At 36.3% G+C, this 72,089-nt stretch overlaps 4 protein-coding genes and 2 long non-coding RNA genes across 11 annotated transcripts; 4 read left to right on the top strand and 2 right to left on the bottom strand.

Moving 5' to 3' along the window:
• The first annotated feature begins 26,155 nt into the window (after positions 1–26,155).
• On the top strand, positions 26,156–30,040 carry LOC112295551 (purple acid phosphatase 2). 2 transcript variants are annotated; one of them, XM_024547311.3, is made up of 8 exons: positions 26,156–26,751; positions 27,703–27,900; positions 28,119–28,233; positions 28,347–28,570; positions 28,721–28,859; positions 28,979–29,199; positions 29,405–29,526; positions 29,687–30,040. In XM_024547311.3, exons 1-8 carry the CDS (start codon positions 26,515–26,517, stop codon positions 29,874–29,876), a joined length of 1,446 nt encoding a protein of 481 aa, XP_024403079.1. In that variant the 5' UTR covers positions 26,156–26,514; the 3' UTR covers positions 29,877–30,040. The 2 variants fall into 2 exon arrangements, with proteins under 2 accessions (XP_024403079.1, XP_024403080.1); XM_024547312.2 differs by having other exon boundaries at positions 26,612–26,751; positions 27,680–27,900.
• A 1,392-nt stretch (positions 30,041–31,432) lies between these two features.
• Positions 31,433–35,275, top strand: LOC112295487 (uncharacterized). Its single transcript, XM_024547177.3, has 9 exons — positions 31,433–31,597; positions 32,484–32,507; positions 32,697–32,802; positions 32,936–33,004; positions 33,156–33,356; positions 33,610–33,902; positions 34,180–34,441; positions 34,608–34,816; positions 34,952–35,275. Exons 1-9 carry the CDS (start codon positions 31,593–31,595, stop codon positions 35,016–35,018), a joined length of 1,236 nt encoding a protein of 411 aa, XP_024402945.1. The 5' UTR covers positions 31,433–31,592; the 3' UTR covers positions 35,019–35,275.
• Positions 35,276–40,710: 5,435 nt separating this feature from the next.
• On the top strand, positions 40,711–45,674 carry LOC112295586 (uncharacterized). The gene is made up of 8 exons (XM_024547358.3): positions 40,711–41,259; positions 41,608–41,730; positions 42,074–42,162; positions 42,383–42,780; positions 43,025–43,197; positions 43,353–43,702; positions 43,907–45,084; positions 45,234–45,674. The coding sequence occupies exons 1-8, from the start codon at positions 41,099–41,101 to the stop codon at positions 45,273–45,275; spliced, it is 2,514 nt and encodes an 837-aa protein (XP_024403126.1). The 5' UTR covers positions 40,711–41,098; the 3' UTR covers positions 45,276–45,674.
• On the bottom strand, positions 41,261–42,134 carry LOC141046517 (uncharacterized). Its single transcript, XR_012219586.2, has 2 exons — positions 41,994–42,134; positions 41,261–41,810 (listed from the first exon to the last, which is right to left on the bottom strand). It is a non-coding gene; the product is annotated as an uncharacterized LOC141046517 (long non-coding RNA).
• Positions 45,675–45,976: 302 nt separating the features above from the next.
• Positions 45,977–48,315, bottom strand: LOC141046516 (uncharacterized). 4 transcript variants are annotated; one of them, XM_073540893.1, is made up of 4 exons: positions 47,573–47,782; positions 47,270–47,404; positions 46,555–47,177; positions 45,977–46,482 (listed from the first exon to the last, which is right to left on the bottom strand). In XM_073540893.1, the coding sequence occupies exons 1-4, from the start codon at positions 47,780–47,782 to the stop codon at positions 46,263–46,265; spliced, it is 1,188 nt and encodes a 395-aa protein (XP_073396994.1). In that variant the 3' UTR covers positions 45,977–46,262. The 4 variants fall into 4 exon arrangements, with proteins under 4 accessions (XP_073396994.1, XP_073396995.1, XP_073396996.1 ...); XM_073540894.1 differs by having other exon boundaries at positions 45,977–46,464; XM_073540895.1 differs by lacking the exon at positions 47,573–47,782 and adding an exon at positions 48,178–48,315 and having other exon boundaries at positions 45,977–47,177.
• A 65-nt stretch (positions 48,316–48,380) lies between these two features.
• On the top strand, positions 48,381–51,454 carry LOC149987486 (uncharacterized). Of its 2 annotated transcripts, none has more exons than XR_016498328.1 (2): positions 48,381–48,505; positions 49,568–51,454. It is a non-coding gene; the product is annotated as an uncharacterized LOC149987486 (long non-coding RNA). The 2 variants fall into 2 exon arrangements; XR_016498329.1 differs by lacking the exon at positions 48,381–48,505 and adding an exon at positions 48,660–49,276.
• Positions 51,455–72,089: the final 20,635 nt, after the last annotated feature.

Genomic DNA, 72,089 nt, shown 5'->3' with positions numbered 1-72,089 from the left:
CTATTGCCAAAATACAAGAAAACTAGAGACCCTTGAAACTAGACTAGAAGCAAGAAAGGAGTTGACAAGAGTGAAGAGGGCTTCACTCTTGCCTCTATATATACTATCTAACTAGAAGCCACGTGGCGATGTTCTATAAGACCTCCAATATATGTTGACTTTCTAGGCCACATGCCTTTGCTTGCAAGGCAAGTTTTCTATGGATGGACCACGTAGTTAGCTTGTTCTTTAAGCTTCCAACATGCGTGGCACATGGCTAACTTGTTGACCAAGTTTCTAACCTAAAAGTCAACTATAGACTCCTATAAAGTCAAAGCAGCGTCTATGAAGCTTCTAAGAAGCTTCTCTAGAAGATATTACACAATTAACCTACTTTTACATACTTTTATCTATTCATATAGGTAATTATATGTATGTCCGTGACATTACCCCCCCTTCTAGGGACGAGTTCCACGAGGAGCGGTGATTATATATTGAGAAAATCTAATATGCGGCGAATTGTATTTGCTACATACTCTGATCTTTGTTCTCTTCGAAGATAGTTGATGGGTCCTCTTAGCCATCGATAGTGTCCCATTCCAGGGCGAGAAGACCACCCTGTTATTTGATCACTGTTGAGGCCTTCATAACTTCCTTCAAATAATACATTTGAAACACCATCAGGAGTCGTTCCTATCTCCAATAATATCACCAAACATCGAGAATCTCTTCCAAGGTCGTGATACCAAACGCGTTGTATCTCACCATCTATTCGAGGAAGAACATGTCGTTCTTGAGGGTCTTCATTTCGGTTGCGTCGTCTTGAAGGTTGTGACAATCGCAATGTCTCATCCGGTAAGTCAGCAAACGAAGGTTCTTGAGTTGAATCCGCTGGTTGTTGGCTCTCCATCTAATTAGCGTCACAAAATGCAAAGAAGTTACAAACAAGGATAGGAAATTGAATGTTATCTTGCCTCAATCTTGTCTCTTTTATAAGAGAGGTTTTCATCTTGGTTTTGATGGATGTCGTTGATGAAAAACTTTGACTTTAGCTGATGCATTTGCTAGATTCCTAGATGGCTCCCATGTGCGCTCACTAATATCATATCCGCACCAATGAACAAGATATTCCAGCTTATTTCGGCGCCGCCTTGAGTCTAATATCTCTTCCACCTCAAATTCTTCATTATTATCTACTTCTATAGGAGGCGGTGGCATTTGTCTTCTTCCTTGTATATCCACTGTCTTATATGGTTCAAGAAGAGACACGTGGAATACAGGATGGATCTTCATTGACTCCGGTAGATGTAACCGATATGCAACTGGGTTGATCTGTTCAGAAACAGAAAAAGGGGCCAAGCCTACGATAGTCCAATTTGTCACAAGGTCGAGTGGTCTTGATATTGCGACGAAGTAGCCATACCTTATCACCCACGTTGAGTTGTGGTTGCTCTTTACGATATACATCTGCATTTATCTTTTGTCGTTCTTGAGCTTTCTTCAACTGCGCCTTCATTATTGCATGTAACTCTGACAATCGATTTGCCATATCTTCTGCTGCAGGATTATCAACTTTTGAAAAATCAAAAGTATCAAGTCGTGGATGATAGCCATAATTGGCAAAGAAAGGTGTTTGTTGCGTGGAGGAATGTACCGTATTATTATAAGTAAACTCTGCCAATGGCAGAAGGTTTGTCCAATCATCTTGTTGGTAGTTGATGGTACACCTTAAATACTGTTCCAAGACTTGGTTTACGCGCTCTGTTTGTCCATCAGTTTGAGGATGGAAAGCTGAAGATAGCTTTATGTCCACTTTTAAAATCTTGAAAAGAGTCCTCCAGAATCTCGACACAAATTGAGTTCCCCTATCCGATATGATATCTTTAGGTAATCCATGATAGCGATAGATATTATCAATGAAAAGCTTAGCTGTTTCTTCACCTGTAATAGATTTTGTACATGGCATAAAATGTGCCATCTTGGTGAAACGATCTACTATCACAAATATAGAATCATAAGATCTTGAGTTTGGAAGATCTGTGATGAAATCCATAGAAACAGAAGACCATGGTTGTTCTCGTATAGGTAATGGCTGAAGAAGTCCGTAAGGTCGATGTCGAGGAATTTTTGATCTTGAACAAATATCACATGATTGTACAAAGTCTTTGACTGACTTCCACATTTGTGGCCACCAAAAATCTCTTGATATGAGTTCCAGAGTCTTATTATATCCAAAGTGCCCTGCTGCTGGAAAGTCATGACGTGCTTGAAGAACACGCAAACGTGCTTTTCCTTCTGGAACATATAGGCGTCCTTCAAAATATAATAGATTATTCTTGAACTCGAACTTAGAAGAATCATGAGACTTGGAAGAATTATTCTCGATATCATGAACAAGAGGGTCTGAGGACATACTGGACTGGATTTGCTTGAGAAAAGTTGAATCAACAGTCAATGTTGATTTCACTGCTCGGAGATGAAATTGCTCCGGTTTCAAGAGGACCGTTCTTTGTTGCTCAAAAGCTGCATCTCCTTCTTTTGGTGCAAAATAAGAACGTCTAGACAGGGCATCGGACAAACCTTGTTGTTTTCCTGGCCGATAAGTGATAATGAAGTCGAATCTTGACAAAGACATACTCCAACGAGCTTGACGACGATTCAACACGCGTGCTGACATGAAATACTCGAGGTTCTTGTGATCTGTATACACAGTGACTGGACTAGAAGCACCTTCTAGATAATGACGCCATTCTTGAAAGGAATCCACGATTGCAAGAAGTTCTTTATCGTGGATCTCATAATTGATCTCGACTGCTGAGAATTTTCTTGAATGAAAAGCTATCGGATGAAGTTTGTCATCTGTTCCCATTTGTGATAAAACTGCACCCAAGGCAAAATCCGATGCGTCTGTTTCCATAAAAAATGCCTTGGAAAAATCAACACGATATAAGACTGGTGCAGAGACAAACGATGTCTTCAAGGCTTCAAATGCTGCTTCCGCTTCTTGATTCCATTGGAATTTATCTTTACTAGTCAAGCGTGTAAGTGGAGCTGCAACTCGTGAGAAGTCTTTGATGAAGATCCGATAGTAATTGGCAAATCCCAAGAAACATTGGACATCTCTCACAGTCTTTGGGATCTTCCAATCCATGATTGTTTGGACTTTCTTAGAATCCATCATAAGACCATCATTTGAAATGATGTATCCTAAAAAGTCAACTTGAGTAGTGTGAAATACACACTTTTCCATCTTGGCGTACAATCCTGCATCTCTGAGTTTTTGTAATACTTGACGAACATGTATTTCATGTTCTTCAACATTCTTAGAATAAATCAGGATATCGTCTAGGTAGCAGACGACAAAATTGTCTAAGAATTCACGAAATACATCATTCATGAGATGTTGAAAAGCAGCTGGTGCATTCGTGAGTCCAAAAGGCATGACATTATATTCAAAATGCCCGTACCTGGTTCGAAACGCAATCTTCCATTCATCTCCTTCTTTGATCCGTACTAGATTATATGCTCCTCTTAGATCTATTTTTGTATAGATCTTAGCTTGATTTAACTGGTCAAGGAGTCCTGATATCAAAGGTAATGGATACCTGTTCTTGATTGTGATCTTGTTGAGTCCTCGATAGTCAACACACATTCGTAAAGATCCATCTTTTTTCTTTACGAATAAAATTGGAGCTCCTGCTGGAGATTTTGAATGGCGTATGAAATTCTTCGCTAAATTCTCGTCAATATATGTCTTGAGTTCAGCCAACTCATCTTGCGATAAACTGTAAATTGGTCCAAATGGTGGCTGAGTTCCTTCCTTGAGATCGATTGAACAATCGTATGGGCGATGCTCAGGAAGAATATCTGCATTCTTTTTCTCAAAAACGTCTTGATAATCCTGATATTGACTTGGAATGCCACTTGAAGTCTTTACGCTTTCAAAAATAGGTGCAGCATAAATAGCAAAAGTTGATCCTTCTTTTGCTGCGTGTATAAATGCTTTTGCACCTATAGGTGTGAGTTTTACTATACTAGACTCATGGTTTTTTACTTGGTTAATAGAACTGTTACTAATGCTCTGAGGAAAATCAAGTTTACGAGAAATCCAATCTATTCGAGGATTATACTTTTCTAACCATGATAAGCCTAAAATTACTGGATTAGAGGGAGATCTAATTATATTAAAAATTACGCAACTACTATGACCATTTATTACTACATCTACAGGAAGTGTTTCGTGAGTTACATCTCCAGAAGACAACGGACGACCATCTATGACTTCTACGTGTACAGGTTTAGTTTTTTGTATTAATGATATTCTATGACATCTAGCAAATTCTTCATCTAAAAAACAAGATGAGGCTCCTGAATCTACCAAGGCAGAGGCTTTGTAATTATTAGGTCCTAAACGCACATCTATTATAAAACAAGGAGATGGTTTTGAGGAGAGGATAGGACCTTTATTAGAAGTTGTACACGATTCCAGCCGCACGGTCCCTATTGTAGCTGGACGTACTCGTTTTCCGACATACTGTCTTCTTTGACAGCCGTACTCTTCATTTTGTAGTTACGTCGCTTCTTTGGACAATGTTGAGCAGTGTGCTTAGGTTCTCCACAATATAAGCACAATCCTTCTTGTCGACGACGAGACTTTTCTTACTCAGTAAGAGGTTTGAAACGTACCGCATCAATTTGCATATCTTCTACTTCCGAAGGTATGTGTTGAGGAGACGTCGGTGTTGCCATTGAATTGTAGTAACGTTGAGGCCCACTTGTGCGACTCTCGGATCGAAATTCAAAAAGTCGATTGTCGCACTTCACAGCAAAGTCAATTGCTTGACTCAATGTTTGAGGATCAGGTAAATTAAGCATCAATTTCTTTACCTCATATTGTAATCCGTAGAGAAATTGACTCACAAGTGCGGCATCATCCCACTTGATATCAGTTGCAAGTTGTCAAAATTGTGAAGCATATAATGTTACTGATCGATTGCCTTGTCGCAAAACACGGATCTTGTTGGTTGCAACACGAATTGCATCATGTTCTCCAAACATGGATCGAAACTCCGCCAAAAAAGCCTCCAGATTATCCAATATTGGATCTCGTCGTTCAAGAAAAGATGAAAACCATGACAATGTTGAACCTGAAAGAAGTGTACCAATGAATCTTACTTGTGACCCTGGAGTTGGATAGCTCTGGGGTTGAAGTTCAATCACTAGTTGGACCTGATTGATGAATCCTCGAAACTTGGATCTGGTACCATCAAACTTCTCGGGCAAGGCAACTCTCGGTTCTCTAACACTCGAAGGGTGTTCCATTCTGGGAGAAGGGACATGGTTTGGTGCAGATGTTGAAGCAGCCCCAATCATCTCTATATCTTCACTTCCTACCATTCTTGTTGCTCCTTGTGGTGGTAAATTGAGTTGATGCATCGCAAGCATTAACTCCCTCAATTGTTCTTGCATCTGTGCCATTGCACTCTTCATTTCAACAAGCTCTGCCATAGTAGCACTTAGAAAAGAGAAGATGTCTAACAACGCTCAAAACAAATAGAAGAGAGGAATTGATAACAAAGAAAATACTAAGAACAATATCAGTTTAAAAGAGGGTAATCCGCAACTTCTAATGCGCTTATGTCTTATCAAGAAAAAGGGGTAATCCACTCTTAATCAAGAAAAGACAAAGCTCTGATATTGTAAATGTACTCTTGTCAATCTGTCAGGGACAAGAACTCGATGAAAGCTAAAGAGTAAGTGAGACTTTTCTCAAAAAGAAATAGGACAAAATAGAAATATGTATATTAAGAAAGAAACTGGAATGGCTATTGCCAAAATACAAGAAAACTAGAGACCCTTGAAACTAGACTAGAAGCAAGAAAGGAGTTGACAAGAGTGAAGAGGGCTTCACTCTTGCCTCTATATATACTATCTAACTAGAAGCCACGTGGCGATGTTCTATAAGACCTCCAATATATGTTGACTTTCTAGGCCACATGCCTTTGCTTGCAAGGCAAGTTTTCTATGGATGGACCACGTAGTTAGCTTGTTCTTTAAGCTTCCAACATGCGTGGCACATGGCTAACTTGTTGACCAAGTTTCTAACCTAAAAGTCAACTATAGACTCCTATAAAGTCAAAACAGCGTCTATGAAGCTTCTAAGAAGCTTCTCTAGAAGATATTACACAATTAACCTACTTTTACATACTTTTATCTATTCATATAGGTAATTATATGTATGTCCGTGACAGAGAGTCAGTGGATACAAGGTCGGGAGTATAAAGCCGTATCGGTGATAACAGATTGGGTTGTTTGGGGTTTTTTGTAATATCTAGAAACCTACTAGCTAGGGCAAAAAAGGATTTCGGCAAGCAGTCGAAGGACGTCCGTATAGATTTATGATATATTCTTGCAATCGTTTATATTCCAAGAGTCAAAAACCGATAGACTGCTTGAATATTAGCTAATCTCCATACTACCTTCTACAACCAGATGTCCAGTGCGTTCTAGAGCAGGAAAGCACGTAATACAACATAAGTGGTGAACCCGACGTGAAAGCTTGAGGTGGAAGGTATTGGATTTAATTTGATTTTATTTTTATTTTTATGTAGAACGAAAATAAAAATTTTGAAGGATCTTTGGGAGGAGTTTCTGGTGGGGGTTCTTCTAAAGGACAAGGTATGCACATGGATTCGTCTATTGCTAGTATGTTTCAAGCCTTCTCATTATCAATGCAGCAATAACAAAGCAATGATCAAAAGAAAGCTTTGGCAACCAAAGCATTGCAAGGAGTGGTCAATAAAATTGATCAATTTGATGGAAGGAATATTTCAAGGTATTTAAGATGTTATGTTCGTGAAATGAAATTAAATCGGGTTTTTGAGAAGAAAATGGTTGAATTATTTGGACTTGCTACGATACTAGAGATAACAGACCATATTACATCAATTACAGATCATTATGAGAATTCATGGAAGGTTTTTTCACATGCATTGAAAGACGAATATTTCTTGGAAGATGCTGATCGCGTTACTAAGAAGCTGTTTCTGAAATAGATTGAACGGCCTAATAAGAATTTACAAGCAACAGAGCTACTAAGGAAATTTGAAAGGCAGTACTCTCAATTATCGAAGGTAGAAAAATTGACATTGGAGCCGAACAAAGTTGATCTATTTCTTCAAGCTGCTGATGGAGAATTACAAGGAAAATTAGAACTCCTTCTTGAAGACAAAGAAGAAGATGAAGGATTGACAACAAAGTGGAAGAACGTTGAAGATACGGTGGGGTTGCTTACAAAAAGAGAAAGGAGGAAGGATAGGAGTAATATTCCGAAAACAGTACAAGCACCCAAAACTCCAATACATACAATACCACCAACAATGCCTACAGTTCAACCTTCGACATCCTTATCAAAAAAAGCAGATATGGGGATAGAAGAAATTATACGAGGAATACGAGATCTTCAAATCAAATTGGCAAGACTTGAAGAGAATACTTCTACAAATAATTTGAAGAATGTTTCAAAACAAGGATATATACAAAGATGCATTTGGTGTGATGACACTTCACACACTAAGAAAGATTGCAATGAATTTAATAATATGATACGACAAGGAATTATTTGCTAGAAAGATGGGAAGATAGCATTAAAAGATAGGGAGGATCTTCTTCAAACCAATTTTGGCAAGCGAAGAATGAAAACATTGGTTCAAGATTACTTAAAAGAGCATGAAACAGCAGCACGAGAAAGTACAAGTTATGGTGCTAGAGTAGATGATGACCTTGGTGGAAGTACGAAAACTAGTGAGTTTTGGGTTCTACCATTTTTATAATACAAGAAGGGAAATTACCTCGAGAAGCGTTATTGAGGACTGCAGCTACAATATGAGGTATAACAGGTCGGGAGGATCCTCTGGAGTCTCTTTCAGTTCATGCATATATTGCTAAGAGCCAACATGAAGCTTTGATGGAAGAAAAGAGACGAGGAAATTTTGATGATACGAGAGAAGGAAATTCTTCTAAGAGGCAAACTCGAGGAGACAAGGCTCGGGAGGCAGCTTCACAAGAATTTCCTGTAAAGGAAACCTCAGCATCATTGGAAGAAAAAACAAGGGAAACAAAAGATAAAGGCAAATCAATTGCTTATAAGCTACTTTCTGACATTGAAGCGGCAACAAATTTGAAAGGGGTGTTGGAAGAACGTATATTAAAAGCTAAGGTGGAATTCACATTGAAAGAAGTTTTAGAAATTGCAAAGAAGGAGTTTCATGATGTTATCATTGACAGCATTAAGCGAAAGAGGTAATTAATGGGCAAAACTGGAATGAGTCATGCTATTGATGCAAGAATATATAAAGATGAAGAAGAGGTTGATATTGGTTACAAGCAACCAACAAATGAAAAGAATGGGTATAATCAACGAGTATATTTCGAAGATTATAGTGATAAGAAAATGGAAACTTTGAGCCATTATACTCGAAAGCATTAGGCAAGGACAACTACTGAGGTATTGGAGATATAGAAGAACCAATTGTTGCTTTAATCGACCATGGTTCTGAAATAAATCTCATGTCTAATGATCTTTATAAGAAGCAAAAATGGCCAATTGATATGGAACATGGATGGACAATACGAGCAGCTAATAACACACGGGGCGAATTATATGGAGCTTGTCCAGATGTCAAAATTCGGATTGGAGATGTTGCGACGGAGCAACATTTCTTTGTTCAAGATACAACGTCTTATCCGTTGATTTTAGGACAACCTTATATTACGGCAACACGGATGGAAACAAAAGTACTTGACGATGGTTCTGCTTAAACAAGGGTACGTAGCGAAGATGAGAGGAAAGCTGTACAATTTCTAAGAGTACCTCCTAACTATGAACGGAATCGAGATAGGTTGAGGAAAAAACCATTGCCAAAGATTGTTGAAGGATTTAAGGATTTTGGGGAGGTACCACTATAAAGCAAGATTATGGAGGTACAAAAGAGGAGGTACTCTCGCGAGATGAAGGTATCTTTGATGCGAGTTTTATTGGTATTTTGGAGAATGGAAATATTATGTATAAGAAAGTTGATGATTTTAAAAGAAAAGAAAGAAAAAGATTATATAATATTGAAAGAGAATTATGCAAGTTAGGTATGCAGCAAGAAGATGAAAGTGATTTGGATAATGAAGGTGACGAAGACAAATTGGACAAAGACATAGAGAATACATTATAAATCAAACAGCAATTGGATTAATTGGTCCATACCGGAGGATGCACAGGTTCAAAGGGGGTGGATGTCATGTTGTAACACGAGTATACCGTGAAAATATAAAGAAAGGGGACTTTTATTAATGTTCTGTTACCTCGAATATTGGGAGCAATGACCGATTCCAGTGCCAATATTCAGGAACGAGTTCTGACACCACGTCACAGTCAGTCAGGGCATACTTACTAGTAACGAAATGCTCCGTTTGAGTCCAATAGTGGGAGTCAACAGAATAAAAAGGACTAAATTGATGACTAAGCAAGCCTGATGCGAAGGACCAATTTGATCCAATTATAGGAACATTCACGTCTTACTATGGGCCTCTTAGCCAATACGAGACTTGATTTGGTCGGGCGATTCAATGTGGTCCCAATTACTGGGGTTTCGATTCCATTTCAAGCTTTTTTATTCTTTGTGTCGTTTCAGGGAACGTTGTTTCCAGAAAAAGAACCTTTTAAAAGGCAAAAAATAGAGGAGAAAGCTCTAACGGCGGAGCTAATTTAGGATCCAAGATGGAAGATTGAAGAAATTTAGAAGCTAGGGTTTGAAAGAGAGGAGAATTAGGGTTGAAGGAGAGGATAGGTTAAGAAATGAAGGGAGGAGAATAGGGGTTTTTAAGGGTTGGAGAGCTAGCTTCATGCTTTGGGGGGGGGAAAGAAATGACAGAGATTTGGAATTTTTTTTTCATAGGATTTTGTGAAGATTGAGGCAATCGTTACTGAAAGTCAGTATTATACTAGTGAATCAAGGTTTTAATAAAGTGGGTGTGATTACTCTTGACTGTTTTGTGAAATCGAAGTTACGTCTATGATTGAAGAATTAAAAGGGTGTCTATAGGATTGAATATGCGGAGTGAATGAAAATTTTTGGGTTAATCTAACAAGGCATTGAGTGGATACAAGGTCGTGAGTATAAAGCGGTATCGGAGATTAGCAGATTGGGTTGTTTGGGGTTCTTTGTAACATCTAGAAACTTACCGGCTGGGACAAAAAAGATTTCGGCGAGCAGTTGAAGGACATCCGTATAGATTTACGGTATATTCTTGAAATCATTTATATTCCAACAATCAAAAACCGATAGACTGCTTGAATATTAGCAAATCTCTATACTACCTTCTACAGCTAGACGCCCGGTGTGTTCTTGAGCAGGAAAGCACGTAATACGACAATGTGACAACGTTCTATAAGACCTCCAATATGTGTTGACTTTGAAGGACATATGCCTTAGCTTATAAGGCAAGTTTTTTTTACATATGGACCACATAATTAGCTTGGTCTTCAAGCTAACAATATGTGTGGCACATGGCCAACTTGTTGATCACGATTCTAATCCAAGAAGTCAATTAAAGACACTTATGAAGTTAAAGTAGCATCTATGAAGCTTTTAGGAAGCTTCCATATAAAATACTATAGAATTAACTTTTATTTATTTACTTACTTACTTCTACATATTTGTATATGTAATTATGAGTATGTCCATGAAACATACTCTAAATAAGTTTTTCTTCCTTAATCACCCTCTAATCACATCCCTTAGTACCTAAATTATGGATTAATCTTGATTATTACCTCATTTTGGTTTTTCTATCTTATAGATGATTAGCATTTCCATATTACTTAGTATTGAGCTGTGATGTAAATTATGATCTAATTAAATCAAATTTAAGTGAGGAGAGAAAAATCCACTCACAGAGTGGATTACCTCTTTTTCTTGAAAAGACATAAGCATATTAGAAGTTATGGATTACCCTCTTCTAAACTGATATTGTCCTTAGTATTTTCTTTGTTCTCAAGTCCCATCTTTTATTTGTCTTAAGCAATATTAGACATCTTCTCTTTTCTAAGTGTTATCATGGCTGAACTTGCTGAAACAAAGAGTGCGATGGCACAAATGTATGAGCAATTGAGAGAGTTAATGCTTACAATGCATCAACTCAATTTATCACGACAAAGAGCAATAAGATTGGCAAGAAGTAAAGATATAGAAATGATTGGAGCTGCTTCAACATCTGCACCAAATCATGTTCCTTCTCCTATGGTGGAATGCACATCCAAGATTAGAGAACTTAGAATTATCCTATTCGAGAAGTTTAATGGTATCGGATCAAAGTTTAGAGGAATTATCAATCAAGTACAACTTATGATTGAACTTCAACCCCAAAGCTATCCAACTCCAAGATCGTAAGTTAGATTCATTGATACGCTTCTTTCAAATTCGACATTATCATAGTTTTCATCTTTTCTTAAACAACAAGATCCAATATTCGATAATCTAGAGGCTTTTTTGACAAAGTTTTGATCCATGTATGGAAAACATGATGCAATTCGAGTTACAACCAACAAGATCCATATTTTTTGACAAGGTAATCGATGAGTAATATCGTATGCTTCACAATTTTGACAACTTTCAATTAATTCAAGTAGGATGATATTGCATTTGTTAGCTAATTTCTTTATGGATTACAATATGAGGTAAAAAAATTAATACTCAACTTATTTGATCTTCAAAAATTGAGTCAAGCAATTGACTTTGTTGTGAAGTACAACAATCATCTTTTTGAATTTTAATCTGAGAACTATACAAGTCGACCTCAACATTACTAAAATTCAATAGTAATACCAACATCTCTACAATACATACATTCGGAAGTAAAGGATATGTAAACTAATGTGGTACGTTTCATACATCTTACTAAGCAAAAAAAGACTTGTCAATGTCAAGAAGGATTGTACTAATATTATAAAGAACATAAGCACACTGCTCAATATTGCCCAAAGAAGCGATGCAACTATAAAATGAAGAGTACGACAATCAAAGAAGATAGTATGTCGAAAAACAAATTTATCCAGCTACAAGAAGAATCGTGTGGATGGAACCTTGTACAATGCCTAGTGAAGGTCCTATCCTCTCCTCAGAACCTTCTCCATATTTTACGATAAATATTATTCTAAGACATAAACATCACAAAGCCTTTGCTTTTTAGATTCAAGAGCTTTAGCATGTTTCTTAGATGAAAAATTTGCTAAAAGACATAGCATATTTTTAATGAAGAAAACTAAACTTGTTCATGTAGAAGTCATATATGATCGTTCGTTGTCTTCAGGAGATATTACTCACAAAATCCTTCCTATAAAAATAGCAACTAATGGTTATAGTAGCTTTTTAATATTTAATATCATTAGATCTCCTTCTAATCTAGTTATTTTAGGTTTATCATAGCTAAAAAAATATAACCCTAAAATAGATTGGACTTTTCGTAGTCTTGACTTTTTTGAAAGTATAACTAAGAGCATAGTTAATCAAGTTGAAAGACATAAGTCTAGTACAATTGAATCTATATTTATAGCTACAAGAGCTTTCTTGCATGCCATAAAAGAAGAATCACCATGTGTCATTTATGTCGCATTTGTTTCTACTGGTAGAAAGACTTCAAGTGGTAATCCAAGCCAATATCAAGATTTTCAAGATATATTTGAGAAGAAAAATGCAGATACTCTTCTGGAACATCGTTCCTATGATTGCTCAATTCACCTTTAAGAAGGACTACAATTGTTAATGACATAGTCCTAAAAACCTTTTAGACACAAGTTTCTAGAACCTTCTAGAAGCAAGTCTTTGGAACCTTCTAGAAGCTTCTTAGTTGGTAGAAGATGTTAGGGACATAGTCCTTAGAACCTTCTAGAGATAAGTTTCTAGAACCTTCTAGAAGCAAGTCTCTGGAACCTTCTAGAAGCTTCCTAGTTGGTAGAAGTTGCTTGAGAAGCTTCCTAAATAGGAGTATATATTGGAATCGAGGCTGAAGAGTTCTTCAGTCTCGACAACACATCTCTTGGAGCTCTAGCTCACCTCTTTGGTGTTGTTCTTGTATTCATCTGATTAATCTAGTTCTTGCCAGTTCTTCTTGAACTTCTTGGTAGATATCAAGTCTGTATTCTGTGTCCGTGACAGTTTGTCGAGACTTCACTCCCCTCACATATCAGAGCTAGTTTCTTCTTTGTTACAGTGTAGATTACCCCTCTGCTTGGAAGTGTATTAGCACTTTAGAGGTTGCGGATTACCCTCCTCTAAATTAATACTTCTTTTGTTACAATATTGGAGTCTTATTCTTCTTGGAGAGAGTGGATTATTCCTTTTCTTGAAGCTCTTAAGGCATTTTAGAGATTACAGAGTACCCTCCTCTAAACCAATATTGTCTTCTTGTAGAGTCATTCCTGTCCTTTTCTTAGAATGGTCGGGGGCCAAGACATTAGTATGACAGAAAGTTCAGAGTCCAAGTTAGATGCTATCATGAATGCCCTCGCTATGTTATCACAAAGAACTGCAAAGATTGAAGGAGTCGTGGCAAGGCTTCATAATGATGGAGCATTTGGGATGGCACAATCTAGGTTACACCAGCCTCAAACTTCTACACTTGGAGAAGCAACTTTACCTCAGGTTCGACATGCATCGCTAGTTCTACAACATAAAGAACCCCGAGTTAACCTTCCGGACAAGTTCGATGGTACACATTCCAAGTTTCGAGGATTCGTCAACCAAATCGAGTTAATAACAGCTTTACAGCCCGAACGCTATCCAACGGAGGAGTCACGTGTTGGGCTTATTGGAACCTTACTTATAGGACAAGCTCTATCATGGTTTGCTCCTTTGTTTGAGAAACGATCGTCCATACTAAATAACTTTGAAACCTTTTTGGATGCATTTGCGGAAGCATTTGGTGAACACGACAAGGTTCGATGGGCTACAACAAAGATCCGGTCACTATGATAAGGGATGCGTTCTACATCAATCTATGCATCGGACTTCAAGCAATTAGCATGCGACATCAATTGGGACAAAGAAGCGTTGATGAGTCAATTCTATTGGGGTTTAAGGAATGATGTGAAGGATTTGCTGATAACTCTTCCTGATCCGCAAACGCTCAACGAAGCTATTAGCCAAGTTGTGAAGTACGATTACCGCCTATTCCAACATTGCTAAGACCTACGTTCAAGACAACATACGGTTCGTCACACTCCAACTATGTTGGCAAGTAGCATGAATTCACATTCAGAGGTAGAAGACATGCAAATTGATGCGATACGTGTCAAATCTCTTACTCTATAAGAAAAAAAGCAGCGTATGGAAGAAGGTCTATGCTTCTTTTGCGGTGAAGAAGGCCACAAAGTTGGAAATTGCCCCAAGAAGCAAAATCGACGTATTATCAAGACTAGAGGCACGTTTATTCAGGAAAACGAGGATGCCCAGCCACAATAGGAACCGTGCGGCTTGACAGTGAAATATCGCAACAACAATCAGGTTCCTTTCTTTCCGCTCAACCTGCCCTTTGTTTTACAACCCCTTTGCTTATTGGCCCTCGAAAACTGAGAACCTTAGCATTATTAGATTCAGGAGTATTTGCTTGTTTCTTAGACGAAGAATTGGTAAAGCGTCATAAGATCCCTTTAGTACAAAAATCCCAACCTGTTCACATTGAGGTCATAGATGGACGACCTTTATTGTCTGGTAGTGTCACCCATGAATCAGAACCTATAGAAGTGACGTTTAAGGACCATAATAGTCATATTATTTTCAATATTATTAGAACCCCATCAAATCCTGTTATTCTTGGTCTTTCCTGGTTGAAAAAGCATAATCCATCCATAGATTGGAAGTTGCGGAAGATGACCTTTCCCACAAAACCATCCAAGAGCAAGCCTAGTAGAAAATTCCGAATAGAGAAATCCTTATTTATTGGAGCAAGAGCGTTTATAAGATTGTCTAAGGGAGGCACACCATTTGTCATTTATGCGGCTCCAACTACCGGGGAGAAGATCTCGACAATAACTATACCGGAGCAATATAAGGATTTTAAAGATGTGTTTCAAAAAAAAATGCCGACATGCTACCGGAACACAGACCATATGATTGCGCCATAGACTTACAGGAAGGAGCACAACCACCTTTTGGCCCAATCTACAATCTATCGCAGATGGAGCTGGCGGAGTTGCGGAAGTACATCGACGAGAATCTAGCCAAGAACTTCATCCGTCATTCAAAATCGTCAGCTGGAGCACCCATCTTATTTGTGAAGAAGAAAGATGGCTCGTTGCGGATGTGCGTGGACTATCGAGGCCTCAACAAGATAACATAGAAGAATCGTTACCCGTTACCCTTGATTTCTGGTCTCTTAGAACAACTTGGAAGTACAAGGATCTTTACAAATATTGATTTAAGGGGAGCTTACAACCTCGTACGAATCAAGGAAGGAGATGAGTGGAAGACAGCGTTCCGTACAAGGTATGGCCATTTTGAATATAATGTCATGCCCTTTGGTCTTACCAATGCTCCAACGGTCTTTCAACATATGATGAATGACATTTTTCGAGAGTACCTTGACGATTTTGTTGTCATCTATTTGGATGATATTTTGATATTCTCCAAAAATGAGGAAAAGCATGAAAAACACGTTCGTTTGGTATTGGTGAAACTACGCGAGCGAGGACTATATGCCAAGTTGGAGAAGTGTTTATTTCACCAAATAGAGATGGAGTTTCTGGGATTTGTTGTGACTACGGAAGGCTTGAAGATGGGCCCCAAGAAGGTGGAAGCAATCGTATCCTGGGAAGTTCCGAAGACGGTTAGAGACGTACAATGCTTTCTTGGTTTTGCCAACTTCTATCGGATCTTTATCAAGAATTACTCTCAAGTTGCTGCTCCTCTCACTCGGTTGACATGCAAGGATAAGCGAAAATGGGAACCTCTAGCAAAGAAGGCGTTTCAAAACCTGAAGACCGCATTTACTACGGCTCCAATCTTGGTACATCCAGACTTTACAAAGGCCTTCTATTTAGAAACTGATGCTTCGGATTTTGCTTTGGGAGCTGTACTTTCACAAATGAGAGAAGACAAGAAGTTCCATCCGATTGCATTTTATTCTCGAAAGTTCTCTGCTCTTGAAATCAACTATGAGATCCACGATAAGGAACTTCTTGCTATAGTGGATTCTTTCCAAGAATGGCATCACTTTCTTGAAGGAGCTGCACATCCAGTGATCGTATACACAGATTACAAGAATTTGGAATATTTCATGTCGGCTCAAGTTCTAAATCGACGTCAAGCTCGATAGAGTATGTTGTTATCTAGGTTCGATTTTATTATCACTTATCGACCTGGAAAGCAGCAAGGACTATGTGATGCCTTATCGAGGAGATCGTATCTTGTACCAAAGGCTGGAAAAGTAGCGTTTGATCAATAATGTACGACATTGTTGAAGCCAGAGCAATTTCAGCTTTGCGCTACTATTATGCCAATTGATGCTGACTTCTTGAATCAGGTACGTGCCATAACCATTGAAGATTCAGTAGCGATTGATATTAAGCAATGTACCAATGACGACAAGTTCAAGGTAGAGGGAGATCTTTTATATTTTGAAGAGCGATTATATATCCCAAAGGGACTAGCGCGACTTCGAGTTCTTCAATCTCACCACGATTTTCCAACTGCGGGACATTTTGGATTCAACAAGACCTTGGAGCTTATTTCTCGAGATTTTTGGTGGCCCCAAATGTGGAAGGATGTGAAAGATTTTGTCCTCTCCTGCGACATCTGTTCAAGATCCAAGAATCCTTGGCATCGCCCTTATGAACTCCTACAGCCATTACTGATTCCACGTCGACCATGGTCTTCAATTTCTATGGACTTCATCACGGACCTGCCATCATCGAATTCATTTGACAGCATCTTTGTCGTGGTAGATCGGCTTACAAAAATGGCACACTTTATCCCTTGCAAGAAGACATCGTCCAATGAAGTCACAGCAAGGCTCTTTCTCGATAATGTGTATCGATATCATGGACTACCAGATGATATCGTATCAGATTGAGGAACCTAGTTCGTATCAAAGTTTTGGAGATCTCTCTTTAAGATACTGAAGGTGGATATCAAGCTTTCTTCGGCTTTTCATCCTCAAACTGACGGTCAAACGGAACGGGTGAACCAAGTCTTGGAACAATACTTACGATGCAGCATCAACTATCAGCAAGACAATTGGACCACATATCTACCGCTAGCTGAGTTTGCATATAACAACACCCTCCATGCGTCGACTCAATACACACCATTCTTTTTCAACTATGGGTATCATCCAAAGCTTAATTTATTGAGTCCATCAACAAATAATAATCTAGCAGCTAAAGGATTTGCGAAACAACTATCAGAGCTTCAAAATACATTGAAGCTTCAATTACAATCCGCCTAAGAATCCTACAAGGCATCTGCAAATAGATTTCAAAATCAAGCATCTACTTTCAAAATTGGAGATAAAGCATGGCTTCTTCGACGGAATATCAAGACCAAGCGACCATGTGATAAATTGGACTATCAAAGATTGGGACCATTTATCATCCAAAAGCAAATCAATCCAGTGGCGTACCGTCTGGAATTACCGGTTTCTATGAAGGTACATCCAGTCTTTCATGTTTATTTGTTGGAGCCTTATCGAGAGTCATCTTTTCTTGGAAGAGTGCAATGTCCGCCACCTAGTATTGAAATCGAGAACCACGAAAAATACGAGGTTGAAAAGGTGCTGGATTCTCTACAAAGGTGGGGCAAGTTGGAATATCTTGTTCATTGGTACGGCTATGACATTAATGAGCGAACGTGGGAGCTAGCTGAAAATCTCACCAATGCGCTGCAAAAGATACAGGAGTTTCATCAACAACATCCTCATAAACTTAAGCCGGTTCGACAATAGCTTCTTTCTGAAGCTTGCTCACCTAAGAACATAAGAAAGGGGGAGAGCACTACCAAAATTTGTAGTTGATGTAGTTATTTTCTCCAAGATAAAATAGAATTTTTTCAGTAGCCATAGTTTGGTCTTCTGATATGGATAGCCAAGAGATAGATACTATGCCAATCAGATTATCTCAACCAACTAGTTCACGAAGGCGACCCTGAAATGAAGAACCACCTGCACCACGACGACGACGGAGGATACCAAATAACCGATCACTGGTGATTGTATTTGAGTCCGAGCCTGCTTACGATGGTCAACCAGAAGGCATATTTGTAGGACAATTTCACAATGAAGACACGAAAGTTCATGCTTGGTCAGAAGTTGAAGGAGTAGACCACTACCGTTGGCTTTAAGGGCCGATGAACCACTTACGTTGTGAACAACAATTGGAGTTCATAGCAGACGTTATGTGACAGATCTTCATTTTCTTGCGTTGGTATTGATTGACAACAACATTGCTTCTCAGAGACCTCGAAGCTAAAGGAGGGGATGATGTTAGGGACATAGTCCTTAGAACCTTCTAGAGACAAGTTTCTAGAACCTTCTAGAATCTTCTAGAGACAAGTTTCTAGAACCTTCTAGAGACAAGCTTCTAGAACCTTCTAGAAGCAAGTCTTTGGAACCTTCTAGAAGCTTCTTAGTTGGTAGAAGATGTTAGGGACATAGTCCTTAGAACCTTCTAGAGATAAGTTTCTAGAACCTTCTAGAAGCAAGTCTCTGGAACCTTCTAGAAGCTTCTTAGTTAGTAGAAGTTGCTTGAGAAGCTTCCTAAATAGGATTATATATTGGAATCAAAGTTGAAGAGTTCTTCAGTCTCGACAACACATCTCTTGGAGCTCTAGCTCACCTCTTTGGTGTTGTTCTTGTATTCATCTGATTAATCTAGTTCTTGCCAGTTCTTCTTGAACTTCTTGGTAGATATCAAGTCTGTATTCTGTTTCTGTGACAACAACCATAATTTGGACCAATCTACAGTTTATCACAAAATGAGTTTGTTGAACTCAAAGAGTATATTGAAGAAAATTTGGCCAAAAACTTCATATGCCATTCCAAATCTTCAATAGAAAGTCCAATTTTGTTTGTAAAGAAAAAAGATGGATTATTGCAGATGTGTGTCAATTATCGAGGACTCAACAAAATCACCATCAAAAATAGATATTCGCTACCTTTGATATCTAGACTCCTCAATCAATTGAATCAAGCTAAGGTCTATACAAAAATAGAACTATAAAGACCATACAATCTGGTACCGATCTAGTATCCATCAAAGAAGAAGATGAATGAAAGATTACATTTTGAACTATACAGCCATTACTCCAACCCACACCGAGTTTAGTGTAGTGGTAATATTGCACCCATCTTTAGTAGAGTGGGTTAGAGATGCAACTTTACATGTAAGGTACAGTGGAGTGTCAATACTGCACCTAACTCTATGCATAGTGCAGTCAAGATACTACATCCAGACATGGTGTTGTACACTAGACTGAGAGGCCCAGATAGTGGATAAACTACATAGCCATTGTTCCAACCTACCTTCTGTTCAATTTAGTGGTGATACTGCACTCACTCTTATTGCACCCATCCTTGATAAAGTGCGTTAGAGATGCTGCTCCGTACAGCAGGTGCAATATAGTATCAATACTGTACCACACTTTGTGTGAAATATAGTTAAGATACTAAATCCAGATATGGTGTTGTGCGTTAGATCGAGAGGCCCGGACAGTGGACAAACTAAGCTGCCATTACTCCAACTCACTTTGGGTTCAGTGTAGTGGCGATATTGCACCCACCCTTACTGCACCCATCCTTGATGGAGTGCATTAGTGATGTAGCTCCGTACAGTGGGTGCAGTGCAGTGTCAATACTCCACCACATTCTATGTGCAGTGCAATTAAGATACCACATCCAGACATGATTTTTGCTGCTTCTACTTTAAACCACAATTACAAACAACTCTTAATTGAGGTCATCTTGCAATTAGATTGAAGAGTAAATTTTACACTCACAATTAACTTTATTATAATTTAATTAGAATTTGTTTAGAATTCAAATAGAATTATTAGAATCATCTTATTATAAATTCTATTTTATCTTCTAAACTTAGATGCCAAGTACATTTTCAAGCAAAATTTACAAAATACAACACTAATTTGATTAAAATGAAATTTGATTAGAAATTTTTTAACTTAGCATTTATCAATTTTTAAAGCATTTGAATGATTTATAAAAGAAAAAATATTGTTAAAGAATTAACATTCATATTAGAAAAGAAAGATGGCTAAAATATAATACAATGTGGCTAGAATCTTGTACAATATCTAATAAAGATTTTTATTTTTTTTTAATTTCTCACCTTTTTAAATAATAGGAGTTTGTTTAAAATCAAAAAATTGCAAATACTTTGCTTTATACGATTCAAGAACTTCAACTTATTTTTATAGAGAAAGACTTTATTAATAAAATAAAAAATATTCTTGATCAAAAAAACTAAATCTGTACATATAGAAGTTATTGATGGTTATTTGATAATTTTTAGAGATGTTATCTTTGAAATTATTTTTTAAAATATAAAAAATAAATATCATAATAATTTAATAATATTTAATGTAATTAAATCTCCTTCAAATACAACAATTTCAAAATTATTGTGGCTAGAGAAGTATAATTCTCAAATAAGTCTATACAAGTTGAATTCATAGATATACTTATATAAAGAAGTATTCTTTCTTGGTTTGAATTTTAATAGAAATTAATTTATAACTTATATATGATCTGAATTCAATCTTAGAAGTGTTTATGATCATATTTGGAGAAAGTGATTAAAAATAGGAGGAATGGTCAAAAATCTTTTTTTTTTATAAAAATCACAATCAATTATCATATTTGTTGTTGAATTCCAATGCATTGCATACAATATGGATTGAAATAATAAAGACCTTATCAATCAATAAAGATATGAATTAAAAGATAATATTAGAGATTTATTATTGAAAATATTAAATGTAGATTCATTAAAATATTTAACTATCAAATCATATAAAAAATATTATAAAGGAAGTAGTATCCCTTCATAGTATGTGGTAGTATCTCAACTATGAAAAATATGGCTAGAATGGTGATAATTATATTGGACAATGTTTAGAAAAAATGGACAAAAAAATTTAATATGTATATAGATAGTGACCATTTTTTTCTATTAGATATAAATAGTGACTATTTTTTCATATTAAGAAAAAATAAGTTATAAAAATTGGATAAAAAATAGATAGAAAAAATTAAGAATAAATATAATTAAAATTTGGTAAATACTTAATAGATTATAAGTATTATCTTTAATTTGGTATGTTTGATCTTTTTTAAATTGTTGTACTTATTTTTTATTAATAGATTTAAAAATTTGAAAATTTTAAGTTGAAATCAATGATTAAATTATTATTTTTTAAGAATTTTATTTTGCTTTATAATCTAATAAGAATTTGATTAAGATTTTTCTAGGAATTGATTAATTTTTTTTAAAAAATTAATATTTTATTAGAATTTATTTAAAGTTTAGAGTTTTATTAAAAATATTTTAGGATTTGATTAAGATTTCGTTAGAAATTAAGATTTGATTAAAGATTGTTTAGGATTTATGATTTTAATTTTTTTTAAAAAGATTTGATTAAAATTTAGAATTTAAAATTTGATTAGGATTTTTTTAGAATTTGATTAAAATTTAATTAAGATTTGATACTGATTTAATATTTAGAATTTCATTAGAATTTGTTTATACTTTAGGACTTAGACTTTTTTATAGGAATTTAGGATTTAGGATTAAAAATTTAATTAGGATTTAAATAGGATTTTATTAGGATTTAGATAGGATTTTATTAGGATTTGATTAGAATTTGATTAGATTTTTTTTAATATTTGATTAGAGTTTATTTAGGATTCAATCAGAATTTTATTGGAATTTAATTAAAGTATATTAAAGATTATTTATGAATAATTTTAAAATTAATTAGAATAGAATAATATTTATATGGGATTTTTTAAGTTTTATAGAATGTATTTAAGTTAATTTTAAGCTTACTTGGGTTGTTCAAAGATGCCAAAAGATGTTTTTAAATACTTTACTTATTATTTTAAGTTGTAATTTAAACTTTAAGATAAATTATAATCTTTCTATAGTCAAATGCCCAATATATTTTCATGTTATTTTTTACATGAAACAACATATTTGATATATTTGATATAAAAAACATAAGATAATTTTTTTTTCTTCCTTTTTTTATTTGAATTATAGAGAAAAAATGCAAGAGAATTGAAAGAAGAGCTATAGGTAGTACTTCAATTGGAGCTTCACATAGAGTTGCAAGTAGAGCTATAAATATAGATACGAATGGAAAAAAAGGTATATATTTTGATTCTAACTTTTCAAGGACGTTTGAAGCCTTTGCTTAATTTTTGTAGTAAGTTGAAGATTTCAAAGTGAATATGACAAATAAAGCTTTGTAAGAAATTGTAGAAAAAATTGATCAATTTAAAGAAAATATATTACAAAGTATTTAAGGTGTTATATTTAAAAAATGAAATTGAAGCATGTTTTTGAAAAGATGATTCAATTATTTGAATTAGCTTTTTCTCCAAAAATAAGAAATCACATCAAGTCCATTATAAGACATTTGGAGGTTTATATTTTCTCAAGAATTGAAAGATGAATACATTTTAGAAGTTAATAACCAAATTACAAAGAAGTTAATTTTTGAATGAATTAAAAGGCCTAAAAAAGATCTTTAAGCAAAAGAATTATTAAAAAAGTCTTAAAGAAAATATTCTTGTTTATCAAAGAAAAAAAGACAATTATTGGATCTAAATAAAGTGTAGATTGTTTTAAATAATTGATATAGGGTTGTAAGAGAAGTTAGAAATTTTACTTGAAGATAAAGAAGAACATGAAGGATTGACAATAAATTGGAAAGAAATATAAGAGACAATAGGATTCTTGTAAAAAAAAGAAGAAAATATATGGTAGAAATTCAAAGACTACTATAAGCATCTAAGATAAAAATGCCTACTATCCATCTTTCATCTATGATTCAACCTTTAATACCTACATAAAAGAAAAGAAAAAAAGTAGTCATTTCATGAAATCATACGTGAAATTAAAGTTTTATTAAACTTGAAAAGAAAGATCAATCATTAATAGTAAAAATAAGACAAAAATTATGACTAATAGAAGGTATAGTATATAGATACATATGATATAATTTCATAGTTTATTTAAGAAGGAAGTGTGAAATTTAATAGAGGTGCTACACAAAAGAGTTGTTTATTTTCAAAGATAGTATAATATACTTTAAAAAAATTGAAAAAAAAATAAAAACATACTTTGGTATACATGGAATGAAGGTATTTGTAAAGAATATTTTTAAAGTTCATACATATTCAAGGAGTCATCATAAGGAAATAATAGAAGAAAAATGAAGGAAAGATGAAAATAATTAAAAGCCATTAAAAAAGACTATAAAGCAAGACAAAGCATGATAATAAAAAAATTCTATATATGAAGAGATAATAGAGAATATTTCTATATATATATATATATATATATAAAAATAAAAATCTCATATTTATAAATTATAATTAAATATTAATTTGAAAAAGATATTAAAAGAACAAATTTTAAATAGAAAATTTGAATTTGTATTTGGTGAAATTCTAGAAATTGAAAAGTTTGAATTTTATGAAGTTATTACTGGTACAATAAAAATAAAAATAAAAATAAACAACGATCTGTAAAAGATACTATGATATTAAATTCATAAGAAATAAGAATAATGGGAAGTAATGCAAATGCAGAGATTGAAATGCAGTTTTTTTTGGAGATATTTTATAAATTATATTTATAATTAAATAAATATTAAAAAAATAATTCATGCTTCTGATCATTATTTTTAAAATAATTTATGAAATTCTACTACAAAAACTTTGATAAAATTAGGAGAATTAAAAGAATCAATTGTAGCATTGATTGAACATGGTTATGAAATGAATTTGATATCAAAAGATTATATAAAAAGAAAAAAATGGCTTATTGATAATAAATATGGATGGACAATAAAATTAGCAAAAAATTCAAAGGGAGATTTATATGAAACTTGTCTTTATATCAAGGTGATGATAATAGATGTTATTTATGAATAAAACTTCTTTGTATAAGATATGTCTACATATCCTATTATATTGATGCAATTAAATATTATTTCCACACAAATAGAAACAAAGATTATGGATGATGGTTTAACTTATGCAAGGATAAGAATTCAAGATAGAAAGAAGATAATTCAATTTTTTTTATTATATATATATATTGTTATTTAGGTTCTTTTATAATAGAATCCATATTTTTTTCTATTACCATATTATTATGTTACAATACATCAATGTAAACATATCTAGGCTATAATATAGATCATTAATATTTACTAGATTTATTATTAATATATAAAGAAAGTGGTTTTTTTAAACCAAAAAAAAGATACTAGTAATAATAGTCTAAGTGATGAGCCAAGTGATGGTCCAGATGTTGGTCTAAATAATGGATCAAATGATGGTCCAAACAATGGAAAAGATAATAGAGTTTAAATTCTTAAGTATAATATTTAAGTTTGTAGATTGTTTGAAATGACTAATTTAAGAGCACAAAATAAGATAGAAGCCTTAATTATAGAAAAATTTGATGTGTTCAATAAAAAAAACAAAATCAATCTTAATACTTTTAGGATGTATTATCAAGATCTAATAAATTCCTATACCAAGAGAGGTTGGTAGTGTTACAAGTTAGAAGTACTAAACTTAGATTTGGAAGCTGAAAAAATTTGAATAATAAATAAGGATATAGTAGAAAGAATCTTATAGTGCTAAGACTTAGCAGCCTCAAAGTTTTATAATAAAGACAAAAAGTTTTTTAAATAAATATATATAAGTGAAACTACATAAGCTATGCAAAGAAATATGTCTTAAATGAAGTAATCTAAACATGCTTTTTTATTAGTCACAAAAATTGAGTGCAAAAATTGTCAATACATAATTTTAAAAGAAGATAATAGTGTTGTATTGGTTAAAAAAAGATGCAATGTTAATCAAGATGTGGAGTTATTCTTTAAAATTTTAGATTTTTTTTTAAGAATGTGGATGCAAAATTTAGTGCTTCATACAAGGATTTGATTTAATTTGATGATATTTTATATAAGATATTTACCATAATATATAATAAAGACTCATTTTAGAAGTGGTTTTTGTTGTCACATTATTATGGTTATTGCATTTGTTTTAATTATAAAACTACTTAGATACACAATGCTTGTAGAAAATGTTCTATGCTTTGCAAAATAATTAAAAATAAAATAAACCTTAACCAAAATGATATTTTAGAAAGATAATTAATTAAATAAAAAATAATATTTTTTTATTTATACATGATAATTTTTTACAATATTTCTGATATATTATTTGTAAATAAAAAATTTATCACAAAACGAGATAAACGAAAATGTAGCCAATCAATAATTTATTTCTTGCACAAAGAAAGTAATAAATGATGAGTCTTTGTTTGTAAAATAGCTGTGTCTGAGAAAAAATTAATGAGTAATATTTTTGAGTTGTAAAAATTCTTCTTGGAAAAAATATTACCATGTATATTGAATGTTTTTGTGTATGAAAAAAAAAATAAAAAAATAAAAAAATAAATTGAATCAAGAGTGATGGTTGAAAATAGGGATTGACAAACTTCAGCACCCATGTGAACGTGGATCAGTGTGGGCCCAATGAGAAATGGGTTGTAATTCGTTTCCAACCTGCCCGCTCTCCAGCCTGCCCGTCCTCTAACTTGCCCGCCCCGCTGGTTCCCATACGCTCCCTCCCTTCGTTCCCAAAAATTGAATCAGAGGTTGAGATTGAATCTGAGCGGCAGCTTCGATCCGACGGCCCACGATGGAGAAGCCAGTGGATTGAGTTGGGTGGTTTCGCGGACACTGTTCTACAAAGCACTACAGCCCTAACAACTACAGTCTATCCCACAACTACAAATATTCTGTAAAATCACTTTTTAGAACTAAAAAACCTTTTCATTCCACATTTGTTCTAATCCCCTACTAGCTAATCACAAAAATTCTCTCTCTACACTACAATTTTGAACGCAATCCTAAATTCCTTAAATGTCAACTCAGTCAACAGGCATGAAAAACGCAACTTGGATTCCTTCCAATTAACTGAGAAAAAAGCTGCGAGATGGAAACCTTGCGGTGGCTCAAAGTTAGCAATTTTAGCAAGAAGGAACCGTGAAGGAAGCACCAGTCGGAGCTTCACAACTTGTGCGCACATTTGGAGCTCCTCTAACCTCTCTCACTCGGATTCGGTGTTACGTCGAATTCCACATAAACCCTAATTCTTCAGCTCTCAAGAGTGGTTTTTGATGGTTCGTCGTTGTTAGTCGATGCTGTGCGCTCTGTACTGTTATCCTGCATGGAGAGGAAAAGTTTGTACAGGAGAAGAAGAAGGAAGATGATGCATCACATGTTTAGGATTTGGATGGCGATGGTTGTGGTGATGGTGGTGACACTGGCGGTGGTGGGATCAGTTTCGGGAGAATCTGCGGGTTGCACCAGCCGGTATGCGAGGCGATTAAGTCAACGAGGCATAGACATGCCGTACAATTCTTCATACTTCGCTAAGCCGGTGGGCGAGAATCCACCACAGCAGGTATACCGTGATTGCACAGTTTCAGCCCCGTTATCTTTCAGCGAATGGTCGGTTTTTTGGGGTATCAGGGTGAACCGTTCTGTACGTCAGAGAAAGGGGAGTGCGTTAGTACCGGTTATTCAGAATTGGGCAACTCGAAATAACCCTCATGCTTGATTAGATTCTTCTCAACAACGGATTGGAGGGTTAATTCGTGCAGAAATTTTCTCCGCACATGATGTTTTGCAGGATCTTTATTTGTCCAGTGGCGTCTCGTGACATATTTTAATCATTTAATGCATCAAAATTTAGCAATGGACAATTTTGTGGTTTAGGGTCGGGATGGTGTGATGCGAACAGCTCTATTTTCTTCACCACTATGTTAGAAATAGTCGAGGAACACTAAACATGAGGAATCGATGTTCTTGTTACATTGCCCACAGTAACTAGAACATTGTCCGAGAGCTAAGACCGCTGGAACGAACTTAAAATGTACAGTAGGGATTCATTGTAGGCTCTGAACATTTCTCCAGAATTAAGCTAAAATACTAAAACCTGCCTATTCAGAGAAAATGGGGATCAAGGTGTCACAGGGGCTATGCTACTGAGATGCATCGCCTCTGACGTTCTTCCGATCGTATATGCTGTGGAAATATTCTGTAGCTTGGAGGCGAAGTAAGTAGATAACAGCAGCATATAACCTAATAATCCATTGAGACAAATTGCTAGTGAAGGGCCTGGACATACAATCATACGACCATACAACCATTCCTTTACTTCAGTGGTGATGCTAGCAAAGCTACTTGATTATTTAGAACATTTCAGATGTGAAGAATGCGTTGATGATAACTCTTTGCCTGGTGTTTACTTTCGGGGAGTGAAAGATTTGTTTAGACAGTCTGGTCCTACAACATTACAACGGTATAGTACATTAAAATGAAATTTGAAGGCATGGTGAGATAAATTTGACAGGTTCATCTGACGCAAGGAGATTACGATGGCAAAGCCGTCATTGTGTCTTTCGTCACATCCAAATTGGCCATGCCGAAGGTCCGTTATGGCACCGTCCGAGGGAAATACCCTTCGGTGGTCACGGGATACACCACTCAGTACACGTTTCACAACTATACATCTGGTTTCATTCACCATGTGGTTATTTCCGACTTGGAGGTATTGACTTTTCCTGCTATTTCCTTCACTATGAAAAGCTAGCCAAAAGCATTACAGTGAATCTTCTGAGCCAGTATTGGTCGCTTGAAAATCTAAAGAACTACTAGGGCTGATTTCTCACTTAAGAACGACGGGATTTCATCATGCGAGCTCTTCCGGTGATTATGCTTCCGCTTGTCCATTTAAACTTGGTTATTTGCGGCTCTGCTGTGCTGCAGTTCAACACCAAGTATTTCTACAAAGTTGGGGAAGAGGAGGAAGGTGCCCGTGAGTTTTTTTTCACAACTCCTCCTGCTCCTGGACCAGACACACCCTACGCTTTTGGAGTTATAGGTGAGTTCGAATTTCCCTCTTCAGTTTCACATAAGAACAATGCATGTTAACTCTGTGAAGATCTCATTCGGCTCCTCTCCACAAACTCATTTGGCCATCATCTATTTATTCAGGGGACTTGGGTCAGACGTTTGATTCAGCTACCACAGTGGAGCATTACTTGAAGAGTTACGGCCAGACAGTTCTTTTCGTCGGCGACCTAGCTTACCAGGACACTTACCCATTTCACTATCAAGTCCGTTTTGACACATGGAGCCGATTCGTTGAACGCAGTGCGGCCTATCAGCCATGGATATGGACAACAGGGAACCACGAGATTGATTTTCTCCCTCACATCGTAAGTATTACCATGCACTGTCCTCTTAGTCACAACACCAATCATAACATCAACTACAACATGTGTAGTGAGTTCCACGTTTGGCAGCTTGACGGATTATCTCATTCACGGAGCAGTGAAGCTCACATTCGTGTGGTTGTTGTTGTTCAGGGAGAAATTACTCCATTCAAACCCTTCAATCATCGATTCCCTACACCTCACGACGCATCCAGCAGCTCCTCACCCCAATGGTATGCCATCAAGCGTGGACCAGTCCATATCATCGTCCTCTCATCCTACTCTGCTTACGGTATTTATCTCCACCCTCAAGATGCAACTTTTCAGCCATTTGACTTGCTTTTTCAACGTGCATGTAAGAAGCAATTTGATGATCTCTCCAATGTAATGAGGTGAGTTGCCTTGACGCAGGAAAGTACACACCACAATATTCCTGGTTGGTAGCAGAGCTGAAGAAAGTGGACAGGAAAGTGACCCCATGGCTCATTGTTTTGGTGCACTCGCCGTGGTACAATTCCAACACACACCACTACATCGAAGCCGAGACCATGCGCGTGATATTCGAGCCATTCATTGTAGCTGCCAAAGTGGACATTGTATTTGCTGGCCATGTTCACGCCTACGAACGAACTGTGAGTTCCTACTCTGCATGGTGTGGTCTATTGCCGATTTCCTTCACGTACCCAGAAGAGACTGAGCTAAGTATACTTCAGTTCAGATCAACTTCATGACTCACAACTGAAGCTGGGTTCCATTGACAGCTGCAGATTCCTAAGCTGATTTTTCTCTGGAAAAGCTCTTAAGTCTAATTATTCTCATTCTGGGTTTTTAATGCAGTTCCCGGTGTCCAACATCAAATACAACATAACTAACGGTGCCTGCATTCCCGAAGTAAACCCGGCATCTCCAACTTACATTACAGTTGGTGATGGTGGCAATATTGAAGGCCTAGCTATAGGGTGAGTCTTTATTCTTCGAATGTGGCCCTTTCTCAGACTATTATAGCACTGTTAGTTCCATTCCACACTGATGGTTCTTAGTATGGTGCAGTTGCAGTTCAGATTAAGCAGGTCGGCAATTCTCATCTGATGAGTTGTGACTCTGTTTGTGCTGTGTAAGATTCTCGGAGCCACAACCTCATTACTCAGCTTTCCGTGAATCCAGCTTCGGCTTTGGATTGTTGGACATCAAGAACCGCACAACTGCTACTTGGACATGGCACCGGAACCAGGATGGCGAAGCTGTGTCGGCCGACTCAGTGATTCTGCACAACAAAATTTATGTTGAAAAGGACGTGATGTTATGGTGAAAATTACTCTTTTTGTTTGTTTGTTTTTTATTTTTATTTTTCTCGCATTTCAACAGTAGTATAGAAAACTAATTGCGTGCATGAAGATATGTGATGTATTTAGTATTTCGTAGTTTGATTTAAAATGGATCTTAATTTGATTAAGAAATTTCTACTTTAAACTTTACAGGCCCATAAAACAAATATCTCAGTATAAAAGTCTAATGTATTTTATTTTCTTGATTTTATGTCATAATATTGTAACATAATTTGCAAGTTTGAAATGTTACCAAAAGTGGCTTATAAAACATTATTTTTTATTTAATGTGCATGAAATCTATCTATACGAAATTGCTACATTACATCAAATTTTACTTTTCTAATGCAACTTTGTTGTTTTTATTAATATTAGAAGGCATGTTTTAGAATTGTTTTTTTTTTGAAATAAAACAAAGAATGTTATAAGCTCTATTGTCCTTATATCTTTACATTCATACTCATCATTGCAATAAAAACAAAATCTGGACCAACTTAAAGAAGAATAAAACTTAATAACAAACAAATAAAAAATATAAAATATAAAAATGTGCTTCACTTAATTGTATTTCAAATGTGCCAAAATCAATATTTTTTAACCTAGAATATTTGAGATCCTTCAAAACCTACACATATTATACATAATTTAATCGTCAAAAAATCGTTAATAGGGCATGCCTCAAATTGAATTACTCAAACTTCAAAGGTGGAGATGTTCATTTTTATTTTTAAAGAGTTGACGTCTATATTTAAAAGATTAAAAACAACCTTGCTCTAATTACGTTTGTAACATTTGATTTCCTTATCAAATTTTTAAACAACATAAGAACTTCCAAATTTTGTACCTCAAGATTGCAGAAAAAGTTAAAAGACAAATTGTGAAAGACGAAACATTCAAAAACCAAAAGAGCAGCAGCTAGTTAAACTCCACACCAATCATACAAACATGAAATTATCAAGAGTTGAGTTTCAAAATGCAAGCTGACAAAAAAATAGTTACTTTCACTTTAAAAACATAAGTTTCAAGAGTAATAAAAAAGAAAAAAGTAAAAATTACTTAAATTACAACTATCTCTTTTCTCTACAAATCACTAGCAATCAAAATTCTTGTATTCACATTTATTCACAAACAAACGAACAAACAAATATATATATGTATAGAGAGAGAGAGAGAGAGATGTAGTTTTAAGAATGTACACTCATCTAATTCTCACTTGATCAGGAAAAATATCTTATTGAAAGTGTACAAAAATAGAAACGAGTTGTGAGCAAGATGGAGGAGAACAAGTCTTCCACCCACACAAATGAGAGCCAAACTCCTCATCCCTGTCCCTTTCCACCATCGTGCGCTGGCGAGGCCGCGCAGTTACCCGCCCCATTCACCGCGGGGTTCGCCGCGCCACTCCCTCCCTCCCCCCGCACTCGCGGTGCGCTTGCACAATAATCAGGCCGTGTCGCGCCTCCAGTCCCCCTTCTCGCTCGCGACGCCTCCGTTTTCTTCTTCTTCAAGCTGGGCTCCCCCCTAGGTTTTCTTCTTCTTCCCCTCGCTGCTGCTGCGCCTTCGTCTGCGCCTCCTCGCCCTACTGTTGCTGCTGCTGCCGCCTCATCAGCGAACGCGCATCGCATTCTCTTCCCAGCGCAGGCTCCCTCCTCCAGCGCCTCTCCCCTTTTCATCACCCTCGTGTACGCCCGCCTTAGTTTATGAGGTTTGTGAGCTGGAACCTCGTGTGATTTCGTTTCGTTCGCCTGCTGTCTTGCTTGCTATTGGGTTTTTGCATGCTCGAGGGTTGAATGCTCGCTTCGGGTTGGTTAGGATCTTTCCTTCTTGTATCCATTTTTTTTGTCTTGTATTGATTGGTTTGTGGGTATTGGTGAGTTTGGTTCGTGGATCTGGTCTTGTTGAGTGGAGTTGGGTTTCGGGCGTCGCTCGGGTTGATTAGGACGTAATTTTTTTGTTGATTGGTTAGGTTTGTGTAAGTGATTGCGTATGTCCCTTTTTAGTTTCGTTACGTTTTGTTTTGTTTTGTTTTGTTTTGTTTTGTTTTTTTTTTTTTTCAGATTTGAGTGATGATGAGTACCGTTACAAAAGATTTGTTTAGAAGCGGACTGGAGTGTAGGCTTTTGGTCGATATTCGAGTTTGATTTGAAGTGGCCCGGATCCCGCATAGGGTCTTCTTTTTTCTGATCCGTTTGAATTGTGTGATTTTTCTGTTTAAGTTGGAATTCTCTCTGGATGTATACCCACAATTGCCACAAATCTAGGTTTGGCTTAGCTGTGGTGTCTATTGTCAACCCGCATGTCTGTCGTCGATTACCGACTGGCAGACGTTCGTGCTCCTAGGGTAATCTAGACTTAAGTCAGATCAATTTGCAGTATGGTAAGAGTGGTTGTGGGAATGCACGGCTTATCTGCTACTTTATGGACTTTTTCTGGAGCTTCAATGTCATGAGCTTAATCCATTCTGTTGTGTTATTAGTCACCTCTGAATCACCTTTTGTATGTCGCTAGTTGTTTCGAACACCTGAGATGTATTTAAACTCTTTACATGTACATTTCTTTCTGATTTTTGGTTGTGGATTATTGTATTGCAGCTCGAAGGAGAAACCGACCCTTGGGTACGTGCTGAAGTCTATATTTGAGTCTACTTAAAGTTTCGCACAACTTTTCTGGTAGTAAGTTGGAGTTGTCGAGGACTAGTAACCACGATTTGCTACAGATGTTTATTTTTGAATTACTGGAAACTGTTACTACCACTGTCTTAAGGCTATTCATGTATCTGAAATTGTTGCTCTTGTTTACTTCAGTGGCACGCGGATCAAAACCCGCAAGCGGAACATAGCGGTTCCGTTGGACACTGGAACATTTGCAGATGCTGTGGTCCAAATCTACAACGAACACAAGGGAGACTTGGTACGTTCTAAGTTTTTTTTTAGTTTTTCATGCGATCGCATTTCTTTTCATGATAGGAACTGAGGGTTCATTCCTTGTGGTACGATGATATTAATGTTCACTCACAAATTTGTAGAATCACTGATTATTGCAGGAACTTATCGCCAAGGATGTGGACGCATCAGAGCTCGATTTCTCAAGATATGGAGAGACCTTCTTTGAGGTGGGTGTCTCTATTATTCGACACCCCAGGATTGATTTCTTGGTTTCATCGTCACTACCAGGTCTTAGGTTCGAGCCCTAATCGGTATGTTGAGAGGATTTTCCCGATGCTTTTCCCTGTTTGTATCGATGATTATGAGATCTTGCATCAGGTTGTCTTCACTGGAGGACGCAATCAGCCGGGAACCACCAAACCGGAAGAAGGAGAACGCCACATGTACTCTGTTCTGACGTGCAATGACACTCGTGAGAGCATTCTCCCGGTTGTGCTGTTCCTTCAAAAGATTATCAGGCGTCGGCCTTTCATGATCAAGGCTCTTGAGAATGTGATGAAGAGACTGCTGCAGTCCTTGGTAATTTTTCCTATTCTTAAGAGTCGTATAAAAGTCAGCTTATTCAGAGTTTCAGACTACACTATGGGTCTCTTTAATTCTTCAAGCGGTAATTGTTAGTATTTCAATTGAGGACAATGTCTTGGTACATACTGCGTTACTTATGCATTCTTTGCAAAGGCTGATTTGTAGAAGACCATGTTCATAAGAATCTGGTGTCATGTTGTATGGCCAAAGATAACTGTGTGTTTCACACTTATGTTCCTTTTCACAGGAGCTTTATGGCCCCGAGGATCGCAAAAAGTTGGCAATTTTCACGGCTTTGACCTTCTCTCAGAAGCTATCCGGGCTGCCCCCTGAAACAATCTTCTCTGCGTTGATGAGTGATACTTTGGTCGCAAAGGGTATTGTCCTGTACTTCGTGACTGATGTGTTCAAGGTCTACTTAGTGGAGAACACTTTGGATGATCTGGTGAGTCTTTTGAAGCGTGCGAAGATGGACGACCGGCTGCTGGACCTGTTTCCGATGCAGAAGCGGTCTATCGAAGGGTTCGCTGAGCATTTCGAGTACGGCCACTGCACTGAGTCGTGGATAGGTTTTGGATGCACATTGTGTTGTGAATTTGTACGCATGCACGGCGGTTGTCTTGAGTTGTCCACAAAAATTGATTGGATATGGATAGATGTTGTGCGTCGTTGTAGTACGCTGTGAGGCTGTCTGGCAGAGTGAGATGTGATCTAAGGAAGTGTGGCTTACTGTGAACCTTTTGTGATTGACGTGTGGGTAGCGGCTGTCGAGAGAAAGTAGTGATGGATGAGCTTTGGGTTGGTTTGGTGGGTGCAGCAAGGAAGGACTGAGTGTGCTAGTAGAATACAACACGAAGAAGGTGTTCGATGTTAAGCTGAAGGAGCTGCTGACCACTGTAACGGATCAGATTGCGGAGGATGTGAACGTGGCTGATGTGATTGAGATGGTGAAGCAGAGGCGGAAAGAAGCGACGTTGCCGGATGTAGACGTAGTGCGCACAATTTGGGACGCGACAATGGACGCAGTGCAGTGGAGTGGGAAGAACCAGCAACAGAATTCTAATCTCGCTCTTCGCCAGGTTTAGTATTAGTTTTTATTGATTCATTGAAGGCTCAAATTTAGAACAGCGGCTTTGCATTGTTTTTTCTAGTACAGATCTGGGTGTTCAGCTCCCTTTTGTAGGTTTTGATGTTGTCACGAGAGCGTCCTTGAATTTCTTACATGGACTCGATTGGATGGCGCAGGTGAAGCAATGGGGCAAGCTTTTGGGTGCGTTCTGCACAACCGCGAAGTTGGAGACGGACCTCATGTACAAGATCCAGATTCACTGTTACGAGGACGCCAAGTTGATGAAGCTATTTCCTGACATTATTCGAGCTCTCTATGAACAGGATGTTTTGGCTGAGGACACAATTTTGAAGTGGTTCAAGAAAGGGACCAATCCGAAGGGCAGGTGGGTAGTCTTTGACGTCTTGTACTGATGAGCGGTTTGGCTGACAAGTAATGCTTGGTGCGTGGATAGTTGTTGGTGCTACTAGAAGGCAACACGCTAAGTTAACTTGTTCACAAACATGATGTGTGTTGGCAGGCAAACGTTCGTGAAAGGGTTGGAGCCATTTGTGAAGTGGTTGGAGGAAGCCGAAGAAGAAGACTAGGTATATCTTACCCGCTCGGGTCTGTACCTGGCAAGTGGCTAGTAAGAGCCACTTTTCCTTAAGAAGCAAAGAGGAAGCTTATTTCGCTTTCGCCTTGTTTCGTGCTAGTATGGTAATGTTGGGGCTTATACGCTCCATAATGATTTAGTCACAAGTAGAATCCGACTTGTTAGTGTCTTAGTTCTTGATGCTAGGACATCGTGAGCTCAGGCATTTTTTCTCAAGCAATGGATTTTGTTTCAAAATTTTATGCTAAATATTGTTGGGTAAGTGTAGCTTTCATCTGAGTCCCAGGCACGTTTTCTGCTATGATTGTGGATTTGGCAGTGGTTAAATATCCTCCCCTGCAGGAACAAGTGACAGCAGTATACTACCATTTATAAATGCATGAGGAGCACTATAATGCTGTGTGAAGCAAGTGGACGGAGGATAAAACTTGTAGATTTCTAAACGAAAGCCGAAATTCATGGAACCGCAAAAACAAATTGAACAAATTTAACGAAATTGGAAAGTCTAGTCATACCTTGTAACGTGAAGCAGAATACGAGTGATAAATGAATCATAAAGATTATCATATTATGTTGTAATCGCCTTATGCATGAACGAAGAAAGTGCGAAAAAATTAAGGAATTTATGATGAGAACATTCAAACCTTCCATTCTACAATGCGATGGGATGGTGTACAAAATATTATCACAGCTTTCGTCGTAAATAAATTGAAAAATGTGTTCAAGAAGATATATTTTGTCATCTGTATGTTGCTATTACTGCAAAGTTTATTGCAAAACAAATAATAATGAAATCCAAGGTTGGATAGCTGAATATGTTAATGAGCTTCAAACAATAGAATGACACGTAATAGAGAGTATACATGTAAGAAATCGCTGAAAATGATATCATGTAGAAAATAAAATCTTAAAAGAATGTTTCTAGATTCAAACAAAGGTCATTTGTCTTATACAATGCTGAATTCAACAACATATGGAAACAAGTTCATTCATTTCTTGTTGCCATTTTGTACAATTATTACAAATTTTATAAACAACTTGATATTGCCTACGTATCAACTACAAAGAAAGATGGAAAGTGCTAAGATACATTATAAAAAGATTATTTTCAAACCTAAGATAAAGATTGCTGAAGCTTATCTTAGTTTCTCAAATCAAATTTGCTATGAATAAGATACAAGTTTGAAAAGCTTTAGGAATTGCTAATCTTATTTTAATAATAAACTTTTTTCTTTTTGAAAATCCATTAAAATGAATTGTTGTGACATAGTATTTGAGAATTTGTGGCAAGTTAAATTTCCACAAGGTATAAACAATGGTATATCAATGCTTCTTTATCAAAACAAATCTATTAAAGATACTTATAAATTTATATAAAATTGTATCAATAAATATTGGATATTAAATATAAGTAAAAAAATTCCAAATAAAATTTTAATTTATTAATTTTTATTAATATTATAATTTAAAATGTAATTGGTTTCTTATTACTAATATTTATTCAAAAGAATTTACTATCAATATAAAAAAATCAAAACAAATTGATTAATCTGATGAAGATTTACTATTTATTTCATATAAATTTATTAAAAATCAACTCACAACATAATAGAATGTGTTTCTTAAATTTAAATTTATACTTGCAATAAAATTTATATATTAGTTTATTCATGCAATTAGCTTCTTAATTTTTTTTTCCACGATTATTGTGGAGATTAACAACTTTCTATCAATATTAAAAAGATGTGCAACAAAAGTGTTTGTTTGGATCTTATTTATTTCTAATTATAGACTATATATATATATATATTCTTATTTTAATAAAATCGAAGCTCAATATAAAGACAATCTAATCTTTAATTCAAAGACTACAACAAATTATCATATTATTTGTAACAATGCTTTATTAATAGGACTATAGAAAGAAGAATCAATCCAAAACCCTAATTACATATTAGATTTTTTTTTCAACACTAAGAATGTTCATTATTTAGAAAAAATCCAATGGATATTAGAATTGTAATAAATTTTAAATTTAAATTAATCAATTAGTTAAATAAGTTAGGTATTTTATTTGGTCTTTTTTTAAGTAGATCAATAAATTTTTGTTAGAAAGATAAATTTAAGATTGACTTATTAATGCATCTTGAATATTATTGACATCTATGCTTCTAATAATATATATATATATATAAATGGAGTAAAAAAGTACTACAGACTACTTAATCCCTCATACCTCAAGGCAAAGCTAAGAATATTAAGAGTGTGGAGCAAATATTATGGAAAACTCATTTATAATTTCATGTATAATCACACCACATTGAGATATTATACATTAAGATATATTGAGATATTATACATTAAGATATATTGAGATATTTTAAAATTATATTTAATTACTTTAACACATTTAAAACCAAGTATGTGTTTTTTTTATCCATAAATTGCCCTAGTTCTTAATTAAGAATGACTTTTGTTGCTTGTCTTTTGCTTGGTTCTTTTTGACAAATTTTCAACAAATTTAACTATATTTGATAAGATCCTACCAAAATATGCTTTTGTTATAGAATATACTTCATATTTCATTTCAAAGACTTTTGTTGTAAATCCAAATAGTCTATAAACAAAGTCTTTTTTAATAAAGACAAGATATCACAAAAGAATTTGAATCTAAAGAGAGGAGTTTTGCAATAATGGCTTGTTTTTAACTAAAAGATTTTGATGGACACCAATTGCAAGAATTAAATATTAAATTTTATAAAAGAGAAGTAGGCCAATTCCAAATATAATAAACTTGATGACAATTTGTCATGTTATAAAAAGAGGTAAGAAGATTGAGCCAAAGAAACTTACACATATTTTTCTAATTTTATTCCACGTTTTAGACTCAACATTCGATTTACAATTTGGAGTTAGTGAAATATGTGTAGGTAGATCGATATCCAATTTCTTTAAGCCATTGGTTTAGCATTCATCAATTGCTATTTGAAAAACTATTGAATCTAATATCTATTTGGACAAGAGAGCTTTGGTGGCATCTTTTAGATTAATAAAGCTTGGATTAGTTTTTTTGTTACAAATAATCCATGTTACTTTGGACCAAGTTATAGAATTATTACTTTTTTATAAACTATTTTTAACTATCAATTTAATCTTTTGATTAGTCTTCATAGAGCCAATCCATAGAATTAATCATAGAAATATAATTATTACCAATGATATGTTTGAAGATTAGAAAAAAATCAACACTTACTTTATACAACTCAAGTGCTTTGGCTTAGCCATTTCTTTTTTAATGATCTACATTGAGATCTTTAAAGAATTAGAATAATTCATATCTTTTGGTTTTGACATTGCTCTTGTATTAAAAATTGGATTCTAAGATTGAAATGTGCACAACATAAGCTTAGACCAATATAGGGATAAGATCAAAATTTGCCTAAAAATCTCTTTCAACATTATTTTCAAGTATAAATATCCTCCATTTAGATTCTAATTAGAGGCGAAATCTTTGTTGATATCTTGTTCTAAGCCTTGTTTTCAAACTTTGAGACTAAGATTGTTAGATTTTCTACCAATAAAATAAGCACTTATAGTATGTCAACTAAACTTATCAATATCTTGTTGGGCTATTTCTAGATCTATCTGAATAATGCAAGGTCTTATGCAAATCAATAAATTGGAGTAGCTTTGTGAGAAGTATTTCACCTAGAATACATCTTATGAGATGTAGGCAACTTCTTAGTTGAAGAAGATTAAAGGTACCAACCATGGCATGTTCTTTAGTGAGATTCATTAATAAGCAAAATTGAGTATCTTTGACAACTCTCTTTTCCTTGGTGTTTACCATGCTTGCATTGTCCAATTTTTTCCAAACTTTCTTTGTGTATGTAGCCATCTTCGATGTATCTTTTACTATTAGATAGTGGATACTTATTATAAATATAATAAGTGCCCTTGCTTTCCCAAAATGTAAAGTAGATCAAACCATACATAATTGGAACAAATATGAACTCCCTGTTCATGTAAAAATTTACACTATAAGATTGTCTTTTGCAAGCATAACAGTGTTGCTACTGAAATCAATGCTACTGTTAGCCTATTAGGACTTATATGTTAAGACTTTGGAAAGTAGTTTAAAAATTTGGTCAAGGAAATGCACCTAACTAATACTTTAAAGGTCTCATAAAACCTGGAAATATATTACTCATTCAAACAGACTATGTTTGATATTGTCTGAATACAATCCAAGATTAACAATATCTGTTTATATATATATATATAAATATAATCAGCTATATGTATTATGGAGCACAAAATAAGTCTGCTAAAAAAAAGAAGGGTGCTACTTTCAGATGTGACACAAGGCACTAGCAAATAACACATAGAGAAACACAGTTGTGCTTCTCATCCACAAAGATCAAATTAAGCAATGCATGGTATACAACATAAATAATACTATTAATAAATAAAATAAGATAACCATTTAATACCATTTTTAGGAGTTAATGTCTACGTAAAGAACCTGGACTTGGTGAACCTATATTTTGGAACTCTTTATCATGCACGTGACATAACAGCCTCCATTGCAGTTGGCAATTGACCTACTCATCAAAGTGTCACAATACTTTTGGTACGCTTTAAGTCATTCTGTTTTTTTTAAAAATTAACAAACCTAACAAAGTGTATATAGACGAATGTGCAGTAAATATCAATAAAAGTTATGCATCAAGAAGTTTTGCTGATGCCAACCTTCGCAAACAATCTGTTGAACTTTTAATCAACAATTTTTTGTTTTATTAAAAAAGAAAAACATTCAGAAGCACTTGTCTATTTCAGCATCTTTATTTCTACTCCACCTACGAAAAAAAAGTTACTATTTTTCCAATTGAAAGGTGGGCCCATCACTTTTTAAAAGTACCTTTAAATGGATTTGTGTAATTTTAGAATTCTTCCTCAGCGAATGTTGTGATGGTCAGCAGGCTTTCCTAATAAAGAGACACTCTAGTATAATAATAAGCAAGGTTCTGGTGCTGCAGCAGAAGCCATTGCTTGCTACTGTGCAAGGCCACTGTGGTTACAGCTTTTTCTTATACACTAATTCTACTAATAATATTAAAGCTTGTCCTTGACTGTACATAGAAATAGGTCCGTGGATAGGTCTGGCACCTCCGAACCTACACTCCCAAGAGCTTTCTAAACGAAGGGGGCAGATCATTTCCATCGCAGAACTAGACGCTTAGGACAAACCCATTCCATCCCAGAACAGTGTCTCCCCCCATCGCCAGGCGGATTCCAAGGCAATTATGGGGAATTATTCATCCTCTATCAGCATAATTCATCCATATTCATCCACATTCATCCACGACGACATGTTATGGGGCAGTTGAAAAAGGTCGTAAAAGTAAAAGGCTCGATAAAGTCGAGTTTGGAGGGAAAAGGCACGCGCGGTTACCGGTCTAGGGAAACCCCAGTCTCTGGAATTTGCAACGTCATTATCTGAGGCGCACTCGAGGACCCGACAGGGTCAGAAGGGAACGAGCCGTTAGAATTGGAGGGAACGCGCGCGAGCGGGAACACGCAGGTGAACGTTGGAGGGCATTGGAAAGTGGGAAAGGTTCAGGGCAGTTTGAAATTCGACCGTTGGGAAAGGAACAACCGGCCTGCAGGAGGGGCGTAAGACACGATGTTTGCGTCGGATGTTGGCATTTGTTACGAGGGAGCTGCATTCATCACTTGCCCGAGCATTCAACCCTTTCGCTGGTTGTAACTATGTTCCCCTTTCGCGCTTGAATGCATTCATTTCTCACTTACTGAGCTTGTAGCATATGAAAGCGGATCGTTATGAGCGTTGCGTGTTTGATGGACACGAAGTGATTGGGTTAGAGATCTGTGGCGGGAGAGAATTGCGTGATCAGCGTCGAGGCTTCTGGGAGGGTGTACAATATTGGGTTGCGCCCTCGCAGTCGCGAATGAGTGAATTTCGATTTTGGAAGAGTTTGATTGAGTGAATAGCGCAGTTCCGCTTATGGTTTGAGGTGGGAGGTTGGGCACAGGGGAGTAGTGTTTTGCATGAGATTAGGGGATTGTGGTGCTTGGACGGAAATGACCTTGGAGATTCCCGAGTGCGAGGAACACCTCGCGGATGTGCCTGTGGCGAACTGTCAAAGGAGTGCTCACAATTTGGACACAGGCAGTGAAATTGAGCGAATCGAATCCAATGGCGTCATGAAGTATGTGGAATCAATGACTCTCGGTGTCTAATGCTAGCTTATAGCATATACATCTTACAGAACTTAGTACGGCCATGGTTTCCTTTACAGACTAGTCGCCTAGTGTAGCTGGTTCTGACCTCGTGAGGACTCACTGAGTGGTAACCTAATTCTATTCTAGATTCCGTCCCGATTGCAATCAACTCTCAAGGACTTGCGTTTTTCAGCATCTGTAGCAGTTTTCATCGTGATATGCCAAAGCTCTGATCCTGATTAGAACGTTCAACTTTAATTGTGCATGCCTTTTAGTTCCTCCTGGGGTCATTCTTCGTACAGTATGTTTCGTTGACACTTGGTCCTTATCATTAGGTCGAGTGAGCAAGACGGGGTTGCTATGGAGGTGGGCGCATCCGATCAGAGTGCCGAGGTCGGACCGGTGTCCAAGGGTTTTGAGTGGAATTCGTCTGAGTTCTCCCCGATCTCCAACTCGAGGTGGGCACCCACTAACATGTCCCTCCACGTCAGAGTTGCCCGTCGAACTGCTTTCTTCTTGATCACTCTTCGCACTCCTGCTGGAAGACTTATCATCTTGCACGGGTTAGGTTGTACCCAGATTTTGGCAGTGCAATGAAACTCAGACAAAACTACAGTTCACAGACTATGTGATGAACTTAGTTCTTTTGCATATCATCTTAGCGTTAATCATTAACCATCGTCAAACTGCCTGTTCTATTACACTGCAGTTGAAATCATACCTGTAAGTCGGCCTGTAGTCCAATGAAAGTTTGTAAATGATCTATACACTGACCCGAGAATTCGCGTTCATTTCTGCCAGAGAAGATAAAACCTCTGAGCAAACGAATGCAAGCGATAAAGGAGAAAGCTCTCCTTTGTTCCAAGTCCAATTTTCTGATGCAACTCATGGTGAGTCCCTTTTCTTGCCTCCACTAGTTGAATTGTTGCATGGGAACTATAATTCTACCCTTACGATGTCCTTCCATCGATGTACACTGCGTTTCTTCAGCAGGAGATTGTACACTTCAAACTTTCTAGCGCTCTCTTCTTGGCTACAATTCTGACGCCAGAAAATCCCCATGATGCTAATTCTGCATCGAAACTGAGCTACGTGCTTTGATGTCTTTAGATCCCATTCGTAACGCACCACCCGATTCAGTGCAAGAGTACGACACCGAGCAGCCGATAATAAGCAGGACTCCTAATGCTCTCAGAGTGCCAGTGGTGAACCAGCACGTTGACGCCGAACGCAAACTTGTTGCCCCTGAAATAATGGGTGCCAGAAGACAACCTACTGAGGCTATTGATCCTGGACATGCCAGCCGAGTTATATCTACTGTGACCAAGATCAAAGACTATTCTTCCCAGGCAGGACGTGTACTAAGAGAAAACGGAGAAGGTGCATCTGGAGTAAACCCGAGCCCACGATCACATCGTACCTCCCACCGCCGTGTCACTCCGTTGGGCTGGTTTCCTAGAGGACAGAAAACAGAGTCCTACCTTGAAAGGAAAATACGCATGCTTCAGGTTTGTTAACATCCATCGTGTATATTTGTCTGCTTTAGTTATGTAACGCTGTCGGGTACTGCATGATTCAAAGTAACTTTCTCTCTTCTATACCGCTTGATTTTCCGTTACAAACTTACATGTGTACACCCTCCGGAATCATACGTTGCTCTGTATTCCAAGGCATGTTCACTCACATTTGCTTTTCGTGATCACTTCTATTTCTTGCTCTCATAGCGTCTCTTGTATTCTGTATCACCGGCAGAAAGAAGGAGGCAAGATTGCTTCTTTGGATGAAACTCTAGGAGCTTCAAATATTCATCTTTCACGCATAGAGAGGGAGAAGCAAGCTGCTCAAGCAGCAGCTGTTGCAGCTACTGAAGCGCGCAAAGCGGCACTTGTCGAGGCTTCTTGGTGTCGCATACTCAAAGCAACTGGGTAATTGCTTCGCTATTTAACAATGAACCTTCTGCATGAACATTCACTACCAAATATGCCATTTTTCATCGAACTCCTCTGTATACATGCTCAGTAAATATGCCATTTTTAATCTCAGTGCATATGCTTGACTCTCTCTCTCAATGCGATTGCAGAATACCCTACATGTCGGCTGCTGTCCAGCTTCAAACAGCAGAGAAAAAAGCAGAGGACGCCCTGGCAGCTGCCGCTGCTCTTGGGGTGATACTTGGTCACAGTCCTCGTAGTCCCAGATTCGTGGCTGTAACCGACCCTAGCTCGGGATCTCTCGACAATGTCTCAGCGACGTTGGAAACCGCATTCGACGTGGACAAGGCGGTAGCTTCGGCTTTAAAAACCGCGCTTCTGCGTCATACAAGTGAATTGAAGGATGCTGATCTTCAGAAAGCAATGGCATTAATCACAAACCCACTCGCTGTAGAGACAACCGTTCACCGAGAATGGGTGGATGATGGACCGGAACCAAGTAAGTAATTTCTCCAGTCTGCCTGATTCGTGTGCCGCATCTAGAACAAATTTCCCAGAAGTATTTAGATTTTATGGTCGGTAATTGAGCCTGGCAGAACGCGTACATCACTATGACTTGTTTCGTGCTTCGATTTCCTGCCGAAGCCGAGGCAAATTCTTTGGAATCTAATGTTGGGGACGTCTTCCTCTTATATTTGTGCAGATTCGCGTGAGACATTAGAGGACGCTGAAAACTCCATGGACATTTCACTGGCGTGTCCTGCGACTAATGATTGTACTATTCAGGAAAACCCGTTGGTAGAATCCATGCTTCAAAGAGTAAGAGGCTTGCAACCCGAGGAGTGCACCTCAATGGCAACTATAGTGGCCACTCGGGGTCTCGGTGCTTTGCTTGCTGAGGAACATTTAGAGCAAGAGTTGGGCACCAAGGGTTCAAGTGGTGGAAGTTTGGGAGACGTCTTGGTGAAGCATGTATCACGCCTTGAGGCAGAGAAAACGGCTGCCAAAACCGCTGGCGACGGTGGTAGAAACGAGATGAAGAAGCGTTTGTCTGTGGTGGTGAACCCGGCTCCGGACTTCGGGTCGATGCTCGTGAAACACGTGTCTCGTTTTGAACGGGAGAAAAAAGCAGCAATTGAAGCCGCAGCAAAACAGGCAGAATCATGGATTCCGGGAGAGGCGGTGAAGTTCTATGGTCCTGGGGTCCAAGTTGAGGAGGGAGGGCTGGACAAGATATTTGTGAAGAAAATGTCGCGCCTCGAGAGAGAGAAAGCAGCTGCTCAAGAGAGACGAAGGAGCAGTCTCAACAAATTCTCGCCACGGAAAGGAAGAAGGATTTCATTGACACGAAGACCAGGTCTGGGAGAGTCCTTGATCAAGCACAAGTCCCGCCTGGAGAAGGAGATCGAAGCCGCCAAAGCAAGGAGGCTTAGTATGCTTGGCAAGACAATTAAGAAAACCGGCGCCACTCAATCAACCTCGCCTAAGAAAACCAGCAACCAGGCCGTCGGTCTTGGTGAAGTGCTAATTAAACACAAATCAAGGTTGGAGCGAGAGAAAGAAGCTGCTAAGCTTGCATCACAGGCTGTCCCCAGTGCAGTGCAGATTGTGAACTCGCAATCCGAATGTACCGGTTCCGTGAGAAGCGAGAATTCTCAAGATGTACTGAATGTGGCACAGGCTAATCTTGGCGATCAGGGTGCACGAAAATTATCCAAGTTGGAGTCAGAGAAGCAGGCTTTTGCAGCTGCTGGAGGCAGTGATCCATGGGCGAGACGGAGACCGTCATTCAAGGCAAGAGAGGAAAGTGCCGACGTCTGGGCTGGAGTTGGCCTTGGAGCTGCACTCAAACGCCACGTTTCGAAGCTAGAGCAAGAACAGGTAATCTAACTCGTAAAACAGGTACATTGTCTTTTGTGAGGTAGGTTATTGTCGGTACCCACGTTACCTACGCGATTTGTCACGCTTAAGGTTTAGATTCAATAATGAACCGTCTGACAGTCAAACTTGGTAATCTCTACTCCGTGCAGGCTGCATGGCGATGTGCGGAAGAGAGAGCTCGTGCTCATTGACGAAGCCAGCTCGCTAACTCTCAAGTGTCATGTATGTATAAGATGTATAATTACAGCTAGTTGGAGGCACTAGGACATCAGACCAATACTGTGGACAGCTTAGGGTCAGATGCCCCTGAAGTACTTCGACTATTGGCCTTTTTTTTATTTTTTTTATTTTTTTATTTCTTTCATTTAGAAGATCGGGGAAATGACCTACGTCTCTGTAGGATCAGCATCCATGAGCAAAGAGAAATCACCTTGTTTTCTCGTCATTGGTGGTGTGCAGAGCTAGAATTCGCCTGTGTTTTCATTCAGGTACCTCTAGACTCGCACCAACTGTCACTTGACAAAACACTTGACGAGCATTGAACCACGATTTTTTTTTATAAATATACTAATCCATTCTTTGATTGTCCACTTCGTGGAACTACCATGCTTCTATTGTAATCATGCGTACGTCCCTGATTTATTACTTCACTTTTTCTGACGTAAAATTCACCAAGCTTTTTCAATTTGATTACAACAATTTCTTGGCATTAACTGCCATTTCCACAAACGTTGAATAAAGATCCGCAAATACACCTCTTTTTTTTCACTTAAGCTTTCCAAACTTTTTTCTCATTGCTCGACGATAGTCATTATCTCCATGTAAATAAATTATGTACACATCTTTATGATATTCATGGAAACAAGTGCGTACAATCTCACTCAGATGGGTGAAACGATAAATGTTTTAACTTTGCTTTATCATAAAAACTGAACATTACGGTGATACACTATAAAATGCTCCATTGCTCTGATTGAAACACCAAAATGTACTCATCCGAAAGGGAGTAGAAAAAAATAGGCTTCTTTCTCAATGTGTACTCTACGACTAAAGAATCTTTTCCTCCCTAGCATGCGACTAAATCTTTTCAGTATGAATCCTACGTTCTTACAACACCACTTGTATGCATTTGTCACATAATGTACAACCCTGTATTGTGAAATGGCTGTAGCCTCACGCTATTGCGCAACCTCGTCACCGTCCTCCGCTTCTAATCCTCTTCTACCTTCATCTTTTCCACTTGGACCCAAGTCATCGCCATCCTCGTCCTGGACCTCGTCCTCGGGGTTGCACATCATTGTTCCATACGGTTCGTCAGCTGTATTCTGTTCTCCCTCGTCTGTCTTCGCGGTCGCTGCAGATTGCCACTGCTTCGCATTGCTGCTCATCACCGTTTCTCTGTGATCAGACCAATCTGCTGTGGACTCAGAACGAAGAGTTTGCAGACAGGAAGAGTTGCATTGAGCTGACCTTTCAGGACAAGGATCGTTTTCGAACTCTGCTGCTGCGTCCTCGCTTGAATCTTTCCACGGCGGGCACCATTCATCGGGCTGGCGATCGATGTGCCTTAGCCTCTGCTGGGATGGAACCCTGTGCGGAATCGATGGCACGGACTGCGAGATGCTGGATCGAAAATTCGGTTGCCATTCGCCTTGGTGACACAGCGGCGGCGCAGATTTCTTTCCTGTCTTGCGAACTGGACGGGAAGCGCATTCCAGCGCTTGCTGTAATTCCAGTTCCGGGTTGGGGTCTCGAAATGGTGGCTGCCACTCGCCGTCGTTTTTGTTGAAAATGCCGGGGCCCTTCTTAGGAAATCGCATTGTGGCTGTGCTTCCTCCTTTCGGTATGTGGCGGCGCTGAGGGTGGAAGTCTTGTTGCGTTGTTTCTCTGCCAATTTTCCCTGATTGGTGGCGGGCAGGTTTCCAGCCTTTCTCTGAGTTCTTGGGGGATGCGTATTCGCACGCCCGTGTGCAAGGTCTCCAGGGATCTGGGTGCTCTACCGGCGGTGGAACCAAGAATCTGCGACGGTATGTTGTGTCTTCACACATTGAGCCTGTTGATTCAGGAAAACACCTTCGCTGCGCGCGCCATGCCTGCGAGACACAGCCAGGACATTTCAAATTGAAACTGGTTCGTTCAATCAGGTTTTCATCGGCACTAATCGCGGGTAATGGTGGTCACCAACCTCCTTTTTAGTCGGAATGGCATTGCATTTCAATGAAGTTTCTTTCATTTCATCGGCGGGGATGTAATGTTTGCTGGGCTTGTATGGAATTTCGTATCCGTGAGCCACAGGCAACACTGTTCTAGATGACCTCCACTGCAATCAACATTTCACAATGAATTTTTAGATCATTTTCAAAAACTCTAACGACTTCTAACGCTGCAGCTATGATTGTCCCGAGCTTCCACGGATGCAAATGCATTTGAAGAGGGGGCATATATCTTCTCCAAATGCACATTTCCTATCGTTTGTACACAACTCAACTGGTACTTCCTGAGTTTCGAATTTCTCAAAAAACTCGAACTCGCTCGCAGGTTTGTGATTCAATTCGACTCCTTGGTGCAGATGATTGTTTCTGCACTGTTGATTTATGCATCCGAGGTACCTGCATCCACTGACGGGGTACCCACATTCTTTCTGTGCGCACATCGGATATGGGTCGGGACTCATTTGTGGGATAAATGTTTGAGACATATGGTTGAAGATCAGCTATAATTCTCCGTCACCCCTTTGTCGGGCTCTTCAGGTATTGGTCTACATCACCGACTGTATATGTAGCCTAGCGTCTCCACCACTGCATGTAACCAATCTAGTGAATAATTTTTCCTTAAGATAGTTGTTCCTTGCAAGGCCGGCGAAGCGTTTCTGAAATTTCTTTCTAGCCTCCATTGAAAAGCATGAAGCTACAATTACTTTCTCTTTGTAGATGGCCATGCTTCTTGTTTCTCCTTTCTTCATCTTATGTTTTCGTCGTAGTCTTACCTGTCTGTGTACGTATATGTCCAACCGACACATCTGATTCACCTGAAACTGACGCAACCGAAACAAAGACATCAATGATACGGGGATGTAATGTTTGCTGGGCTTGCCTGCCTGTCTGCGATATGTAGTTTCAATGCTTAATGCAGCCCTATGTCCAGGTTGAATTTATCTTTGTTCTCCGTGTCTCCTACCTCCTGATCTTGGTCGTCATGGTACAAACAATCAGATTGTGACTACAAAAAAACATAAAAATTGTGAGATATTTGAAGACTACTGTTCGAACCGACTGCAACATCTGCCAATTCGATTTTAGTGCTATTAATGTTAAAGCAGACGATTTATCACAGCACCGTCAATGTTTCAAGTGTGAACCATTTGACACGAGAGCATGAACGGTTGATCAAGTTCGTGAAGAGTATTCAGATTTGATTCCAGGTGTGTACATAAAAAGGCTATTCCAACGGGTCCTAATTAAATGGAACTCGTCTCATGGCAGTGCAAACTACTTTTCCGGTCATCGATCTCGTGGTTTAATTCCGTAAAATCTGGTATAGTTGTAACCAAATTCTCCAGCTGTGTTAATCACAAGTCGGTTTGTTGCTTCGCATCACCAGACATGCAAACAACCCACATTTATGAAAGATCACTCACATCTCATGGGAATTACGATTTTTCAGAACATCCTACTTCTACGTGGCTTGCATTTTGATCAACCGAACAGTGGGCGTTGTCATGGAACCGAAGCATGTGACACCGAAGACTACTAACTCAGCCCCGAGGGCTGTGTTCCCACCTGATGCAAAATGTGAAGCATCGAGAGTATTGTACAGCTGCATGTCTACCGTTCTGCTTGTAGCAGCAGAATGATTTTGCGAGGATTGACATTGGGCGGTGACTGAAACAAACCGACTTGTGATTAACACAGCTGGAGAACCGAATAAGCTTATAGTTAACGAATTTTTGAACAGTGAAGGCATGATGAGGATTGAAGCAGCAAATTGTCGACACAAAATAAGCTTCAAGCTCATCGTCCCTTGCCGCCGTTTGAAAAAGTGCACTGCGTTTCGGAGGTTGTCTCAATGGAACGTCGAGGCAGATATTGCCCTTCCTCTGCAATTCCTATGGACAACCATGGCTAAAGGGAAGTGGGTTCTATCCCCATGCTAACGAGATGGTTGCAAATTAGATGGTACCCTGCACTAGCAGGTTAGGTCCTGATACTTCATGCAATATGGTTCAGATTGGTTAAACCCTTGAGAGCAGTGTTTAGTCACTCATGCAACAAATTGAATGTAGAACAGTTCGAATCGGCGGCAAAGGGTAATAGTCGGTGTGCGGGTTAAGGTTTTTCTCTGGCTTCCTATATGAACCTCATGGAAGATGTCAAGCTCTTCTCGTCGTCTAAATCTTCGAAATTATTGGGGTCTGGATCTTAACCTACGGTGGTGCTGTCTCGAAATAGACTCATGACTTCAATCTCTGCGTGATCGCCTGCAGAAATTATATCTGGGTTGCACAGAGGATTGGATTCGTAGATGTGGCTTCCCAAATTGCGTTGTTCAACGGACACGGGGTTTTCGAAGACAGCACCCCGTGTGACGCAGTCGGAGTTTTGTCCTCTTCCTCCGACACCGCTGTGATGGTGAATGAGGTCAGGTTCAAATTTCTGCCTATCTGAGTTGAATATTTGACGAAACCGGTTCTTATTCTTTGCAAGAAGTGGAAGATTTCGAAAAATACAGAACATGACCTCGAGTGGTGTGCGTCGGGGCCTTCAATGGGGCGATTGCTTCCACGGTCGAAGTGTCTATCGCCGCGCGAATTGAAACGAAAAGACTCCCCCAAATGTCGGAAAGAGTCCATGGGGAGCCCGATGAGGCTTGCAAGGGTGATGCGATTGGAGTCATTGAGGTTGCTAAAAGATGTGGACCCTGACGACTCGCTGGGTGTGTCAAAGTCTGAAGTGGAGTTACGAGGGGTCTTCTCTGAAAAATATGGAAGAGTTTCTGTAATTGAGAATCGGGTCGGCTCCTCTGCCTCCATCTTGTAAGCGATCTCAAGTTCGAGTGACAACTGGGACGAGACCGGCGACATCATCATGGAAATCGAGTGTGGCGACCGAAATGAACTAGAGGCCGCTGAAACGGTTTTCTGAAAAGAATCTAATTCTCCGCATAAAACTCAAATTGACCCAATTCCCTCGCTGAAGTTGCAACGACTCCTCGATAACCCTCATATCTTCAAGAATTTTTCACCGTTGGAATTCCGCAACATTCACTACAAAAAGCTTACGGTATACCTGACATGGAGACTTCTCGGATCCAGAATCATTCTAGTTACATGAGCAAACAACACTAAACCCTCGAGATCACCGTACACAATCGGTGAGTTACACTCGCGAGCATCGCTCCATGAACAACTTTCGGAGGACCAAGTCTCGAAGGCACGAAAACATAGCCCGAGATGACCTGTTCTGTATTCCATACTCGAATGATGCGCACAAAATAGCTCAGAGGACATGCGGGTCCATCCCAAAGGCGACAAAATTCCCTGGCACCGATGAGTGACCCAAGGAGACGATGCATTCCGAGGAAGTCTACGGTGTGGGTGACTTCAGAAAGCTGCTACACCCACCTTCCCAAAAGTGAACGACGCACTCCTTGACAATGGTGCACTGGCTCTATCTTCCTCCGTGCAAGTGCCTCAGTCAACTTCAACGTCTCATCTTGCACAAAAAAAGCTTCAGGAAGTTTCGATCAACACCGTTCCTGTACATCAAAAATTATGCGTGCTTCGAGCTGTGAGCCAAGTATGCTCCACATCCCTCACTGTCGCCCCACATTTCTTGGGTTGGTGAGGCTCTGAGTGCAAGCGCGAGCGTTAAATCAGAGACTCCATTAGGGGATTCCACTTGGGAATTTGTCTCCTAAAACTGGAGCTTTTGCGGTTCATCACAGCCAGCATTCCGTTGATGAGACACCGGTGATGCATGCGAGAGAGGACAAAAGCTTCGATGAGTGTGTTCCAGCTCCTGTGAAGACTTGCCGCAGCTTCGAATTGGCCCTAGCAGATGCTGCGTTGGCTTTGATGGATTTTCATGTTTTGATGCGACAAATGTTGATTCATTTGACACCTTGTGCGTGGTTTGCTTTTTCAAGTCATGAATGCTGTTTTAGATCCAAGACATGGTAGCTTAGTTCGGCTGGTCAATAATTAATGTTTGTTACCCGAATTTTTCGTTTATTTTGTTGATTGGTTAGTTGAGTTAATTTAGTGAGGTTGTTTGATAAAATATGTATATGTATATATATATCTATTACATAAGACAGGCTAAGAGACAAACAAGAAGAGATAAAAATGGTCTCTGATTTGCCGCATGTCTCATCATTTTTGTCGAAAGTAAAGCAAAAAAGAAAAATTAACTCAACCTTTTTATCTATCAAAAATCAAAATCTACATGTTTGACATTCCCACCAACTTTTGGAAAGATATTATTAACACATGAAAGATATTGTTAACTTCTGGAAAGATACTATCAACTCTCTTTGTTGGTCATCATTGTTGCATGATATTTAGGTTCTGAAATTCTACTATAAAATTCAATTTGGATTTGATACAAAGTTGTGTGCCCTTTGGCTTAATTTTTCCCAACATTGTGCATCCTTTGGCTTAATTTTTCCCAACATTGTGCATCCTTTGGCTTAATTTTTTTCCAACATTGTGCACCCTTTGGCCTATGAATACCAAATAAGCTCAAGCGGTGTACAATATTATGTATATTGTTGATATATATATATATATATATAGATATATTTATTTGATTTGATTTTTTTTGTTTGTTTGTTTTTTTTCTTTATAATTAAATTTTCATTGAAGAAATTATTAAGCCCATTTTTCTATTAATGTAGTAGTAAGGAATGAATTGAAATGAAAATGTTACAAATCAAATGTTTAAGAAGCATATGGCATGGAATTATGACGAGGTAAATCAAATAGTAGAAGAACATGTGCCAAAGTTGAAAGATAAACAATACATCATATATTTGAATATTCTTGCTTTAATAGATAACAATCTTGGAAAGCTATATTTTTTGGAAGGACTAATAAGAAGTGCAAAAATATTTGTACACAATACAGTAGCAATAAAGTTCCAAAGTGATGAATTTTTTATTTTGTATGTTGCTTCGTTTGGAATTGCAACACAACTTTTAAGTGGTAGACAGACTACATACTTTATATTTAAAATTTTGCTCAATCTTCATGAAGATTTATTTTGTAGTATTGTAAAGTAGTTACTATATATAGATATGTTAAAAAATATAATTCTTACTATTTGACATAAGATATCAATGCAACATCGCCATTGTGTTGAGGCAATCGATAGAATTCTTTAAGTCATAAATGGCACTACAAGCTATTTGGCAAAATTAATATATTCTTTAATAGAGATTTTTGACAAATTCTTTCTATAATCATTGAAGACTCAAAAAGAGAAATTGTTGATGCTTCTTTGCAACAATCAAAGATTTGGTTTAATATTAAAGTGTGCAAGTTGACCAAAAATATGCATCTAGAAGGTGTATCTCATGAGAATCAATTATTTGTTAAAGAGTTCTTAGAGATATGTATTATACAAGACAACTTTATTTGAGATTTTTTAATACTATATTTTTGTGTAATATATCTAATAATGGTTTTTATTTACAGATTAAAAATGGATCAACAATTATAGATCTATTAAAAAATATGGTAATTTTCTTTGAACATATGAAAGCAGGTCAACATCAAATGGTTTGATTCAAGTTTTCCATTCAAGATTTGATGACAATGGAATACTTGGAGATAAATATTTCATTAACAGGTCAATTTTATATATACAAAATTATGATGTTGATGATCTTAATAAGTATATAATTGAAATAATTCTTGGAGTTTCAAGTATTTATTTTAATTTAAGTATAGCAATTATGGAAGATAGTACTAATAATGACAATTATGATTAATTTAAGTATTTGAATAGCATAAGTCCATCTAGATTATCACAATTTTGTTTAGAGCTAAAGGTCGAATGTCCTATTATTTTGTTGCAAAAAATTGCTCTATTGCCATATTGTAATACAACTATATGATGAAAATATAATCAAAAATAAATTTTTGATTAAGATTTAATCATCTTGATTTAATATTAATTCAAGATATTTAAACATGTTTTTTATATAAAGTTAAAGTCTACACTAAATAACATGTTTTTGCAATAATCTAAATAGAATCATCAATTAATCATCTATTATGGAATATTATAAGAATTTATTTTTTAATAAATATATGTATAATTTATTTATTAAGATTGTATTTTCTTTCTTTATTTAGACTTATAACCAATTAAAAATATATATTATGGAATATTTGATTTTAATGTCAATATTAGAAAATTTGAGTGTGATTTATTTTTATCATTCATGAAATAAATTGATAGTAAATAAATTAATTAAAAAAAAATATTTCTTTAAAAAAATGTTTTTTTTTTTTTTTTTTTTTTTTTTTTAGAACTTCGGTATAAATTTTTAATTATTTAACATCATTTATATTTCATACAAGCTTATAATTACTTTCAATCTAATGAAATCTATTTCTTTAAAATCTAATATTTGTAAATGATGATAAAAATTAGATATATTAATAATCAATAAAAAAAATTAATATATATAAAAATTTCACCAAGCAGTTCATAGGTCAAAAATCATCTTACACTCAAAATAATTTCTTATTAATAGAATATTTTCCTTGTATACAATATTAATCATGAAAATTATATTTTAACAGTAAATGAAGACATTTCCAATGCTTGTAGTCCACAAAAGAACAATACATTATTGAGCATAGGTAAAAATAAGCTTAGAAAGGTATAAACCAATTGTTGCTATTATTTGACTTTAAATATAATTGATTGTTACAACAAAGATTAATTGAATCAAGAATTGTTGTTGCATAAGCATAAATGGAATATTTTTTCTTCAGAAAAGATGTAATTATTTAACAAATATTAGCTCTTTCACTTATATGTATACTACTAAAAATCTATAAAACCAGCAACTTATATTCAAGATAAAAAATTACCATTGGCACGTTATTACAAAAGCCAATCAATGCATCCATATTCTATAATTAGATAAACATGCACCTTCATTTAAAATCAATTTATAAATAGGAATATTAGTTGAATTAAGAGTGTTGAGGAATTCTAATGCATAAGATATTACTTAATCATCTTTGATTGTAATACTATTTATTAATAAAAAGATACATTTCTAAATTCGAATGTAATATGCAATGAGTGCATTGTTCTTATTTACAAGCATATTTGTAGATATAAAAATATTTTTGCTATCTATATAACTAAACATATAATAAAATTTAATTAAAATTTTAAAAGAATTTATTAATCAGTGTATTAAAGGATATTTAAATTAAGATTCTTAAGTAAATAAATTTGTATATCTATATTATGAATATCATCTTGATATATATATATATATATATATATATATATATATTTTTCTATTGAATGTCAATTCAATAGAAGAAATATCACTCACATTGTGAAGAAAAAGTTTGCTTTAAATAAAAATAAGGCCTTTGGTTGCTATTAATTATCTTACTTTCTTATATAATTTTCAAAAATATATGAAATACTTAAATAAAACACAAATCTTTTATAAATCTCATTGTTCTTCATATTATCAATAAATCCATGCATTGTTAGAGACTATATACAAGACAAGATTCAAGACCAAGAAATGGAGTTAATTAGACATTAAAACAACAATTGGATATAAGGCAAGAAGGTCTTGACTAGACCACAAGAAGTAAGTTGTTGAGACTTAGGATCCCCTCAATCTCGACTCCTATATATACTAGATCCTAGAAAGCTTCTTGAAAAGTTTCTATGAGGCTTGAGAACAAAGCAAGCCTAAGATCCTTCTTTAGTAATTTCTTAAATCATTTAAAGCCTCTTAGAATCTTCTAGGACCTCCTTGACCTTCTAGAACTTTCCTAGAATCTACTAAAATCTTTTGAAACCTTCTGGAACCTTTTAGAACCTTCAAGAGCCTTCTTAGAACCTATTGGTACCTTTTGGATCCTTCTGGAAATTTTTTTAATTATATGTTTGTGACATCACCTCCTCTTCTAACTTCGAGGTCTCCGAGAAGCAATGTTGCAGCAAGTTAGTATATGCGTAAGAAATTGAAGATCTGTCACATGGTGTTTGTTATATATTCTAGTTGTTTTTTGCGAGGTAAATGATTCATAGGCCATTATAGCCATGAGTAGTGTCCCAAGCCTTCTATTTGTGACTAGGCATGGACTTCGGTATCTTCATTATAGAATTCTCTTGCAAACATTCTTTTTGGACGTCCTTCATAGGTAGGTCCTACCTCAAACATAATTACTAGTAACCTATTATTAGGTATCTTTTGACATCTTTTTAGTTCAAGTAACTCTTCATTTCAAGGTCGTCTCTACAAACTACTTGATTGAGTTCGTATGACCAACAATGCATTTATTTCTTGACTATCTATATCATATAAAGTAGATAAGATCAAAAGAATATAAACATGCTATGATCGTGAACTCAAACTAGTGACTTATACTATTCTAAATATTTGACAACAATTGCCTCTTCGGAAGTTGCTTCTTCTTTTTTTTATTTTTATTTTTATTTTTTTTTATAACGCTAAGAATTAAAAAATTTCATGGTGAAGCCATCTTATTAAATTACTATTCTTTATTTTACCTTTTTTGGTCTGAATGGATGTCATTGATAGAACCTTTGAACCTTCATTTGAGCATTTATAAGGTTGTCAGTTGGTTCCCACATGTGATTGTTGATATCATATTTGCTCCAATAGACCGGATATTCAAGCCTTCTATGTCTTATTCTTGAATCTAATACCTCTTCTACCTCAAATTCAACATGATCATTGATTTCAATCATAGGAAGTAGTAGTTATCTTTGACCTGATATGTTTGATTCTTTATACCTTTTCAAAAGTGAAACATAAAAGACTGGATGAATCTTCATAGATGAAGGTAATTTTAAGCAATAAATTACATAATTAATTTGTTTTTGAATCACAAATGGTCTCAGTCTTTGATAGTCCAATTTATTACATGGCTTCTTTGTTTTTATATTGTGCCAAAGAAGCCATACTTTGTCACCAACTTGGAATAGAGGATGTTCCTTCGTCAATTCATCTACCAGTAGCTTACAATATTGTTGGGCCCTTTCTAGGTGAGTCTTCATGGTTGCTTGAAGTTTAGCCATCTTTGTAGCAAATTACTCTACTGTTGGATTTGTTGACTTTGAAGGCTCTATCATATCCAACGTTGGATGATGATCGTAGTTTGAGAAGAATAGCGTTTGCTATATAGATGCATAGATTTTACTATTATATGCAAACTCTACCAACAACAAGTAGGAAGTCCAATCGTCTTGTTGATAGTTGATGGTATACATCAAATATTGCTCAAGAATTTGGTTGACCCACTCTATTTGGCCATTAGTTTGAGGATAGAAGGCAGAGGAAAAGGTTGATGTCAACCTTAAGAATTTTAAAAAGTACCTTCCAAAACCTTGATACAAATTGTGGTCCATGATTAATAAAGATTCTTGTCATTTCTTCACTAGTAATTGACTTCTTGCAAGGTATAAAATGTGCCATCTTAGTCTATCGATCAGCAAATATGAAGATAGTGTCAAATGAACTTGATGGTAGAAGTTTTGTAATGAAATCTATAGAGATAGATGACCATGGTTATCTTGGAATAGGAAGGGGTTAAAGAAGTCCATATGGCCAATGTCGAGGGTTCTTTGACCTTGAAGAAGTATTATATGATAGTATGAATTCCTTAAAGTTCTTCCATATTTTAGGCCACCAAAAGTCTCTAGACAAAAGTTCCAAGGTCTTTTTGAATTTGAAATGTGCAATTGTAGGAAAGTCATGGTGTATTTGAAGAACATATAGGCAAATTGGTTCTTTAGGAATGAACAAATGTTCTTCAAAAAATAAGAGGTTGTTTTCATACTTGAATTTAGAAGATTTTTTAGGAAGGTTGTTGGAAAGATGCTTGATATTAAAAACAAGGGGGTCAATGTTTGAGGCTTTATGAACCTGACCAAGAAATGATAAATCCATAGGCATTAATACATTAATTGCTCAAAGATAAAATTTCTCAGGTTTTAATAAAGTTACTTGTTGTTGATCATATGCTGCCTCACCTTCTTTTGGTTCAAGGTAGGAACGTTTTAATAATACATCTGATAATCCTTGTTGGCTTCTGGTGTTGTGTTGTGGTTCAGTGTCATGGACATACATTAGAAGATTCTTCGAATATTCTTCTAGAATATTCTCTAAATATTCCTTTAGAAGGTTCTAGAAGATTCTTAGAATATTCCCTAAAGATTCTCTTAGAAGGTTCTAGAATATTCTTAGAAGGTTCTAGAATATTCTTAGAAGGTTCTAGAATATTCTGATAGATTCTAAGAAGTTGCTCGAGAAGTTTCCTAATTAGTAGAAGTTGTTGGAGAAGCGTCCTAGTTAGTGGAAGTAGCTCGAGAAGCTTCCTATTCAGTAGTATATATAGGAGTCGAGGCTGAAGGGTTCTTCAGTCTCGACAACACATCTCTTGGAGTTCTAGCTCACCTTTCTGGTGTTGTTCTTGTACTCATCTGTTTAATCTAGTTCTGCCACTTCTTCTTGAACTTCTTGTTAGATTTCAAGTCTGTATTTTGTGTCCGTGACAGTTTGTCGAGACTGCATTTTCACTGGTATCAGAGCTAGTTCCTTCTTGTTAGAGAGTGGATTACCCCTCTTCTTGAAGGTGTGCTAGTGTTTTAGAGGTTGCGGATTACCCTCCTCTAAACTGATATCTCTTCTTTCTCAATATTGGAGCCTTATTCTTCTTGGAGAGAGTGGATTACCCCTCATCTTGGAGTCTTAAGGCGTTTTAGAGGTTGCGGAGTACTCTCCTCTGAACCAATATTGTCCTCTTGTCAAAACTCTTTTTTCTTCTTTCTGAAGGTTAGCCGAAGGTTAAGACGTTAAAATGGCTGAAAGTTTGGAATCCAAACTAGACGCCATCATAAATGCTCTTGCCTCGTTGTCACATAGGACAACAGAGATCGAAGGAGTCATGGTAGGACTCCATAACAATGGAGCATCTGGGATAGCGCCATCTAAAGCATATCAGCCTCAAACTTCTGTGCCAGAAGAAGCAGTTCTACTTCCATTTCAACAAGATCGAGTAGTCCTACAACGAAAGGAGCCTCGAGTTAGTCTTCCGGATAAGTTTGATGGAACTCGTTCCAAGTTTCGAGGTTTTGTCAACCAAATCAGGTTGATAACAATTTTACAGCCCGAACGTTATCCGACGGAGGAAGCGCGTGTTGGGCTTGTTGGAACCTTGCTTACAGTACAAGCTCTGTCTTGGTTTACTCCCTTGTTCGAGAAGCGATCGCCAATCCTGAGCAACTTTGAAACGTTCTTGGAGGCGTTTGCAGAAGCATTTGGCGAGCATGATAAAGTTCGATGGGCTACAACAAAGATCCGATTGCTACGACAAGGAACACGCTCTGCATCAGTCTATGCCTCGGATTTCAGACAATTGGCAAGTGACATTAATTGGGGTGAAGAGGCGTTGGTGAGTCAGTTTTATTGGGGCTTGAAGGATGATGTGAAGGACTTGCTGTTATCTCTTCCTGATCCTCAAACGCTCAACGAAGCTATTAGCCAAGCTGTAAAGTGTGACAACCGCCTATTCCAGCGTCGCCAAGACCAACGTCCAAGACACCAAATGACTCGTTACGACGTGACTATGTCTGCAAATAGCTTAAACTCACATTCAGAGGCAACAGACATGCAAATGGACACGGCGCGTGTCCGATCTCTTACTCCAACAGAGAAGAAACGGTGTATGGAGGAAGGGTTATGTTTGTACTGTGGAGAAGAAGGTCACAAGGTTGGAAATTGCCCCAAGAAGCAAAATTGGCACCCTGTCAAGACTAGAAGTGCGATGATTCCAGAAAACGACGACGCCCAGCCACAGTAGGAACCGTGCGGCTGGACAATCTAATATCACGACAACAATCAGGTTCCTCCTTCTCTGTCCAACCTGCCCGTTGTTTTACAATTCCTTTGTTTTTAGGCCCTCAAAAACAAAAAACTTTAGCTTTATTGGATTCGGGGGCATCTACTTGTTTTTTAGATGAAGAGTTTGTTAAACGCCACAAGATCCGTTTAGTACAGAAGTCCAAACCTGTTCACGTAGAGGTGATAGATGGACGACCCTTATTGTCAGGCAACGTTACCCACGAATCAGAACCTATAGAAGTGGTGTTTAAGGACCATAGTAGTCACGTTATTTTTAATATTATTAGAACCCCATCAAGCCCTGTTATCCTTGGTCTTTCTTGGTTAGAAGATCATAATCCGTCCATTGATTGGAGGCTACGAAGGATAACATTTCCTGAAAAAAATAATAATAAACTTGTTGGTAGAACCTACATGAAGAAATCCATGTTTATTGGAGCGAGAGCGTTCCTAAGATCGTCCAAGGAAGGCGCACCATTTGTCATTTATGCAGCTCCAACTAGCGGCGAGAATATCTCAACATCGAATATACCAGAGCAATATAGGGATTTTGAAGACGTGTTTCAGAAGAAGAACGCCGATATACTGTCGGAACATCGACCATATGATTGCGCCATAGACTTAGAGGAAGGAGCGCAACCACCTTTTGGTCCAATATACAACCTATCGCACACGGAGTTGGCAGAATTGCGGAAATACATCGATGAGAATCTAGCCAAGAATTTTATTCGACATTCAAAGTCGCCAGCTGGAGCACCAATCTTATTCGTGAAGAAAAAGGATGGCTCACTGCGGATGTGCGTGGACTACCGAGGACTCAACAAGGTGACCAAGAAAAATTGCTATCCCTTACCTTTGATCTCCGGCCTCTTAGATCAACTTGGACGTGCAAGGATTTTTACAAAGATTGATTTAAGAGGAGCCTACAACCTTGTGCGAATCAAAGAAGGAGATGAATGGAAGACAGCCTTTCGTACAAGGTATGGCCATTTTGAGTACAATGTCATGCCTTTTGGTCTTACCAATGCTCCAGCGGTCTTTCAGCATATGATGAACGACATCTTTCGGGAGTACCTCGATGACTTTGTTGTCATCTATCTGGATGATATTTTGATATTTTCCAAGAATGAAGAAGAACATGAGAAGCACGTTTGTTTGATTCTTGAAAAACTACGCGAACGAGGACTCTACGCCAAGTTGGAGAAGTGTCAATTTCACCAGAATGAGATGGAATTTTTGGGCTTCATTGCGACTACAGAGGGCTTGAAGATGGATCCAAAAAAGGTAGAAGCAATTATATCTTGGGAAGTTCCGAAGACGGTTAGAGATGTTCAGTGTTTTCTTGGATTTGCTAACTTCTATCGGATCTTCATCAAGAATTATTCTCAAGTTGCTGCACCACTCACGCGTCTAACAAGCAAAGACAAGCTCGAATGGGGATCACAAGCAGCAAAAGCATTTCAAGATCTCAAGACGGCATTCACTACGGCTCCAATCTTGGTACACCCTGACTTTGCAAAGGCTTTCTATTTAGAGACCGATGCTTCAGATTTTGCTTTGGGAGCTGTGCTTTCACAGATGGGCATAGACAAGAAGCTTCACCCAGTTGCGTTCTATTCACGGAAGTTCTCTGCTGCTGAGATCAACTACGAGATCCACGACAAAGAGCTGCTTGCTATAGTGGATGCCTTCCAAGAGTGGCGTCACTTCCTCGAAGGAGCTGCACATCCAGTGACTGTTTATACGGACCACAAGAATTTGGAGTACTTCATGACAGCTCGAATTTTGAATCGTCGTCAAGCTCGATGGAATATGTCTCTATCACGATTTGACTTTATTATCACCTACCGCCCTGGAAAACAGCAAGGATTATCTGACGCATTATCGAGGAGATCGTATCTTGCGCCAAAGGCTGGAGAAGCAGCGTTTGATCAACAATGTACAACATTATTGAAACCAAAAAAATTCAGGATTTTTGCTACTGTTGCAACTATCGATGACGGCTTCCTCAGCGAGGTACGTACTGCGACCATTGAGGATTCTATAGCTCTTGACATCAAACAACGTGTCGATAATGACAAGTTTAAGGTAGAGGGAGATCTTCTGTATTTTGAGGAGCGGTTGTATATCCCGAAAGGACCAACTCGACTCCGAGTACTTCAATCTCGCCACGACTTTCCAGCTGCGGGACATTTTGGATTCAATAAGACTTTGGAGCTCATTTCACGAGATTTTTGGTGGCCTCAAATGTGGAAGGATGTGAAGGAATTTGTCCTTTCTTGTGATGTTTGTTCAAGATCCAAGATCCCTCGACATTGTCCGTATGGACTTCTCCAGCCATTGCCTATTCCGCACCGACCATGGTCTTCAATTTCTATGGACTTCATTACGGACCTACCGCCATCAAATTCATTTGACAGCATCTTTGTTGTGGTGGATCGATTTACAAAGATGGCGCATTTCGTGCCTTGCAAGAAAACATCGTCAAGTGAAGACACCGCAAGACTCTTTCTTGATAACATATATCGTTATCATGGCCTACCAGATGATATCGTGTCGGATCGAGGTACTCAGTTTGTATCCAAGTTTTGGAGGTCCCTCTTTGAGATATTGAAGGTGGATATTAAGCTCTCTTCGGCTTTTCATCCTCAAACTGACGGTCAAACGGAGCGGGTGAATCAAGTTTTGGAGCAATATTTACGATGCAGCATCAACTATCAACAAGATGATTGGACTGCATATCTACCACTTGCTGAGTTCGCATACAACAACACTCTTCATGCGTCAACTCAACAAACACCATTCTTCTCCAACTACGGATACCACCCCAAGCTCGATTTATTGAGTTCTTCAGCAAATAACAACCCAGCAGCTGAAGGATTTGTGAAGCAACTATCAGAGCTTCAAGCGACGTTGAAGCTTCAATTGCAATCTGCCCAAGAGAGTTACAAGGCATCTGCAGATAAATATCGAAATGAGGCACCTACTTTTAAAGTTGGAAGTAATGTATGGCTTCTTCGACGGAATATCAAGACCAAGCGGCCATGTGACAAATTAGACTATCGGAGATTAGGGCCATTTGTTATCGAGAAGCAGATCAATCCGGTGGCATATCGTCTGGAGTTACCAGCTACTATGAAGGTACATCCAGTCTTTCACGTGTCTTTGTTGGAACCTTATCGAGAGTCAGCTTTTCCCCAAAGAGTACAAAGTCCGCCACCAAGTATCGAAATTGAAAACCATGAGGAATACGAGGTGGAAAAGGTACTAGATTCACGGCGTAATAGGAGAAAATTGGAGTATTTAGTGCATTGGAGTGGATACGACATCAATGAACGAACGTGGGAGCGTGCCGAAAATCTTGCCAATGCACCAAAAAAGGTACAAGAATTTCATCAACGATATCCTCATAAACCTAAGCCGATTCAACGATAGCTTCTTGCTGAAGCTTGCTCATCAAGTAGCATAAAAAGGGGGGAGGGCACCTCCAAAACCCATAGTTCGATAGTGTAGAACTTTGTTAGCAACTATAGTTTGCTCTCATCATTTTAGCCTTTGGACATGGATAGTCAAGATACTACACTTGTTATGTCATCTCAAGCGACTAGCTCACGAAGACGACCGCGAGATGAAGAACCGCCTGCACCACGACGACGTCGAAGGATACCGAGCAACAGATCGCTAGTAATTGTATTTGAGGTCGAGCCTGCCTACGACGGTCAGCCAGAAGGTGTGTTTGGAGGACAGTTTCACAATGAAGACACAGAAGTCCACGCTTGGTCACAGGTTGAAGGTGTTGGTCACTACCGTTGGCTCCAAGGGCCGATGAATCATTTGCCTCGCGAACAACAATTGGAATTCATAGCGGATGTGATGCGACAGATTTTCATTTTCTTGCGTTGGTATTGACTGATAACAACATTGCTTCTCGGAGATCTCGAAGTTAGAAGAGGAGGTGATGTCATGGACATACATTGGAAGATTCTTCGAATATTCTTCTAGAATATTCTCTAAAGATTCTCTAAAGATTCCTTTAGAAGGTTCTAGAAGATTCTTAGAATATTTCCTAAAGATTTTCTTAGAAGGTTCTAGAATATTCTGATAGATTCTAGGAAGTTGCTCGAGAAGTTTCCTAATTAGTAGAAGTTGTTGGAGAAGCATCCTAGTTAGCAAAAGTAGCTCGAAAAGCTTCCTATTCAGTAGTATATATAGGAGTCGAGGCTGAAGGGTTCTTCAGTCTCGACAACACATCTCTTGGAGTTCTAGCTCACCTTTCTGGTGTTGTTCTTGTACTCATCTGTTTAATCTAGTTCTGCCACTTCTTCTTGAACTTCTTGTTAGATTTCAAGTCTGTATTTTGTGTCTGTGACAATTGCTTGAAATTTTGAGCCAAAACCTTGTCAAATTGCTTAAGATATAGCTCAAGACACAACCACTAGTAAATCAGGTCACTTACTACCCTTAGATTGCATGTGCTAACTTCAAAATCCAATAACTCCTTCATCCCAACTTGGAATCCAGCAAGCAGTATGTAAAAAGTGTAACCGCAAAAGTGCTCTCTTTAGTTGCAGTCACAGATCTTCAATTGCTGTCCGTATGCATGCGTTGTGCCAAAAAGAGTGACAGTAGCTCCCAAATCAACACCTTAAGTTTGAGCGATTGTATCTCCTTCATATAAACTCCAAACCATACAAAACTTGTACCAAAACCATAGCCAAAAACCTAAACTTATTGAGACTAACCTTCAAAGCTCGAATGGCTCCGAGAAACTAACCCTAATCCCTAATATGGCCTCGGGCAGCCTCCTCAAAGCCCATTGGTCATGATTTTTGACCAATAGGAATGGAGATTTTCATCATTCATCTCCATTCATCTATATTGGTGCCTTAATTATTTCCTTTGCTATCAAAATCCTTCTTCAATTCTTTTTCTTATAAGATTTATATAATTTATGCTCTAAACATCAAATAAAAGAACCAAAATAAGTTTTGAAAGGTCACCAATGTCTAACAAAGGTGACTCTAAATATTTAGAAGTTACTATCAACCAAAACCAATCTTAAAAGCTACTATCAAAAGGAAATTAAAGTTATACAAATTCTATAGTAATTTTTTTTAAACAACCTCTTCTCAAGGTAATAATCAAATTATATTCTACAACCAACTAAAATCTATTAATATGACTCTCCATGTTATTTAGTAAATTGTATATTAAGTATATAATTATATTATTTTTATATAATAGCCGAACTATAACACGACAACGTGATGCAAAAATCAAATCATGATAAAGATATACTCTAATAAACTTGGCAATGGTTCAATCCTTGGGCTGATATGAAATATTCAAGATTCTTGTGATCTGTATATACAGTCACCTAACGAAAGGTCCCTTTAAGAAAGTGGTGCCATTCTTGGAAAGAATCTACGATAGCAAGTAATCCTTAATTATGGATTTTGTAATTAATTTCTGTCATTGAAAATTTTCTAGAAAGGAATGCAATTGGATGAAGTTTGCCATCTTCTCTATATTGTAATAAAACTACTTTCAATGTAAAGTCTGAGGCATCAATCTCTATAAAATAGAGCTTGATAAAATTTGGATGTATTAAAATTGGAGCTGTTTTGAAAGCATCTTTTAAGCTTTGAAAAGCTTTCTCTACTTTGGGACCTTAGTCTAGTTTATCCTTGCATGTCAACCTTTATAAGTGGAGCAGCAATCTTGGAGTAATTCTTAACAAAAATCTTGTAGAAGTTTATAAATCTAAAAAAATATTAGATATCACGTATAATTTTTGACTTTGCCTAATTAATGATTGCTTGTACCTTCTTTGGATCCATAAAAAGGCCTTTCTTGAAAATAATATATCCAACAAATTCAACTTGAGGTGCATGAAATACACACTTCTTTAATTTTGCATATAGCCTAGTACTTCATAGCTTTTTCAATACAAGGCGGACATGTTTTTTATGGTCTTCCGGATTTTTAAATAAGTTCAGAATATTATCTAAATCGATCATAACAAATTCATCAAAATACTCACAAAATATATCATTCATTAAGTATTGGAACATGGCTGGAGCATTGGTAAGTCTAAAAAATATGACATTACATTCAAAATGTCCATACTTAGTGCAAAATGTTGTCCTCCATTCATCTCCTTCCTTATTGTATACAAAGTTATATTCGCCTCGTAGATCGATCTTCGTAAAAATCTTTGCTTGGCTAAGTTGATCAAGAAGTCTGAATATCAATGGCAATGGATATCAATTCTTTACAGTGATTTTATTAAGTTTGCGATAATTGACACACATTTGTAAGGATCCATCTTTCTTCTTCACAAATAATATTGGAGCACTAGTTGGTGATTTGGAATGTCGAATAAAATTCTTAGCCAGATTTTCTTCAATATACTCTTTTAAAGTTGCAAGCTCATTTTGGGATAAATTGTAGCTAGGTTCAAATGGTAGTTGAGCACCTTCTTAAAGATCAATCATACAATCGTAAGTCGATGCTTTGGCAAGATATCCACATTTTTTTTTCAAATACATTTGTAAAATCCTAATACGCCTTTGAAATTCTTGTTGTAGCAACCACAGGTTTTAATTTTGGATTTGCATAGACAACAAATGTAGTACCTTGTTTGGCTGCCCTCACAAATGCTCTAGCTCCAATAAATATATATTATTTAAGTTTTAATTTTTTAGATATTAAAAGTTTTTTTATAGATCTAAAGGTTGTATGATCTACTAGAAGAAATTTTAACTTTTGTGATATCCAATCTATCCATGGATTGTATTTTTCAAGCCATGAGAATCCTAAAATGATTGAACTTAATGGTGTTTTAATGATGTTGAATACTACTTGTCTACTATGGTTGTCAAAGGTTATTTCTATTGGAATTGTTTCATAAGTGATGTCTCTAGAAGATAAAGGTCAATCAACTATTACTTCTACATGTATGGCTTTGGATTTTTTGACTATATAGATTTTGTATAATCTAGAAAATTCTTCATCAATAAAACATGCAGAGGCTCTTGAATCAAGTAATACATGATAATTTAGTTTTATGACTCCTAATCATACAGGTATAATAAAATAATAAAAAAGACTAGCAAAGAATACATGATCTTTTTTGGTTTGTAATAGTGAAGAATCTAGCTGCACGGTTCCTATTATAGTTGGATACCCTTGTTTTTCTGCAACACTTTTAATGATGTGGCAACACTCTTCATTTGATATGTACTCTAGGATTTCTTTGAATAATTATTAATCTTATGGCTAGATTTTCCACAATGTAAGCATAGGCCAAGTTCCCTTCGATGTTTTTTTTCTTGCTCAAAAAGAAGTTTGAAGCAAATTGTATCAATGTGCATATCTTTTACTTCTAACTGCTCATTAGAATTGGGTGGTAAAGAAGTTGCAAAATAATTGGTGTATACATGTGGCATAATTGAAGAACATTTATATTGTTGCAATTGAAATAAACAATTATTACAGTTCAGAGCTTAACTAATGGCTTCATTAAGTGTTAGAGAATCTGGCATAGACAACAATAAGTCCTTGACATCGTCTCTTAATCTCCAATGAAATTGACTCATCAATGCATCTTTTTTCCAATTTATATCACATGCTAATTGTCAAAAATCTGATGCATATGTTAGTGCAGAGCACGTTCTTTATCAAAGGCTTCAAATTTTAGTTGTTGAAGAACAAATCTTATCATGTTTACCAAATGCTTCTACAAATGTTGCCAAAAATGCTTCAAAATTGTGTAATTTAGGAGAATTTTTTTCAAATAATGGAGGAAACTAGGATAAAGCTTAACCTGAGAGCAAGGTTCCAATCAAATCAATATGAGATGCGTCAATGGAATATCATTGAGGTTGAAGCAAGGTGATTAATCATACTTAGTTTACAAAGCCACAAAATTTTGAGCAGGTGCCATTGAACTTTTTTGGAAGGCTGATCCTTAGTTCTTTTATTGTTATTGTTGTCAAATCATTGCCTTGAGTAGATGCACTTCTCACGTTTGAAGTAGACATAGTCGTTTGAAAATTTAGAATCTTTTTTGTAATTAGATGTGGTGGTTGAGGAACTCTGACTCCTTGACCATTTTTCAAGGACAAAAATATGATAAAGACAAATAAATAAGTGAGACTTCTCTCAAAAAAGATGAAAAAATAGAAATAACTTGATATGTATATTAAGAAAGAAATTGGAATGGCTATTGCTAAAAGCTAAAAAAACTAGAGACCCTTGAAACTAGATTGGAAGTAAGAAAGGAGTTGACAAGAGTGAAGAAGACTTCACTCTTGTTTCTATATATACTATCTAACTAGGGGCTACATGGCGATGTTCTATAGGACCTCTAATATGTATTGACTTTATAGGACACATGCCTTGACTTACAAGGCAAGTTTTTCTATGTGTAGGCCATATAGTTAGTTTGGTCTTCAAGCTAACAACATGTGTGGCACATGGCCAACTTGTTGACCATGATTCTAATCCAAAAAGTCAATTAAAGACACCTATAAAGTCAAAGCAGCATCTATAAAGCTTCTATGAAGCTTTTATGGCAAATATTATAGAATTAACTTACTTTTACCTACTTTTACTTACTTCTACATATTTATACATGTAATTATTGGCTTACATGCATATGTCTGTGACACCATTATATATGGTTATATATAATTCTTCATTTTTTTTTGACAAAGTCTCTATCTTAATCCTCAATGCTTCAAGAGTATTAATAATAGAATCTACCTTGATTTCTTTAGAGTCTATCATATTGACTTTTCCACCTTCTACCATAGAAAATCATAGAAATACACGCCTTCAAAAGAAAAAAATATGATCTATAATAGAAAGAAAAGAAACCAAAAGAATATTAAGAAAAGAACAATATTAGTCTAGGAGAGGGTAATCCGCATCGTCTAAAATGCTATAGTACTTCCAAAAAGAAGAGTAATCCACTCTCTATCAAAAAAGACCAAGCTCCTAATATTATTTTATAGCAGCCTTGACAAACTGTTAGGAACCATATACAAGACAATGATTCAAGATCAAGAAATAGAATTAGCTAGACATTAGAACAATAATTGGATACAAGACAAGAAGATCCTAGTTAGACTATAAGAAGTGAGTTGTCGAGACTAAGGATTCCCTTAGCCTTGACTCCTATATATACTAGATTCTAAGAAGCTTCTTGAGAAGTTTATATGAGGCTTGAAAATAAAGTAAGGCTAAGATCCTTCTTTAGCAACTTCCTAAATCATCTAAAGCCTCCTAGAATCTTCTAAGACCTCTTATGATCTTCTAGAACTTTCTTAGAAACTATTGGAAGCTTTCATAACCTTCTAGAACCTCTTAAAATCTTCAAGAGCCTTCTTAAAACCTACTCATACCTTCTAGAACCTTCTTCAATTGTATATCCATGACATGTATTAAATGTCCGTAAAACAATCACAAGGAAGCAAAACCTTCTTTAAGAGCACTTATATCTCTCTCTAAAGAAGATTTCCATTCTTTCAAAATCTTAAATCCTATTTTATTTTTAAACTTTAAATCTTAAAATCTTACTCTCAAATCCTAAATCCTACTTTTAATCTTCAAATTTTAAATTTTATTTTATTTAAAATTTATTTATTTAAAAGAAAAAAATAGATTGTAGATTCTAGAAGATTGATGCCATCATATTTTAACCTCTACCAACTTATCACCTTTTTTTTTTTTTTAAGCTATATACCAATCTATCAAAAAGATAAATATATAGAAAGCATGGGCATTATATCCTAATGCAAGTATTGTGGGGCCAATCTTCTAAATATCATCAATAAATAAATTAAGAATTTTTGAAGAATATTCTTTTATTTTATTTTTTCATATGCCATCATAGAAGAATTAATGTATTTCATAATTCTTATTTAATTTTAATATATTGTATGCAAATATAATATGACAATATACAAAACATATTCAACAAATTATAATCTATTATTTTGATGCAATACTAATGCTCTGATAATGCTTTATTTTAAATAATGAGCTTTGTTTTACTAAAAGCTTTGATACTATTATTCTTATTAATAAAACAATATTAAAAATTATAATTAATATTGATAGGAATTTAAAAATAAAAATAAAATAAAATATACCATTAATTTTTAAAAAAAGGTAATAATCAAAAACAAAACTACAATAATAGCAATATTACCATTAGCATATACATTGTAAAAAAATATATTTTTCTAAAACTACTAAAATCATTGATGAAAAAAATTGAAAGTTCGAAATTCTAATCAACATGTGTAATTGCAGAAAATACTTTAACATATTTAGTATTTAGAAGAAAAATATTTATATTAAGTAGTGCTTCTATAGCTTAATAATTGTAATTTTACTTTGCATGGAGACGTAGATTATTGTGGCTGCTTGCATCTTGCTATTCTTAAGGCATATTCAAAAAGTTATGCAAAATTTTGTTGAAAGGAAGAATTATTGTTGTAATAACAAAAAATATATTATTATTGGCATGTGCAATTGTCTTACTATTACTAAGCAACAATGTCGTATATTATAAATCATATAATACACATAGCAATCCTATAAAACCTTTAAGTACAAAGAATCATCAAAAATTAACATGATTGCAAAAATGTATCTAGACTTGATGCATACTAAGCAATACATGTTATTGTATTATATGTATTCTTGCTTGAAAATGCATGAGGTACCTAGTTATTGAAGGTAAGTAGAAATGTAATAACAATCCTAGTAAATCTAATAGAGTTTTAAATAAACTTTAATTAATCCTTAATAATCCTAATCAAACTTTAATCAATTCAAAGAAATTACAAATGAAATACAAAGAAGTCATAAATTAATTTTAAAAAATAATAATAAAAAAAATCTAAAGAAATATAAAATTAAAACCTTAAAGATATAACAATAATCTTAAAGAAATAATAAAAATAAAAACTTTTAAAGAAATAATAAAGAATCTTTTTAAAATACTAAAAATATAAATCTTAAATATATCTTACATAAATCCTAAATAAATCCTAATTTAATCTTAATTAAAATCCTAATTAAAATCCTAATGAATCTTAATCAAATCTTAGATCAAATCTTAATTAAATACTAATTAAAAATTTAATTCAATTTTAACCAAATCTTAAATTAAATCCTAATGAAATCCTAATAAAATTCTAAATCCTAACTAAATCTTGGATTAAATCCTAATTAAACTTTAAATCCTAAAAAATCTTATTCAAATCTTAAATCTTAAACAAATCCTAATCAAATTCTAAAAAAATTGTAAATAAATCTTAAACAATTACTATAGTTATTTGAAATTTCAATAAATATTAATTGAATTTTTAATCTTGGCTAAAATTCATCCAGACTTCAATCAATATGCAATCATCAAATACACAAAACTTTAGAAGAATTAAACTTACCAATTGTACAAAAAACTCCCAAAACCTCTTGGTTCTTAGCTACCCTCTTTCTCCAACTTGAATAATGATCTTTCAACAAAGATTTCTCCTTTCTAAATCATTCAATTAGTCCAATATTTGGCTAATGTGTAGATAATTAAGTCTAAATTTTTCTCACCAATTTTTGCTTCAATCAAATTGGCAAATGTTGCAAAATCACAAAAATCCTTATTGACTCTAAATTTCAATTATCTAAGACCATAACCCACAAAAATTCTCACAACCTTCAATCTAAATGCTCAATTGATATCAAACTTCTTACACACTTTTAAATCAAGCACAATAACAAACCAACAAATTTTTAACCATAAAAATGCTACAAAATTCAATCTTCGAAATTACAAACCTCTATTTATTTCTTGAAATTCAAACTCATAGAATAAATATCTCACTTTGAAAAGCTATCAAAATCTCAATACCTATCCAAATGATATGAGACTAATTCTTAAAATCTCTTCTCAAGTTTTTTCTCAAATTCCATTTACCAATTGACAAAAGAACCTTGGAGTTGCTTCATGTGCATGGTTTTGTGCCTTGGGGTTTGATTTTGACCCTCATTCACAACAATTTCTCTTTGGATATTAATTCTTGGTAATTTGAGGTAATTTTTGCTTAAATCTATTATTAATTTTTTAAAAAAATATTTATATTAATTACATATTTTATTTATTTTGATTTGAGACATTTATGCCCTAAAAAAATAAATAGAAGTTCCTTCTACAAAAGATAGTATTTAAACTAAAATTTTTACTTTCTTCCTATTATTTATCCTTATTTTTCTACTACATCTTTCTACTAGACTCTTCTATAATAATATCCATATTCTTATTTTTTACCATATAATCATATTACCACACAAAAATGCTGATGTAGGTAAATATTCCTCTTAATATTATCTTATAGTAGATCCAAAGTTCTACATATTGGCGAAAAAAAATGAAAAATATATATTCATACATATTGGTTCTATTTTTTAAAGGATGTAAATATTTATTTGTACAATCTTTATCACTTTAATAAACTCAAGCTTAAAAAATTAAAATTTTTAATTATTTCGTCTATAATATAATATTTATTAATTTTAAGACTAAAATATTAAAATTAATACCAAATCTAAACATTTTAAAAAGTTAAAATATTTTCAAAGGTTGTATTAGAAACTGACAGCCATAAATGAAACCAATATATATATATATATATATATATATAGATAGATAGACTATTACTATAAGTGATCAATAAATATGTATTTTGCAAAAGAATGACATCTTATTTATTTTTATTTTTATTTTCTTGATAATCACTACACGTATAATGACCCTGGAATAAATTAATGAATTGGGAAAATATAACACATGTTAAATT

This window comes from Physcomitrium patens, chromosome 18, assembly GCF_059467195.1.
Source record: "Physcomitrium patens ecotype Gransden chromosome 18, ASM5946719v1, whole genome shotgun sequence".
NCBI classification, from domain to species: Eukaryota; Viridiplantae; Streptophyta; class Bryopsida; order Funariales; family Funariaceae; genus Physcomitrium; species Physcomitrium patens.
This window is presented reverse-complemented; position numbering and strand designations above follow the sequence as displayed.

Bases quoted from the DNA above. Each gene is read 5' to 3' on its own strand.
- LOC141046516 (XM_073540892.1), bottom strand. From the start codon at position 47,782: ATGTCTCAAACATTTATCCCACAAATGAGTCCCGACCCATATCCGATG. The intron at 47,405-47,572 runs GTTGAGTTGTGT...TGTTGATTGCAG, and splicing joins TCGAAACTCAGGAAGTACCA to TGGAGGTCATCTAGAACAGT. The intron at 47,178-47,269 runs GTTGGTGACCAC...TGTGTCTCGCAG, and splicing joins CCATTCCGACTAAAAAGGAG to GCATGGCGCGCGCAGCGAAG.
- LOC112295487 (XM_024547177.3), top strand. The intron at 33,005-33,155 runs GTGGGTGTCTCT...ATCTTGCATCAG, and splicing joins ATGGAGAGACCTTCTTTGAG to GTTGTCTTCACTGGAGGACG. The intron at 34,817-34,951 runs GTGGGTAGTCTT...GTGTGTTGGCAG, and splicing joins GGGACCAATCCGAAGGGCAG to GCAAACGTTCGTGAAAGGGT.
- LOC112295551 (XM_024547311.3), top strand. From the start codon at position 26,515: ATGGAGAGGAAAAGTTTGTACAGGAGAAGAAGAAGGAAGATGATGCAT. The intron at 28,860-28,978 runs GTATTTATCTCC...GCCTTGACGCAG, and splicing joins CTCATCCTACTCTGCTTACG to GAAAGTACACACCACAATAT. The intron at 29,527-29,686 runs GTGAGTCTTTAT...GTGCTGTGTAAG, and splicing joins ATTGAAGGCCTAGCTATAGG to ATTCTCGGAGCCACAACCTC.
- LOC112295586 (XM_024547358.3), top strand. From the start codon at position 41,099: ATGAGATTAGGGGATTGTGGTGCTTGGACGGAAATGACCTTGGAGATT. The intron at 43,198-43,352 runs GTAATTGCTTCG...ATGCGATTGCAG, and splicing joins CGCATACTCAAAGCAACTGG to AATACCCTACATGTCGGCTG. The intron at 43,703-43,906 runs GTAAGTAATTTC...ATATTTGTGCAG, and splicing joins GGATGATGGACCGGAACCAA to ATTCGCGTGAGACATTAGAG.